Below are 72,089 nucleotides of genomic sequence, written 5' to 3'. Positions count from 1 at the left end.
TCTGAGACTCTCTGACACAAGGATCCATTGCCACATTCCTGTCACAACTGTCGTTTATCGGTCCGAGAAAATCGAAGGTGCTGATATGGCTGTCTGAGCACTCATTTCTTGAATCATACATGTTATAAATTTGCAGAGTTGCAGGGCAGAAGATTTGGAGAGAATTTAATAAAAATATACAGAACCGTTACTTGTTTTTGTAACGAATATTGAGGTTGTCACAATTTGTTTTAGTCATGAATGACAACATCACACGGGTCTATAAGTCTACTTTTGTCGCATAATTTGCTAATTTTTCTTAATATTTCTATTGTTGTTGTTGTGAATCCAATTTGTCAAGATTTTCTAGCTACGTGGGCGTGATCAAAGACAATATTATCCTTTTCCCCCTTTCCCTTAATGTTGTCTCGCTCCTTATTTCTCTTAATTTGAAAATATATGTGAAGCCCAAATAGTTGATTGTCTCTTTCAAAATTCTTCATTTTCTTTTGATGTTTTCAAGCTTTAATGCTCCCCTTAAGGCTGGATTAAATTCTCATTGTTGAACGCTTGAACTCATATCAATGACTTTATGACATTGTTAATGTCGACCGCATAAACTTTTTTCACAATTTTTAAAATCTTAATTTAAGATTATACTATTATGAGAATTCATTTGTTTTTAAACTATCATTCTGAAAAAGAGAATGTTTGTAATAAAATGTTGTTAAATTTTCTTTCTAAATTTAAAATTCATGCTAAATTATTAAGTATCCGGTGACTCTAAAATCTTAAGATATCGTAGAGGAGATTCAACATGATCTTATATTCTTCAAATTTCTTCTCAATTATATGATATTCTTTTTGTTCGAAACTGTCCACAATGTATGATACATTTTTCGTATCGACTAAGCGGACAACATACATAACCAATACCATTACAAATATTTTAATTAAATAAATGGAAGATTCAAACCCGAGAGCACTCCATAACCCGAGTTCTTATACATATCGCATATTCTTCAACATGAAAATTTAGCAAGAAATCATTTTTAAAATATAATCTTTAAAATTAGTATAAATTTATACACGTTCGGCCTTTTCAATTGTTCATATTTTTAGAGAGTGTCTAATACACATTTACACATTTTAAGATACATAAAAAGTAGAGCTGTAAACGAACCGAGATGTTCATGAGCAACCTTTAGCTCGGCTCGTTAAAAGTTCAGTTCAGCTTGGTTCGTTAAGAACTCAAGTTCGAGCTCGAAAATGTGTGCGGTAAATTTAATGAACTCGAGCCGAACTTTAGCATGTGCGGCTAGAGCTCGGGTCGAGTTTGGCTCAAATTCGTTCAACTCGTTAAAACTCGAAAAAAATGTAAATATATCATGATTTTAAATAATATTCCTAATATTTTAATTTTAAAATTATTCTCAAATTTAATATACAAATCATTTGAATTATTTCAAGTTAGATAAAATTTGAGTTTCGGGGGTCTCAAAACTAATTATAAGTTGGTCGAAGTGGCTTTTAATCATTTTTTTCAAAATTAAATGTTACAATTTTCGTTAAGGGTTCAAGTTTGGCTAGGAACATTTTTGTTTGATAAAAATTCAAGTTCGAATCGGTTCGTAAACGAGTTCGAGCTCGAATTGAACATGATTTTTGTGCGATAAGAAAATTCGGCTCGGCTCGGCTCAATTCGTTAAGAAAAAAATTTAAGCACGGCATGTTAAGGATAAAACTCGACTCGTTTCGTTTACATCCTAGGTATTTAATTTATGTTTTCCATTTTTCCTGAATAAATGTTGAATGTTTAAATTTTTATACTAAAAAAAGTTATAAAATTGTTTTGCAGAATTTTAATTTAACTATTTGATTTAACCCGAGTTTGATTATATGTGACTACATAATTTTAAATATCTATATTTATATAATAGGAAAATACTCTTAAATACGTAATTACGGGAGTTAAATGAGGATGAGAGTTATTCGAATATGTAATGTTATTTAATGACAAATTTGTAATTTTTAATCAAATTTATACAATTATTTATATAAATCTTGTATATTCACATTAAAAAAAATTTATGCTCTCTTAATTTATATTAAGCTCTTCATATAAACTATCTATCATCCTAATTTCAATTTCAGGTTAACTTCTCTCCAAATATGTGTAAAATTAAGAAATTATTTGTATTAATCTGCAATAACTTATTAAATCTAATTTTTAATATTAATATTTTACTCTTTTTTATACGAAGGGTACAATTATAACATAAAATATTGCTTTTATAGCTAAAGTAACGTTAAATAATCTAATGTTTACTCCACCATTGTTGCTATATCAAGAATAATCATAGTATCTTTTTATTACGGTTGTAGGTCTGCTCAACTGGCCAAAGCGTGTCTATCCATTACAAATAATTAGCGTAAAAACATGTGTGTGTCACGAGTTTGTATATATAATTAAATAATTTATTGTATATGATGTTAAGTGTATATTGAAATAATTTTATAATAAAATTTCAAATAATAATGATTTGCTATTTTATGTTATATTTATAGTATACTTTAAAATTACATATCATTTTGAATAAATATCCCTACTATAAAAAGTACGGAATAATTTTTTAATTGCTAAAATAAATAATTATTTACAACATGAAATAAAAAAATTCATATTAAATAATTGAGCATAAGAAAATAATTATTTTCCCACAATCATCCTTGTATATAAACTGAACATTTATTAATTGATGTAATTTTGACATAATAACAGTATATTTGTAAAATATAAAATTGACCATACATGCAAGATTAAATATTGACACATATTATAAAATCTCTTAAATTTATATATTGAATCATGTCTTACGTACAATCCTAAATTTTATACCTCTTGTAACTAAATACCTGTAGCACTTTAAAAATGTATTGCAATGGCCGACTAATACTAATAGTACATTGCCCGTTTACTGTCATAATTAGTTTTACGTACAAGTACACAATTATTACATGATTTCAATATTTTATTACTTTTCTTACCATATATAGATGACATGTTAAATATTGGGTTAAATATTGCTAATAATTAAACGTATTATTTTGTAAATCATGTTCGTTATTTTACTGAAATCTCGAAAATCTTATATATTTGGAAAGTATTCTCTGTAAAATATATTGATATTAAAAACTGTTTAGTTTACATAATGCATATTATTTTTATAGTTACATACTTTTTAGAGCAATTGTACATTTTATCGCTTTAATTCTAAATAAATGGTCTACCAAATATATCTAATTTGACTAACATATTTTAAAAATTTTAATCTAAAAATTATGTGGTGTAATTGTGTGATATAATCAAAGTTGGATTTCATGACTAATCCTTTAGTAAAATACCCGATATAAATATTACATACCTATTTATATAATGACTAAGAAATTGATATATGCTCGTTATGTCGATCGTGGAACATTGGTTTTGAATTAATATTTTAATTAGTTTCAAATTATAGTTTTTTGTCATTTAATTTATCATATTTATTTATAAGTAGTTTACACATATTTATATATTTTTCGTTAAATATTAGTAAAGGTTTTCTATTTTTATTGCTATATAATGAAAATTTCAAAAAAATATATTAATATTTATCTAAGTTGTCTAAATAAAAATGATACTATATATTAGTTTATCATATTCGACCTAAGTTAGATGGATTACAAATTATCAAGTTATGATAAAAAAAAATATGAAAATAACTCATATTCAACCTAAACTTGAATTATAATACATGAGACTGGTTTATATCCGAGTAAAACGGTGCCATAACCTGGAAATGAAAAAAAAATTGATTTCAAACGTGAACACAAAAGTGATGTTCGATTCTAACTCATTCTATATTGATGTCAATAATTGACTAATTCAAAAATATAATAAGAAAAATAATATTACATAAAAATAAAAATAAAAACATAATTAATATCTATTTAATCGCAAAAAATCTAACTGTAGTAAAAATTATCAGGATAACTGAATATATAATTATAAATTAAACTACGGAAAGTAAAAAAAACGGAGTTACGTAAATAATATAAACCAACACTTTATTTACTAAAAAGTTAAAATAATAGAAAAAATTATGATAAAAAGAGATGATACGATTTATCTAATAAGATTTTTAAAAAGGACTCGGATACGTAGAGTATAATGGTAGTGACATGTACTTAAATTAGGGGTTCGAGTATTTTCACAAGTTTTTCTTAATTTTAGCTTAAATTATACAAGGATGTCATTTGTATAATTTTTGAAAATAAAAAAAAAAACAAACTCGTAATTTTAACGCCATTAAAATAGTTCAATTTAATATTAATTGTCATTTAATTAATATATAGAATAAGAGAGGTGTGCCCAAAATTAAGGAGGGCACATTTTTATGTAGGTATATATATGTGTGTATGTATAATTGTGTGCATATATATATAAATTGTCACAACATGTATATTAGTTATTTCATTTAAGTAATCATTTAAATTTTAGTTCCTTAATTTCTTTTTTAAAATTATATTCACTTTTAATACATATATTATAAGTCAATTTAAATATAAAATGAATTAAATAATGAATTTAAAAATTTTGAACAAGTTTATATATAAACTAGTTTTTATGTGATTGTTTTTTGTTAATCTCATTTTTAATTGTTAAATAATATATATTACAATTCACATTTATAACTTAATTCTTTTAGATAAATTTCAATTTTCTATAATATAGCATGATATGTTAAAATTAACATGTATAATTTATTTATTTTCATTTAATTTTTAATATGTAAAAATATTATATTTTTTATTTCATAAATTGATATATTGTATTTATAAACATTATTTTTTTATAATTTTTAGTATTTTAATTTTTTAACAAATAAGTAGGATACTTTTTAAATTTTTACACCAGGCCTCCGTATAGAAGGAGATAATAATCACTTTTGACGGTGTTGTGCGATATACAAGTGTAACTAGCTTTTTAACCCGTGCAAGGCACGGGTAAGTTTTATAACAATAATAATTTTTTCCAAAATACTCTTCCCGTCCCTAAAAAGGTATCCTATTTGTGTTAGACACGTTTGTCAATGCATACTTTCGATTGTTAATATCTTTAATTTCGTATTAGTATTAAATATAAAAACTTCATTGTATTAAAATACTCATACATACGAATTGAACAAGATCACTAATGACTATATTTGATCTTATAAATTAGACGTAAATTAATAGTCAATATCTTATCATGAATAGTGTCATAAGTCAAAATAGGAAACGTAAAACGGGACGGAGGGAGTATAAGATATATCTAAATATTTACGATAAATGAGTTAATGTTAAATTATTTATATGATGGATATCTTGACATGATATATCATATTTTATAATATTAATGATCCCCTTTATTTAATTATTCTATTAAATATGAAATTTTAATATTTATTACATTGATATGAGTTTATTTTTGTTTATAGTGTAAATATAATTCAATAGGAAAGATGGCAGACGAATTAGATGTATATATATTATTACATGCATGCGTATTATCTATTTTATAATTTACTTTTCATGATATGTAAATTATGATTATTTTATAAAAGACTCTCCATATTGATTTGCATGTGTATTCTGAAAACGTCATTCTAAATTCATTAACAAATTCTTTTACATACTATTAATTACCAATTGATACCATAGTAAATTTGATATTACCGTTACCATTAAAAATATTTATCATTTTTCGTGTTCAAGTGCACTAACTCTAACAACGATTTTTCTTAAATATAATCGGTATAATGAATATATTCCTCAAAATGAAAAATTTTAAACATTGTTTTATTGATTTGTGTTAATATTATAATCTGATAAATATAATTAATGTAAAGTACTAAACTGTTAATAAAAATAATTAAATTGTAATGCTTATATGTAATAAAGAGAAAGAATGCCCAAAATACACCGATTTTGGCTTTCAACTGCCCAAACTACCCAGATGCGCGATAACCGCCCAAAATACCCACATAATACGCATTTAAGAAATGCACATTCAAGCTTCTAGAATTTAATAAAGAATACGCATGTTGAACATGCGTATTCACTTTTGTTTTAAAAAAGAATGAGCATGTTCACCATGCGTATTCATAAAAAAAAATGTGAATACACATGTTGAACATGTGTATTATTTGTTAAGTTTTTAAAAGCCGAATACGCATCCCCCAGATGCGTGTTTCGTGGGTATTTTGGGCGCATAGTACCGCCATTTGGTATTTTGAGCAGTTTGTCCCAAATGGTGGGTATTTTTGTTTTTCACCCTAATAAAGACTAATACGTGTATATTAAATTAAATTCAATTCCTATAAAAAAAATACAATTAATACATACGCATTAAATAAAATGCCATTAATATATAATAATATGGGGGCAATATAGTAATTTCAGTATGAATAAAATGTCTCATAAACCCCCTAGATCATTTTATAACGATTCTTCATATTGATTCACATGTGTAATCGTTCCAAATTTATTGACAAATTCTTTCACCCTACGTTTAACAATCGTTGTCGTAATCAATTCGCCATTTATGAAAACTCCAGTCCGTCTCTATTTATGTTTAGTTTTGATGGAACGATGTTCTTATAATAATCTCCATTACCTCTACGAGTAAAAGTTATTTTACTTTTTTCGTGCTTAAATCTACAAACTCTAATAGCGTTGTTTTTCTTGAATATAATCTATGTAATGAATATAACCCCTCAAAATAATAAATTCCAAATATTATGTTATCAATTGGTGTTAAAATTATAATGAGATAAATGTAAAATTAATATAAAGTACTAAATTGTTAATATAAATTATGAAATTGTAATTATTAGATGTAATAAGACTAATTAATACATGTACTTAAATTAGATACAATTAATACATGGATATTAAATACAATATCGTTAATATATAATAATATAAGGGTAAAATAGTAATTTCAACATAAATAAAATATTTCACAACCCCTATTTGCTCTATTATATATATATAATAGCAAGGAGAAAATGGCAACCAACACACGAGTTCACTGTGTGGTCTGATATCAAAATTGAGTCCAAATAAAATAATATCCCTTGCCGACTTCATAAATTGCATCGCCCGGCCCATATTTAGAAACACATCACTCTTTCGGCACGTCTAAGAACATTGTTCTAAAAATCAGCAATTAACTATTATTTGGTAGAAAATTAAATTGATTAAATGAAAATTGAGTTAAAAATTATTTTTTATAAAAATCAGTTAAAAATCGGGAAAAAAATCAGATTTATCGGTTAAAAATCGGCCTCATTGGTAAAAAAAATTAAAACATTATCTAGAAAATAAAAAAAAACTGTAAAAAAATTAAAAAAATAATAATCTCATATACATATTTACTATTTTAAATGGTTAAATAATAAATTTTCTTATTTTTTCATCTCAAATTGAACTCAATTCGTAAGTGAGATCTTAAGAATTATATGTATTTTAATAATATTTCATATTTTAAATTTATTTATATAAATATTTATAAAAATTATATATGTATAATCAAAATAGTAAAATAATTTGCAGGGTATTGCGTGAGCCCGTAGGTTTTACCTAGTGCGCACCCGAATGATAGCGGTTGCGGGTTATCTACGATAAAAAAATAGTAAAATAATTACATGTATTATTATTTATAAATTAAAAATAATATTAAATTATTTTCAATTAATGACCCTATTAATCATTCCGATTAATCCTCGATTTCCCGATTAATTCATGAAGAGTGTCTCTACCGACTAAGTCTGATTCCCGCTTTTTTAAAAAACTGTTCAAGAATGAAGCATATGTGAAATATATATTTTTATTATTTGAACTAAATTACATTTATTAAAGCGCAATAGGATAACTCAGTTGACAAGGCTTTATATAAGATATTTAATTATAAGACATATATAAGCTTAATTAGTCAAACAAAAAAATCACATTTATTAGTCAGTTTATTACAATTCCATTAACGATATTTTTCTCACTCTTTTTATTACAATAAGTATAAATCTATTTAATTGCATGTATAAAGAAAACAGAATCTGGCATGTATTCACTATTTACTTCAAATTAAATTGGTATATTCTACCTTATTATACTAATGTAACTATATAAACATGTTCTAATTTTATTAAAGAAACACTTAAACATAGAAAAGTATTCTTGTTTTACCACTCTAATTTTTGCATGGCAAACAATTTACACTATCACGACTGCATTCAATTATAAATCACTACTTTTTTGTGTGTGTACACAAATTTTGAATAGGCCCCTGGTCTATAAATAGAAATTATAAGTCTTTTTTCTCTTTTTCTTCTTATGTTTCAGTACTGTTATAGCTAACTTATTAACACATGAAATGTGTTTTTAGTTGATTAAAATGAGGAAATCGTGCACTTTTACTTTTATTTGGTTCAAGTGGACAACAAGAACTTGTTGTAATAAGACTGTTCGTTCCTCCTATTTCACAGGCGTGCCATGGCGGTGAGTTTACCTTCGAGAGATTAATCGGCAAGTCGGAGATTAATTGAATCGATTAATCGAAACACTAATCGGAAGAATATAAATATTATTTTTAATTTTTATAATTATATAATGATCAATATGTCAAATATTTGTTTGAAAAAGAAATTAGAATGATATTAAACAATATCTATACATTTGACATGCGTTATGTACTAATTATTGAGTTTACAATATTAACTATATTTTAATTCATACTTTTAAATTAATTATAATATGTTAATTTAATATTTTAAGTGAGAAAGTAAATATAATTTGATTACTTGTTATTTCTTACCAATACTTTATATTAAAAATTGACATGATATTGTGTGAAATTATGAAATTAATGTATTAAATTATAAAAAGGTAAAAAAAATTATTTTTTAATTATTTTCCGCCTAGACCGCCTAGGACTAATTTTTGACCGTCTAGCCCGTTTAATTCCGATTTTGACCTGATTTTTTGAAAAAATGCCTAAATCACCGCCTAGATCCAAGTCAGGGCGTTTTACCACCGCGTAGCGCCTAGGCGGCTGCCTACCGATTTTTCGTACATTGTCATCGAGCAGGGTGTAATCGAGCAATTTCGAATATTGTTCGGCTCGAAAACTCGACTTGATTTTACCAAATATTGACAAAAACTTGAAATATGATCGTTTTGACTCGAGTTCGATTCGATTAAATATATAAAAATATAAATTATATATTAAATGTTTATATAAAATTATATTTATATTAAAAAATTTTAAAATAATAAAAGCTCGATAAGGCTCGCGAACCTTACGAGCTCGAGCCGAGTAATATGAAGCTTGAGCTCAGCTCAGTACAGAATTTGAATAACTCGAGGTCGAGCTCCGCTCAATTATTACTGAGCCGAATTCAAATATTCTACGAGCCGAGTTCGAATAGTTCACGAACATTTTGCCTTATTTACACCCCTAATGCAGAGTAAGAAGGATTTCACAAAAAAGTAAATTACATATTTTGAGGTAATTAACTTTATGTCCTACTTGGAAACCTTGATTTCATTTGAAATTTTAGATTTAATCATATAACATGTTTGACATGTTTGAGATTTTGAATTTGCATTTTATTTGATATACAAGACATTTAAATATTAGTATAAACTTGAAAATTTGAAATAACAATTCTAATCATATTATTTAAAATTCATTATTCGCAATGAAATGAAAGTTCTCAAAAATCCTCTTAAGAAATTGTGGTTAAATAAGTGGAGACACTATACTAAGCACAATGCTAAATACACAAGCACTGTCTACAAATGATCTACATTACTCAAAATAATCTAGTTCTTGACACGTGATTATTAAAACAGAGAAGGTTCTTGATAATAAGATTCCAACTAATTACAGCCAAACTTATAATTGAGTAAATAGATTGCTTAGTAACTAATCTAATTAACCACCTTTCCTTTTTTTTAAATCTACCCAACCCCAGCTTCAACTATGGTGTAACATGTAGATTTTAATCATTCGTTCAACTGTACTCAAATTTTATTTCATTTCGGTATAGCTAAAACTTTACTACAATTTATCAAACAATTTTAACGCTTTTTAAACTTGTATACTTCAAAGATGCGCGATAACAAAATGCAATCAGATCTACATTCTTTTAACACAATTGTATATTAGACATTGTGTTTATATAGACAAAATCTTCATTGAAAAGGTGTAAATATAGATATCTAAATACTCTAGATAAATAACATATATCATTTTATTAGTCTTTTCAATTTCAAATGACTGCAATATTATTTACTAGAAATTAACATAACTTTTTAAGTTCTTTACAAAACCAAAGAAACATATGAATAAGAGACTACAAAATCGAGCCATAGGTAAATTACTTGGCTGGCTGTTAGAATCATAGTATGTCAAACTATAATTTTATGCACAAAGGTGTCAATTTTTCAAGTACTTCTACCAAAAAGATGGAAAAGAGATTCCTTTACCCCCCAGAGAATCTATTCATCCAATTCTGTCCAACGTTTGCCTATTCAGCACTCTGGCAGTATACAACACCAAAATGACTACTAGCCTTCTAGGACAAACAAATTAGTAGTACTTGAATAATTTGGTAAAAAGAGAGAATACTTTTCCCAGATCCTCTAGAAACTACTAGTAAATAACATGTCATAAACATTTTTATAAATTTTAAGTGTTAGGCACACTTTCCGCTATCTAAGTCGACAACACAATTTTACAATGTTGCTATGCTACCATGCTTAAAATTAGCTAGTAGCCTAGTACTGATGTACCTTGTTCAAATCAAGTGGCCTTTGATATGTACACATTATTACAAGTCAAATGTATTATAAAAACAACAAACACAACATGCCAACAGTGACGGTGCCCAACAATCTTCTAGTTACTCTCATCCTCAATTGATCTTTGTACCTTTTTGGGATGCATCATACATATAGACTACAGAAATATGATTTAGTGTTCATCTTGATATATCTACTAGAAACAGTAAGAAATGCGCCCTTGATAATACAAACACCAAAAAGTTGATGACAAACTAGTTAGCCTGAATGACATAGAATGTACCCAAGCTTCTCCATTACAGTAATGACAAGATTTCATTTTAAGAGTCCAGTCGGTCAAACCTGCAAGATCAAAAGTAATTGTAGTTCCAAGAGTAATTAATCTCAGATGCAGAAAGATACAAGGTGGACAATACAAGACCTTATGCATCTCTTACTGCCCATCAAATCGAACAACCATACAAGTTATATTATCAGAACTCCCTTTTGCATAAGCTTCTTCAATGAGTTTTCTAGATGCTGCTTCTGCATCAGTGATGTCCTGCACCATAGCCACAGCATCCTAAATCCAGAAAACAGAAAGAGAACATGTTCAGAACATTACAAGTGAACAAAATCCTCAAGTTCAAACCTCAACAATGCTTACTAATACACCAAGTTTGATCACACTAGACTCATACATGTTTGAAGACAACTGGTCAAATACAGAATCTTGGCTATTGAAGAGGGTATAGTTTGATCGATTACTATAGGTGACTATAATATTTGGAATTAAACTAGCAGAAGATAATATATATGCAATCAATACTATATGGAGCTCCCCACGCCTACGATTTCAGAAGGATCTTTTACCTCTACTCCTGCAGAAGCAGGCCCATCTCTCGAGAATTTTCCTGGTGGCACTTCTGTAGCAGCAAGCTCCAAGAAGCCTCTTAAAACGGGACAGGCTTCCATTATTCAAAAAATTAAAACCTATTGTTACCTGGGCTCTACTTCTTATTTCCTTTGGTTGATCTGCTCACACTAAATTTTAATGCTCTTTCTTTGAATTTTATTAGACAGCTTGATTTAATACAATCCGAAAAGCAATTAAGATCGACCAAATCATTTCATAATTCTATTTATAGATGTGACAGTGTGACTTATACATTTTTCCCTACTGTTATCTATTCATACTCATCTACGGTCTGATCAGCTCTTATAAGAGGATATTAGAGAAAAGGAAGTAGATAAGGGGAGGACGAGTCTTCCAACAAATTGCAAGAAAAAACAAGTTAAAGCAGAAGCAGAAGCAAAGAAAACCAGATCACAAGTACTCAGAGCTGTGAAGTAAATCAGCACTGTCTTATTTTTTCTTGTTATTTTATTTTGCTATAAAAAACTACCTTTTTTATCTCAAACTAGGTGGAAAAACTAAACGAATTCTTGATTTTTAGCGAATTAGTCGAATATAAATTATTAAGGAGTGATTAAGCACTTGATAGAAGACCCGGGAAACTTGCTTTCGACACAGTTATCAACAGTTATTAAATAACTTGACTGGGTTTCACGAGGAAGAAGTGAAGTGTAAATAGTCAACAAGACCGGAGAAATAAATTGCTCATCCTTGCATCATCAAATACAAAGAATACAGAAAACATGCACATGTCAACAAACAAGAAGATGCCCTCGAAATCACCCACTTCAAATTCTTAATGATATCGAATTAGAACTTGTTCTTCCTGAAGACACCTTCTCCACTGGACATATCCTTTTTCCAATTAAATGACATGAATTTTTAATCAATCCCTAAACAGGTAGATTACATAAAATGCCTTATCATTGTTTTCAAACACTACTCTATGCCTATGGTAATGAATTAGCAATGCAAATATGACATCATACATAAGAGCTTGTTTATTTCACTTTCTTATAATTCTTGAACTTGTGTCTACTCATCTTTCAAATTGCTAGATCTAATAAAAACCTTGAACATTCTATTGAAAGATGAAGATTAAGTTGTATAAAAAATTATATATCGTCTGGCAATGGATGTTTACAATCAGGAACATAAAGAGCTAAGAAAGAGTACGTAAAGAATATAATGAAAATGGGGTTCATCAAGTATCATGAAAACCAAAGGTGTCAACCTCAAACTCGTGATTTAAAGAGATACTTACCATATTTGAAAAGACATTCCAAAGTCCATCACTTGCAATGATTAAAAAATCAAAACCCTCGATTTCTTCTTCCTAAGCATCAAAAGATAGAAAAAAAAAACATTTTATAGGAGCCAAATAGTCTCAATCGATAGCAGACAACTAAAAACAGTATGTTGAAGAGAGATCTTCGATGTGGAATACACTATACACAAGCTGCAACTGAAACTTCTTCACAACTCCAGGTGAATAAGATACAGTTCTTAACTTCTATGAGAAGAATTTCTAGAAGATCAGTGATCCTAATTAATAGTTTATGTTATATCTTAATCCTGAGCTAAATGTCTCAAAGTACTCGATAATGGATAATCGTAACATGCATGTAAAAGTAATACCTTGATTCACATTCAACATAAATGTAGAAGTGTTTGGAAGCTTACCTGAATTTCTGGGTCAGCCACCACATATGGCTTTAGTAATTTATCTCCAAAAGCACGAGAAACAGCAAGAACGCCACCGACCCTCCACGTTCCTGAAGCAAAACTTAGTAGAGTTCATTACACAGGTCAATGCACAAGCAACATCCTCACTGGAACCAGAGCTTTAATATGCACACTCGAGATAATGCAGCACAAGGTGAATACAACTCAGCAATAATATAACAGAGAGACAACCATCAGTCTTAATACATTTCTTTCAGAAGTAAAAAAAATTGGGTGCTATTGTGTGTGTAAATGTCTTTATGTAGAAAATTATTTGAGAATTCCTTGGTGATTACTTGGGTTTTATCTAAAAATACTTCTGTCGATATATTAAGTGCATTTACAAGAATAATAGGCAAAGCTCTACAATTCTTAAAAATTCAGCAAAGGTAATCAGATTAGCATCTCCAGAACAATTCTTAGGATCTTAATTTTTAAGCCACAATATACATATCTTACAAATAGTTACAATAGAATATTAATTAAATTCTGTCGTAACATTTAAAGTGGCTTTAGAAAACTGCTTTACGTTACTTAAAAAGGCAAAGACGCTTACAAACCTTTGAGTTACGGAAATAACTGATGAAAGCTGAAAGCAACACATCAAAGCCTTTTAATTTCAATATATACTCATTCAAACACCTTCTCATATCAATTTGTTCGCATTCCCCTTTTCGATAACTCTTTCAGATTTTACACATGAAGATATCATTGTGCGCCCTTTTGCAGTTTGTAAATCTCTATAAAAAAATTGTAATTCTATAATACTTCATTGTACGCTCATCTGGCTACTTTCAAATAAAAAACTACACTTGCATTTTAAAATTGTACGACAAATGAGCCCTTTTTATATTTACAGAACTACATTTCTTTTGTATCTTGGTATTTAATTCTTTTTAAAATGTCCAATTATCAAATAATTTTAGAAGATTGAATATACAACCCACAACTTGACAGCTAATACGGTTAGTAAGGACCTGTCAAATAATTTACTTGATACTTGATAGTGGATACTATAGCTTCTTACAAGTAAACTATAAAGTTTGATGTTATATCTAGGTACAAAACAAATTGAAGTCTCACTCTGAAATACGTGAAATGCATGCAAGTTGCACATTTGCTCAAAAAAAAAACTAATCAACTTAATCTACAAATTGCCACCCTGCATTCACCCATGCCGCGTCTACATGCAAATACACGATGAGATGAATTTTAGTTTTCATATTATCAGAACTTCCATAGCACATTGTTTTAGTTAGGAGAAGCAAACTCTTCTGAAGTTTATTACACAAATTATACTTATGCTGTTATGCAGTACAAGGCTTTTGATGAGGAACGAGAATAAAGAACTAATATATATGTTATTAAGTACTTTATAATTATTTAGTGTAAAGATAAATATTTTATTTTATCTATATGTTTTATGTGGAGCTAGGAGTATATTAGTTAAGTATTTTATTAATAAGAAATCCCAATTGTTTATGGGCCTTGGTGGTTTATATTATTTTATTAGGGTTTCTATTCCCTATATAAGCATTGTAACCCCCCACATACTACTTAGCTTTAATTATACACTTTCTTAAGAATAATATTGATTAATTATTCATGGAATATGTATAATTCATTGCTTATCGATAAATCTTTATTTTTGCTTGATAAATCTTTGCTTCTACAATATGTCATGCATCAAATTGGCATCAGAGCCGAATTCCTGAAGTTTTACTGGTCATCGATCACTGCTCACCATTTTACTGTTCACAACACCATCTTCATCGCACGTACAACCAGCCAACCACCATCCCACAGCCACCATACAGCCACTGCTCATCTACCAATACACGGCTGCTACCCTACATATCTATTACCCTAAGAAGCAGGGGTGCGCCAACCCCCTGGAGCACTGCGCCCTAAAAGCTTCGGGGGTGCGGGTGCGTTCGGGGGTGCGCGTGGGTGCGCACGGGGTGCGCCATGCGGCGTATCCCCGTATTTGGCAGCTGGGATTCGCTGGGGTGCGGGAAGGGTATATTTCGTAATTTTTTTATTTTTTTTACTTTCAATTACATAAAAATCACTTACGAATTTCATCTCGTGAGAGCAGCAACCCTTATTAGACTTGTGAGGCAAGAGAGGAGAGGCAACTGGGCGACTTCATCTTCATCGTCATGTTCTCCGTCACGAACTCCGGCAGAGTTTTCTACTTTTATGGCTTCCTAGTGTATGTATAGGTTGTATGTATATATAATACACTGTGTTTTGTTTCTGTGTGTCTACGTGAGGTGTTTGTGTGTGTCCACGTAAGCTGCTCTACTCCCAAGGAATAAGACCACTATTACTTTTTTAAATATATTTGTTAAATCAATTTTTGTTTATTTGTTTATTAATTAATATTATATACTGTTTTGTTTGTATATACTGTTTTGTTTGTACAATTGTGTAAACATGATTGACTGTGTATTGTTTGGCAACTTGTTTGTTTATCTTTTTAGTTATTTGTCTTTTAATTATTAAGGATGTTGATGTTAAACTTGTTTATTTGACTATTTTGTTTAATTAAAATGCAATTTTTGGATCATAGATATCTCTATAATATTATATATAATATATATTATTTTATTTCTTTTTCCGTCCCCATTTTTTATTTTTGCCGAATTCCCGTATCCCCGCACTGCGCACCCGCACCCCCCCACCCGCACCCTTGCTTCCTAGCTATTACCCAAATCCCCAAAATCTAAAATCTAATTGCAAACCCGATCCGTATACAAGAACTCTAATCCCCATATTCTGGACCCTAATTACATACTCGAACCTGACTCGATTACAAAACCGAATCCCCAAATCGACTCCAAAGGGACCCTAAAACCTGACCCAAAATACAACACTTCAATTAATTCGCTGCAACATCAACCAGCGGACAAAAGAAGAGGCACACCTGGACTCAAAGCTTATTGTTGCTGCTGTCATCTCGTCGGATTAGTTTGCTGCCACCACCACCATCTCAGTCCCACGAGTTCATTAATCTGAGCAGAAAAGGGAAAAAGGCTGCTAGTTTTTTTTTTAGAGGCTGCTCTGTTTTAAAAAGAAAAAAATTCTGGTAACCCCAATCTCTACACACACACACACACATATATATTTATATATATTGTGTGTATATACATTTTGTGCCAAAAAATTCCCAGAATATTTAGATTTTTACAAGTCTGCCGCCGCAGTTCTGTCCCTGATTTCTAGACACTTGCAATCTGACTTCTCAGCCTCACAAAACAGCCCTTAAAGCTTTTATAAATTACAATTCCGCTTCCAGAAAGTTCCAACAAGCCCCTGCAATTTCAAAATCTGCTCCTAAAATGTTCTTCCATATTTTTAAGTCACGTCTGCTTACATCAAGCGTCAAATTGATGTTGTGGAAGATAATATTTATTTCCTTAAGCGTGAATGCGATGAGTTCTACTATGAAGTCTATGTTTGTCATCGTGAATGTTGGTTAACTCAGTATAAACTTACGTTGAGGGAGTTAGATAATCAGTATGGTGAACTTAAACGATTGGAAAATAGGTACAATACTGAGTTGAGTAAAGAAAGGCCCAACGTACTGATGAGGAAGTAAACCAAACAGTAAAAGATGCAAAGAGTATACTTGAGACTCTTAAATCCCAAGTAAAACGTCTTATGCATTTGGAGAATGAAAAAAATGGTCAGAGGGGAAATGAAAGTGATATGGAAGTTGAGCATATTGAAGAAGCTGTTATGCAAGATCCAATTGAGGAGGTTAAACAAGTTACGGAAGATTTAACTACAGAGGTTAAACAAGTTAAGCATACTAAGGTTGCTAGTGAGCAAGTGGAAGAAACCAAGCCTAACTGCTTTCAAACTGTTGAGGGTCATAATGTAGTTGATATTATTGAGGTTGAGCACATCGACTTTATCATTCCGGAATACATGTCTAAGCCTCCTTCGCTGACTTGTCAATTTTCAGAGTTTTTTGCACCTCAACCGTTCTTCCTGAAGAGCATGAAGTTCATCTTGGTTCCATCTCATCCTTGCGTGATTCTTCATTTTTACAAAACTCGTGGTCGAGTTTTCTCTAACAAGGGGAGAATGATGAGGAACGAGAATAAAGAACTATATATATATAATTAAGTAGTTTATATTTATTTAGTGTAAAGATAAATATTGTATTTTATCTATATGTTTTATATGTGGGGATAGGAGTATATTAGTTAAGTATTTTATTTATACTAAAGCCCAAATGTTTAGGGTTTCTGTTCCCCATATTACTTAGCTTTGATTATACACTTTCTTGAGAATAATATTGATTAATTATTCTTGGAATACGTATAATTCATTGCTTATCTATAAATCTTCATTTTTGCTTAATAAATCTTTGCTTCTACAATCTGTCCTGCATCAGCTTTGTATTGCCAAAAAGTATTGTCAGGCCATAACATTACCATCAGATTCACCAGTAATAAGATCAAGATAGATAATACCTGCCCAAATGATGAAACCCCCAGCCTGTTCAATCCTCTCACGTTCATCAGATCTATCAGGCTTGTGATCGATGGAAAGAGGTATTGCTGCAAAAGATCAAAAGTACTGTACCAATTAACAAGACAGTAAAAACAAAGGCATGTCATATTAGCCATTATAATGGATTGTTTAGGAATACTGAGACAAAGTAATTGCACATAATATGAAGTATTACAGAAGACAAAGACAATAAGGAGAAAGTATTTTCCCGGTCCAAAGAGAAAAAAGAGAATTTAGTCTCAAAGGGATAATGTGGTGATATATATATCAACATGAGTAACCTGTGCCAGCTCTAGAAGCTACAACTCTAGAATCTCCCACATTAGCTACAAGCAACCGATCCCCCACCAAAACAGCAGCTGCTGCGGTTGAACCTGCATCTTTCTGTTGGGTTTTTTCTTCATTCAGGTAATCCACATCTGTCTGGCGAAATGATTCAACTGCAGTCCAGATCATCAAACCTATTATATACAAGAGTATATGGGAAGCAGTAGGCACAAAGAAACATAACTTTCTAATATGTTTATACCAATAGCTGACTTGGTGTCTTTAATAAAATCTGGATGGCTACTTAGATTTTTGAAAAGATTATTCTTAAGGTATTCTGCAGTTCTGGAGCCACCGTGACCTGAATTGTTCATAGTCAGCAAAATTAGTAAGAATACAAAAATAAGCAAGATAGAATTCACCTAAACAGCAACAAGTGTACATCTAGATGATGGTAAGTAGTATTCAAGAGATTACCATCAAACACGCCAAAGCAGGCAACCATCTGACCATCAACTTCTGATATACTTGCTTCATAGAAATCCTCCATTGAAGATCTTTTACCCTTGAAACTAGAATAACCATAGCTGAACTTTGCGTTCCGGTTTCCAGTGAGAAAACTGCGAGGAAATCAACTACTTTCTAAGTTCTAGCAGTTCTTGACAATGAACACATAGGAAAAGCAACTGTTAAAGAACTACTGCACAAAATACAGCTGCAGAAGAAAGTACTCCAGGAGCAATTCAGGAAGGCTCGGCATTAAAAAGATAATAATGATTAACGACATGAGAGCAGATTCTAAAGGCGGCGTAGTTCAAAATCCAGGCCTGTGAAATATTATCAGTGGTTTGCTCACGCAAAAAAAACACCTCTTTTAAGATGGTGTAAGATAACATGTACAGGTGAATAAGATATAGAACCTGTGCAAGCATGGAATTACCTGAAACTCACAATAACACTTCAATTTAAAAAAATAATCTAACTTTGTAACATATATAAAAACTGCCATGCTTTTTACACATAAGATATGACTCAGAAACTATGCACACTCACATTTATAGAATAAAAAAATGCTTTCCCAGTCACAGCTTATTGGCTAATATAAGTCTCATACAATAATCAGAAAAGAAAAACGAATATTTACATTTACCCACTGATTATCATAAGCAAACATGTTTTAATCCAGATTCATCTGTGTAAAATGTAAATGGCGCCTTTTGCATAGCATTGCTTAGAATTAGAAAACACCTAATTAAAATCTGCTACCAGCTATGGAAATTACTTCCACTCTATAATTGTTTTGAAATTCAAATAAAATCCCAGTAATATCGTCATCTACAAGCCGCTTTACATCAGCATCGATATGGAATAAGTAATGTGTCAAAAGTAGTGCCTAATAAGCTGATAGACAAATAAAATAATATATGCCTCTGGCAATACAAATACGCCATGATATCCTTAAGTTATATCCATGCTGCCATCAGCTTATCCTAACATCCCGCTGCTGTGCCTTCCCTCGCATTTCCCATTCAAATCATCCTCCCTAATTTTTCTAAGCCTATTGATAAGAATAACTAACTCAACGCTAATCATGATCACAATTACAACAAAATGAAATGATACGCGCAATAATCTAACAAATTATATTATATTTAACAAAAGAAATTAATAACGGTAACAATAATTACCACCAGTCGATCACAATTATAATCAACAAATGCAACTACCTCTAATTTCTCGAAACAAAACAATTAAAAAAACAATCATATCAACACAATCATCAAATCAATTACAATTATCGAATTATCACAATTAGCATAAACAGAAATAAAAAACATATCAAACGACAAATTCTCCGAAAAATACAAAATGATCATACCTTATACCTCCACCGCTCACTACGGAACCAGGATCAGCAGTCGGAAACATAATGTTCCGTAAATGAGACGGAAGCGCCGGCGCTTCTTCTCCCGTCGCCGCAGTCTCCTCCGACGATGTCTCCAACCTCGGCAACGGCGATTTTATCGGAACGTCGTCCTTTGCGGCCAGCGAAGGCGGTAGTTTAATTGCGTCACCTTCCGGCGGTTTGTTCACCTGATTAGAGGCCAGAGCGGCGACTTTATCCTCATCCGGCAATTTTTTCGCCGGTGCGGTAGTGTTATCCGGCGATTTGTTCGCCGGAGTGGAAGATAACCCGGCGATTTTGTCTTTTTCCGGCGACTCGTTGGCCGGATTAGAGGCGGGGTTAGGTTCGACGTTCATTTGGATTAACCGCTTTTGGCGCAACTGTATTTTGTGTGTTGTGATGATTGATACACGGATATATGTATGTATCAATCGTGTCTATGCACATGCAATGATTGATCCGGGGATAAATTAGATAAATTCTGTATTTTTCTTTTATTTTTTTTAAACATGAGAAACTAGTCAAATTTATGATAACATATTTTGAAAATTGGAATTATTCGATTAAGGATATTGATTTATAATTTATCATGTGATGTTTAAATATTTAAATAATTTATCGATAATTTATCAAAAACCAGTCAAATGATTAAATTTTTTAATCGATTTTTGAGTAATTTATCAAATAACTTTTAAAAAGTCGACTTATTTATATAACCATGGTCAAATTATATATTAATAATTTAATAAATATAAATATAAAGTACAATTATTTTGGGAAAAAATCCATAGAAACATAAGTTTTTTATTTAATCTATTATGGTTGATTTTCTTCGATGAAACCAACATATTATGGTAGAATATTAAATAATTTGAATCATCTTTTAAGAAATCAAGATGTAATAAAACTGATCTTGCTTTTTTAGTTTTACTGATGATACTAATCATTTCATTGACTAGTCTCTGCAAATTATTTACAAAGAAGCTGAAATTTGGTAGATGTGTACCACTAGAATCACGAATTACTCAATCTTAAAGCCATTCTCAAGCAACAGATAAAATTATAGTCATTTGATTGACTACATAATGAACGTAAATACACAAGTGACCATGTCATAGACTTAAAGTTGATCATTCTCCTCAGTATCTTCCTTCGGCTTCTCTTCTTCAACACTCTCCGATTCTGTTTCCAGCTTCTGAGCACTAGAACTCGATTTTTCAACACTGTCACTTGAGCTACTTTCTCTTTTGCATTTTTGTCTTGTGTAGTCGTTCAGGTCTGGAGTATTTTCCCATTCCATCCAACCAACAGAAACACGTGCCATTGGCGTGCTTGCCTTCAATAGTGTGAAATATTCCATCCGGGAACAGGATTCCATGGCAAAATCATTTAATTTAGGCATACTGAAAGTATAGCTTGAGGTGCTGCTGAAACACTTGAGGCTTGGCAGAGATCGAAGATGAAGCTCTGTCAGTCCGGAGAATGTGATAACTGTGTCATCTGCGGAAGAAGTTTCATCATTCCCTACATCGTCAACAATGCTTTTCAACCATCTGCAATTCGATACATCTAATTTTGTGAGTTGTTGGAGCTTTCTAGAGATAGAGCACGTAAAAAGAGTAGAGACTCCACAATTATCAATTTCAACCTTCGTTAAAGCTGGCGTTTGGCACTCATAAGTTGCATTGCTGATCAAACTTTCAAGATTCGGTAAATCTAATAGAATTAGTGATCTCAGCTGAAAGAGTGTGATAGTCTTCTTGTCCATGCCAGAGGATTCATCGCCCCTTGCACCTTCCACAATTTCCCCTAGTTTGGAACAGTTTGATATTTCTAATTCTTGGAGTTGTGGCAGACTTCTTAAAGCTGAGAATGTGAAAAGGGCAGAGATCCCACAGTTGGCAACTTTCACCTTTGTTAGAGCCGGCATATGACACTCATAATTTGAGTTGAGGATACAACTTTTTAGATTTGGCAAATCTTCAAGTGTAAAATATTTCAGCCGAGGGAGTGTAATAGTGTTCTTATCCATATCAGAAGCTTCACCACCCCTGACATCCTCTACAATTTCTTCCAAGAAGGGGGAGGCACATATTTCTAACTCTTGGAGTTGTTGTAGACTTCTGAAGACTGATAATGCTAAAGCAATAGAGTATCCACAATTCGAAATTCTAAGCCTCTCTAATTGTTGGCAGGTGAAATCATCTTTTGCTCCCAGCTTAATTTCTTTACACACAAGGTACAAATTCACCAAATTTGGAAATTGAACCTGCAATAAAAGAAAGACTAGTGGTTAAGTTGATTATGTTAACTTCAATCTCAGAAGGTTTCTGTTGTAGAACATGAATATATCCACCAAGCTAAAAACACTGCTATACCAGGATGTAATTGTGTAGGTTGACTTTCAGTGAACACAATCTATGAATCATTATAATCTGTTCAATAATCACTTAAAGACAATAAATATAGAAAAAATCATAAAACTCCTCCTTTTAGAAATAATCAAAGAGACATACTTTGTAGTTATTATCTTCCCCAGTCTGGTAACACCGAAAGCTGGTAAAATTTGGCAATATATCTAGGCATAGATAACTCAACTCAGGGAACACAATTCCATCAGTGATTTCTTGTTCATCCACGCCAATAATTTCTGTCAACAGCTCGCATTTATCCACTTCCATTGACTTGAGGTGGATTAGATCTCTGGCAATACAAGGTGGGAACACGTTTCTCAAGCTCTTGCAATTCCATATGCGTATAGTTTCCAGATCACGCATCCTATTTAACATGGCAGGTGGGATCACTGTTTCCATTTCATCACACAACCAAACCCTGAGTTTCTTTAGTTTGCAAAAGGACGATACACCGTCACAGTAATACTTTCCCCATAGCTCACTTACTGCAACTTCCCATGTAGACAAATCTTCCAAGGAAGGAAAAGCAACCTGCAGCATTTTATTGGTCAGTTACATACTCTTTCTAATTTTATATATATTTTTATTAATGAATAGACTTCGTAAAAAACTTTTATACATCATAAAGAATTTTACAGAAAATATTATTTGGATTCTAATTTTCATTTCAAAAAGTATTTTTTCATGAATAAAGATAGAATTTAACCAAAAAATAGCATAAGTGTAAAATTATTACATATAACTTCATCGTTACAAAAATTTATGTAAGATTATAAACTGGATTCTACCCAAGATTCTATTTACTTGTGGTTTTAAAATTAAATTTTGATAAGATTCTACGTTATCTTCGATTTCTTAAGTTCAACTGTTGTTAAATATTATGATTCTAATATTCACAAACCTATTTTAATGAAAAATAAATTGAACTAAAATATAGAGGAAGATTATAATAAATTATTATATATCTGTAGGCTAAGATCATTTCTAATGCCTATAAAGTGTTGGTGCAGTGGTGGAGTACTCCTATATTCCTGGCCGGCGCGTGTGTAATCAATTAACAAAAAAAAAATCATCTCTAATAGTATATTCTTAGACAAAACAAAATATCTTGGTGGCATGGAAAATTTGTTGCAATTCTCTCTAGTAAAAAAATTAGATAATTATGTATCTTTGCCAGGTATAATTTTACCTAACAAATAATATTAATAGTTTATTCCTAACACATTTTAATAATGTGTTATTTCATAAGCTAACATCTTTAGAGCAATTCCAATAAAAATCATTTTTCTTAGAAATAATATTAAATTAATAAATCCTAGTATTTCAGGACATTTTATTGCATGTCAACTCCAACACCAAATTAGTGAGAAATGAATATTATAATATTAAAATCAAGATATGAATCACTCTTAATTACCTGGCATAAGACTATGATCTTAACTTTTTAAGTAATCACTAAATTGTTGTTGGTGTTCTAATTTATATAACATTCCTTAAAATTTAGTTTAGGATCATACATAGCTAACTTGTTGAAATTACTCTTATATATAGCCAATCAATTTAGTCCCTCTAATATAGTCAACAGTCACCATTCAAGATATTTTAAGTAACTTTGTAAATTAATATTCTGCATTTGTATTGTATTTTGTATATTACAAAAATAAAGCACGTACCATTTCATGGAAAAAAGGTCGTTGAGACTGAACCCGGCTGTCCATTGTGCTGGCATGCCTATCTTCATTTTCCCTGTAAAAGCTTTTCAGTCTCGGCAAATGACTCAAACACAATACTTTTAATTTGGAGAAGATCATGATATCTCCATTATTTTTGTCTTCATTCGTTACGATAGATTCTAACGAAGGACAACTATATATACTGAGCACTTGCAGTTGCACCAGACCTCCTGCGACAGATTTGCTAAAAATGTATTTTAGTGAGGAGCAACTTGTAATTTCTAAATTGGTTAATTTAGAAAAAGATGTCAGTAGTTGACAACTACTGCGAATTTCATCTTGTGATATCCTTGCTATATACTCCATGGTTTTACATTCACTAATGTACAGGTCTCTCAGATCTGAGAATGCTTTGTTGTTGCTATTCCAGATACTACCCACATCAATATAGGTTTTATATAGTGTAACTTTTTCAGCCCTTTCTATCAGACTTTCCAAGCCTTCTAACTGAATGTCGTACAACTCAACGGATCTCTTTATAGAAACACCTGAATTTTGAAGATGCCTAGAACAAATATTGTTTGACACATATATATCATATTCAAGTAAATTATCAAATATATTTGTATTTTGAAAAGGCTCAGAATTCCTGAATATCATCCGTAAACTTTTCAGACCGATCAATCTACTGATCTCGGCCAATATGGGTCCCGCAACAGCATCTGAACTTCTGTCAAATCCAGAAGATATTCCACTGGGTATATGAAGTTCCTCCAGATTGGGCAGACTGGATATGGTATTTGGCAGCATTTTCACTCTATTCCCCTCGATTTCTAGCTTTCGAAGATATCCCAGATTTGGTAAATCTAGCGGTACTGGGAGTTGACAATTCCAAAAGCAGAGAGTTTCTAGGTTTTCAGGGAAAAAACCAACATTTGTTTGTTTAACATGTGTCAAGCCACATTTATCTAAAATGAGAGTCCTCAGGTTATACAAGGAATGAAGAGACAACTGCAACTCCAAAGAAGAAGACTTACCTTCGATCAATAAAAATCTGAGATTCACAAACATACTGAAGAAGCCGCCTGAGAGTTGTAGATGATTGTTGCACTGTAGCCACAACTTGTGCAGGTTCGGGAACACCAAACCATCAGAAAAACGAAAATCATTCTTCTCCAGATGTAAATGTAGTAATCTACGAGTACAATAATCAGGATTATCAGGCAACTGTGAGCCACATCTCACAAGTGAAAATGCATATTTTGGATCGCTGACAGCCATGGATCTAGCTACATCTCTGATAAGGTCATGCAATTTAATCGAAGCATCTTCTACACTACCGAGCAACAAAGATGAAGATCTGAGAAAATCGACCATAGTGCATACTCTAGATTCCTCATCAAGTACAAGCTGCGAACCTGTTGCAATCTGGATCAGCTTCCTGATAAAGATTACAGCATCTTCAGGATATAAGGAACACAAGAAAAGACAAGACTTCGCATCATCTGGTAGTCTGTCAATACTCAATTTAACACAAGCATATACTTTTGGATCTATTCCGGCAATGTTTTCAACTGTGCCCTTCTCTAGTTGGCTAAGTGCATCCTTCCATGAATTATTAGTCGCGAACTGCAGTGCTTTACCAACACTGCATATGAGGAGTGGTAAACCCGCACATTTTTCACACACTTTATGTGCCATGGATATGTCATGCATAGAGTCAACGCCAACAGTGTTCCTAAACAAAGTCCACGCTTCATCTTCTGTCAGAGTTGTAATCTTAATAGGATGCTTGCAATTGTTGCGCAAGCATACATCTTTCTTGCGAGAGGTTAAGAGGATCTTTAAACCCTTACAACTACCGTCAACAACTGATGGAATCCCAATAACATCAAATGGGATTTCCCTCCATACATCATCTAATATGATGAGAACTTTTCCACCATTCATTAAACAACTTTTCAGCTGAGAAGCTCTACTGAGCAAATTATCTTGCGATTCCAAATGGCAGCCTAGATGGTCCGCAATCTGTCTTTGTAGTTTTATGACATTCAACTCATCACTGCCAACATCTGCTCGTGCTACTTTGGTAAAGATCCCTTTCTCCTTGGCTTCTTTCCAAGCTTGCTCCATCATTCTAGTTTTTCCAACTCCTGGCATTCCGTAGATGCCAAGAATCGAAGAACTACCTTCCGTTACTAGCGCTTCCCAGAGCTTCATGTAAGCTCCTTTTCTGGATTCAAAATCCTGGAATACCGTATCCGTTGGAGGTACATTTTCCCGGGGTAAAAGATAGGCAATTTCATTAGCCAGGATATCTTTTCCGGAATCAGAAAGTTCAGTTACCCTCTTAACCTTGTGTGCTGCCTCCCTGCCCAGTCTAAAACGGGAGACGGGTTTAGGAATGGGCAGAAAGTGAATGCACCTCCATGAAGCTCTGTTTTTGTATTTATCCAAAAACTCTACGGCACTCCTCTGGAATTCTTCAACATCTGTCTGCCATTTGGGCACATTAGCATAAAGTTTCTTACCATTATTTTTTTCTGCATTAGCTTTTGTAGAAACTCTTTCCTCCTGATTATTAAGCTTCTCCATTTCGGAATTGAGATTGTTAACATAATCCTTATAACTGAACACATAACTGAATGCGCGAAACAAAGGATCAATTGTGGCATCAGATATTCTGTCCACAATTTTTCCTACGCATGGAACGTCAGATAGGCCAACCATGACTATTCCTTACTTTTCAAAGGATGATCAAATTGTACAAAGATGCAACAAAAATAAACAAGAAATTGCAAGGAAATAACAGATCAGGAGGAACAATAATAAAAGAGTGGGTGAAAGATGTAAGCATAGTAGCTAATAAAGTCCGAATAATAAGTTGCAGCTGGTATAACATGTATCATGTACTAGTTGTAGTGTTTACAATTTCACTCTCATACTAGTAATAATCTAAAAAACTAATAACAGCTAGAAATTTTTACAAGAGACATTTGTTAGATGCTTAACTTTAGTATAGTAGTAATAATCTACTACTAGGTTACCTAATTGAAAGCAAATTGGCACATGATTGTCATCTTTATTATCATGCTAATAGTTGACATTATTTACCTAATCCTGTTTATTTCAATTAGCATGGGACAAGATCCATTATTTGTGATACAACTGAGCTGAAAGTAATACAACTATCTTTACTATAATATGATCAAAGTTTTCATAACTCATATGCCTAGTAGTAAATTCTCGCATTCACATAAAAACTCAAATCATGATCAACATCATAGTCAAATGGGTATTAACAAAGATAATAATGCTAAACACTCTGCTCAATAATAAACCGATATATGTTACTGAATACGGGTAACAAGTAATCAACACCTATCGTAATGGCTCCCGGATGTCGAGGGAAGTCCGAGTTTTCGGAAAGGGAACGTGTGAGTGTGATTAACTAGCAAAATAATAAAAATACTGACAACAGGTACATGTTATGGTAGAAGACTAGAAGTTGATTACCTCATTAATACGTACGGGACATTTTCACTTTCATGGATAGTCCAGCGCTCCATTTGAGACTACGACTGTGCGTAAAACCTTCCTGGATCGGGTCATTTCAATTACATTGTTTGAAACCGGTAGTTTGGCTCCTCGTATGATTTAAATGGACTGAAATGCAAATCACAAATAGATAAAAATTGTTCAAATTTTTGATTCTATATTTTTAAATGGGGGCAGGTCTCTAGCAAGCAGTAGAGACGTTTAGACAACAAACAGCTTCTGAACCGTTGGATGGTTGATCCAACGGCTGATATTAAAAAAAATATACCACGGACCGCGGAAATTTTCAGTGATAAGCAGAAATTACGAAAATACCCTAGCCCTCGGACCGCGGAAATTTTCCGCGGTTGGTGTCGTTTGTTTGCAACAATACCTAGCAAACACAAACTGTAAACACACACACAAACTCTATACATACACGAAAACAGCAGCCGCAACAGAAGAAAACACAGCAGACCCAGCACAAGCAAAAAACACAGCAACGAAACCTTGAATCATACTCCTTTTTCGTTATTAAGGTATATAATCGATTCTGTTATGTTATTTACAGTTTTATTGATATAAATTTATGTTTTTCTCTTGCTGTAGATCTTATTTTGTGTATGTAATTCAAATTTTTAGGGTTAATTAATGTATGAATCCTTGTAATAATTTAACATATGAATTGTAGTATGATTAAATTCGATTTTTTAGAATTTCTAGGGTTCATAATTTGGAATTGATTTAACTCGAAAAATATTAGTGTTGTAGTATGAAAATTTAATTCATTTTTTAGGATTAATTTAATTAGATTTTTAGGATAAATTAGTGTTATTTTCGAAATTTTAGGATATAATTCGAATTTTTAGGATATAATTCGAAATTTTTTGTTGTTAAATTCGAATTTAATGATAATATTACTGTTAAATTCGAATTAAATTATTGTTATTGTTAATTTCGAATTAATTTAGTGTATAATCGAATTTAATGATAATTTTAGTGTTAAAGCCGAATTAAGTTAGTGTTACTTTCGAATTAATTTAGTGTAAAATCGAATTTAATGATAATTGTAGTGTTAAAGCCGAATTAAATTAGTATTACTTTCGAATTAATTTAGTGTATAAATCGAATTTAATGAAAAATTGGTGTGAAATTCGAATAAAAAAAATTAGGAATTTATAATTATGAATTTAGGGTTAATTTAGGGGTTAAATTTCAGTGCTTAATTTTTAGGATGTAATTAACATATGGTAATTGATTTTATTGTGTACGTGGTGGTATATTTATTGTGGTGATTGATGAATTATGTTGACAATATTTTCAGGTATGGATAATTTTGGTGATTTCGGGAATATGTTGCCGGGTCCTAATGCGCATAACATTATTTGGGACAATCGGTATCACGTCAGTGAGGATGTTTGGGATGGTGCAGGGAGAGATGAGTTGCAGAGTTATTCGGGGAACAAGTCATTGCACTTGTGGAAGTTAAGGAGACCACAGCGGGAATTGCTACACATGCTTGGGTTTGAGATTTTTGCAGACCCTGCTGTTGTCTTGGTTACTGACACTCGGTTGATATCTGCTTTGGTGGAGCGTTGGAGACTTGAGACCAACACTTTTTTCACGAGGCAGAGGGAGATGATTGTTACATTGGAGGATGTGGGGTTTATTTTAGGGGTGCCAGTTCAGGGGGATGCGCTGACTTGTGGGGTGATAGAGAACAAGGCGGCGTATTTTGCTAATAATTGGTTTGAGCCTTTGACCGAGGAGGAGGTGAAGGAGGCTTTGTATCGGAATAATATCAAACTGGGGTGGTTGTTTGAGAGATATGGTGCACAGAAGCCTGAGAAGAACAATATGAGGGTCACGGTTGTACATACCAAGGCGTATCTGCTATTCATTATGGGTTGTATCCTCTTCCCCAGCATCAACCGCTCTTTTGTTCATGTTCGGTATATGCACCCATTGATTAATATGCGGGAGATTCCTTATTATGCTTGGGGTGCAGCTGTGCTAGCTCATATATACCGGGGTTTGGAGATTGCTGCAAGGAAGGGCAGCAAGAGCATTGCTTGTTGTGTCTGGGTGTTACAGGTTTGGTCTTACGAGAGATTTCCTCGTATTGGCGTGCCTTTACGATCTCCCGGTCAGGAGGATTATCCGGTTGCTGAGGGATGGGCCTATGCTAGTGATACTCATGTCAGAGTTTCGAAGAAGCGCAGGATGTCAGGACCTCACCACAGCTTACCGTTCTATAGGGGTGAGTTTGATGGTGTTGCTGGTGATGAGGTGATCTGGAGGCCGTATGCTAGGTTCGAGGATGTTATGGACAGCGAGATGATACAGGCACAGTTAGCTGGGTGCGGTCGAGTTACCCTTGTATGTTACGACGTGGTCGAGTGGCAGCCTCCGGACAGGGTGTCGAGACAGTTTGGTTCTAGTCCCCAGATTCCACGGGCACCGGTGAACATGGTTGGTTATAGGGGGACTAAGGATGCCACGTTTGCAGGGGAGGATTGGCTGGTGCGGTGGTTTATTGATATTGGCAAATGGGCCAGGTTCTGTTCAGATTTGGATGACCTTGTTGATGACTCGGTAGACATAGCTTCGGAGGCTGATTACATGGCGTGGTATGCTGATATATCTCGTATGCGCATAGGGAAGCCCGATCCACAGCCTCAGCAGCAGTACAAGACGAGGGAGTTGTATAATAGCCTCGAGGGCTATGAAGTTGTAAGTGTTTTACAAATATGCATATTTCACATTACACCCCCACACACTATAAAATTTGCATTCACACGTATTTCAACTTGATGATATGATATCCTTGTGGAATTAATGAAAAAATGTTTGCTTGTTTTTGTCTGTAGATGGTTGCCGGGCTTAATATGTTGAAGCAGCTGGATGCTAGAGTTCCTCCTGAGTTTGTGGAGGAGTTTGGGAGGATTTCTGCTACCTTCCTCACACCATTCTCTCGGTTGATGAAGAAGATCAAAGGACCCGCCTACAGACCTCCCACATTTCAGAACATAAAATCAGATTTCATTGCACCTTTGGCTGATGACTTTGACATTCCAGCCATTCCTGCCCAGGATGTCGTTGACATGACACAGCCATCCCAGCATGTGTCTCAGCCACCCCAGGCTATTGCTTCATCTAGTAGGCCCGTGAAGCTTGCATCTAGTAGTATCCACAAAGCATGCAATATGGTAGATAACAAGTACACAACCATCACGGATATGGCCTTCCCTTTCTCCTTGGCTTCTTTCCAAGCTTGCTCCATCATTCTAGTTTTTCCGACTCATGGCATTCCGTAGATGCCAAGAATCGAAGAACTACCTTCCGTTACTAGCGCTTCCCAGAGCTTCATGTAAGATCCTTTTCTGGATTCAAAATCCTGGAATACCGTATCCGTAGGAGGTACATTTTCCACAGGTAAAAGATAGGCAATTTTATTAGCCAAGATATCTTTTCCGGAATCAGAAAGTTCAGTTACCCTCTTAACCTTCTGAGCTGCCTCCCTGCCCAGTCTAAACCGGGAGATGGGTTTAGGAATGGGCAGAAAGTGGATGCACTTCCATGAAGCTCTGTTGTTGTATTTATCCGAAAACTCTGCGGCACTCCTCTGGAATTCTTCAACATCTGTCTGCCACTTGGGTACATTAGCATATAGTATCTTGCCATTATCTTTTTCTGCATTAGCTTTTCTGGAAACCCTTTCCTCCTGGTTACTAAGTTTCTCAAATTCGGAATTGAGATTGTTAACATAATCCTTGTAAAAAAACATATAATTGAAACCACGAAACAAGGGATCAACTACAGCATCAGATATTCTATCCACAAATTTTCCTACGCACGGGATGTTAGATAAACCAACCATGATTGGTAGTACTTTTGAACGTAAGATCAAATTGTACAAAGATGAAGAAGATCTAATTGCTAAAAGCTGCAATAACAAATAAATAAGAAGTTGCAAGGGAAAAAGAGTGGATGAAAGCTAGAAGCAGAGTAGCTGACTAAAGCCAGTAGGATTGTAGTTTAGAAAATGTAGTCTGAACAATAATCTAATAATCTATAGATAATAAAAGCTAGAAAATTATACAAGAGACATTTATTAGATGCTTAGCTTTAGTAAAGTAGTAATAATCTAATACTCGGTTACATAATTCTAAGCAATTTGGCACATGATTGTCATCGTTAATATCATGTTAACAGTTGACATTATTTATCTAATCCTGTTTATCACCATTTGCATGGGACAAGATCCACCATTTGTGATGCTACATGGATAAAATAACAGAGCTTTCAAGGAATACAATTATCTTTACTGATTTCGTTCAACTAATTTTCTGGACGTTGTAGATATGTGAGTTTGTTGTATTAATGTACAAAAATGGGCAGTTGATAGTAATACAATTATCTATTATTAGATGCTTAATTTTTGTATAGTAGTAACAATCTAGTACTTGCTCACATAATTCAGAAGCAATTTCACACATGATTGTCCTCGTGTATTATCATGTTAACAGTTGACTCCTTTATCTAATCTTTTTAATCGCCATTTGCTTGGGACAAAATCATTCTGTATTAGTATCATGTTAACAGTTGATCATTTATCTAATCCTGTTTATCGTTATTTGATTGGGACAAGATCATCGTAATCATGTTAACAGTTGATATTATTTTTACAGATCTCGTGCATCTAATTTTCGTGACAGTATACCAAATTTGACGTTGTAGATGTGTGAGTATTAGATATCGTCTAAAAGACTAAAAAATGGGGCAGTTGCTTTCAGAACACTGGTACATAATGATATGGTCAGAGTTCTCAGAACTCATATGCCTAGGAGTGAACAAGCATAACCAACTTAAATTCTCATATTCAAAACTTCAATTTTCATACATATTCACGAGGAACCTTAATTCATGATTAAATGCTAAACAATCTGCTCAATAACACATGTTACTAATGCAGAGGACAAGTATATTTCAGTATATATGTTTTGTTGTAAGTTCATGATTACCTCTTTAATATAGGGCAATTTTCCATTTTCACCTTCATGGGATGATAGTCCAGGTCACGATTTCTGACTGCGACTGTGCGAATAACTACCTAGGTCGGGTCGTTTCCATTAAATTGTTTGAAATATTTTAAACCCTAAACATGTACGTTTAGCATTAATATGATACTAATAGGCCCATTAATTGTGTTATACCTCTCTTCACTATAACTCTATTCAGTAAACACTTTGAAGACCACAGACCGACAATAAAAGTGATCCGTTTTGTTGAAATATAGGTTTATGATGATATTATTAAACAGCAACGGAATAACTTATCCAAGACAATGCAGATTGATCAGATATTCATTGGAAGCTTAGTATTGTTCAGATCAATAGAGTTTGTTGGATTTCTAGTTTGACCGGTATATTCTTTCTTTCTTTCTTTTTTTGAAATAATCGTACTTGCAAATTCAGGTGCAGTATGATACCACTCCTGATGATCAGACAAAGAATAAGCCACTCGTGCTAACAAGTGAGCTTCATTATTCGCATACCGATAAGCAAAGATTACTAGCACTTCATCATAGTGCTGAAGTAAATCAACACAATCATCAACTATCACTTCAAAATAAGAATTAGCTCGTCTCCCATTTATAGCATCCACCAATTATTTTGAATCAGATTCGAATATAAATCGTGCTATCCTCCAATTTTTAACCCACGATAGAGCTTCTCTCAAGTTTAAAGCTTCTGCCATTCTCGGCTGCATACATGGTTGCAGCACCTGACTTCTAGCACGCACAAAGTTACCACCATCATCACGTACAAGCACCCCAGGCCCATCTTATTCAAACTAAATTCACAAACTGCATCGATGTTTATTTTAATCCAGTCTACAGGTGGTTTTGTCCATACTCGAGTTGCCAACTCCTGCTGCACATCATTGTTATGTCCGACCTCTCTAGCTTGCTTCCAATCAGTCAACAAATTCATTGCTGATGCTGTAGTCCCAAACACTGAAGTATTCACATGACTCCATAACCATTTGTTTCTTCGATTCCATAAGCTCCAGCTGATAATACCCACTAATACACACTGATCTCTACTAATTTTTGTAAATAAGTTCTTTAAACAATCAAGCACAGTAGTACCATTCTCTGCTGCAATTACCTCCAATAAACTAGCTGCTCTCCATACATCTTTAGCAAAATTACACTGGAACAAAATATGCATAGCATCCTCTGTTTACACTCAACACCACGGACACAACATACTTATATTTACCCTCTTCTTAACCAAATTTGTTGTTTTAGGTAAACACTCCTTACAAGTTCGCCACAAGAAATTTAAAATCTTACCAGGTAAATCAAGAGACCATAATTTTTTCCAAAACACAGTCTCTGTACTTTCAACTTCTCCTTGCAGACTTTGATAACAACTTTTAACCGTAAACATTCCCTTTTCCTCCAGCAACCATAACCAAGAATCATCACAACTTCGTGTAGGAATAGGTATTTGCTTAATTAAATTCTTATCCCTATCATTACATAAATCACGAAGAATCTCATCAGCCCAATTAGAACCATTCTCAGTCATTAACCCCTGCACCAGTGCTTGGTGAAGATTCTCAAGCATTGGAGTTTCAAGACAGCCATTTATTTTACATGGTAACCATGGCACCTTCCAGATTTTCGTACTCCTCCCATCCCCAATTCTCTTCCTACATCCTCTCTTAAGCACAACCTGAGCTTCCATTAAACTCCTCCACACGTAACTCGGATTAGCTCCTAACGTAGCATCCAGAAATTCAGAATTTGGAAAATATTTAGCTCGCATAATTTTTGTCACCAATGAATTACCATTTGTAACCAGTCTCCACCCCTGCTTGGCAAGCATCGCCACATTGAAAAGCCTCAAACTTCTAAAACCCAATCCCCCACCAACTTTGCTGTCACACAACTTATCCCACGATAACCATCGAATCCCTTTTCCTGTGACCTTATTACACCACCAAAACGCATTCATTCTCTTTTCAATATTATCACATATCTTCATAGGAATAAAAAAGAGGCTCATCCATAAATTAGGAATTGCCTGCAGAGCTGTTTTAATTACTGTCATTTTACCCCCTTGATAACTCTTTATCAGCATAACCTTGTAACCTTTGCTGCACTCTATCCTGCAAGAAACCAAACGCACTAACTTTATTTGAACCAATGCGCATAGGCATTCCCAAATAATTTCCAGGTTCCTGCTTCTCACACACACCCAACATCTGAGAGACTAACTCCCTGTTCTCCCTGGGTGTATTCGACGAAAAAGTAACAACAGACTTGCTGTAATTAATAGCCTGGCCAGAGATACATTCATATCTCTTAAGAATATTTCTCATGACAGCTGCTTCCGATTCCGTAGCTCTGAAAAAAAGATAACAATCATAAGCAAAAAAAGAGATGAGAAATAGTAGGAGCCCCTCGAGCTACAGCACATCCATGTAATAATCCAGCATCCTCATTTCTACGAATGATTGCACCCAATCCTTCAGCACATAAGATAAAAATATACGGAGAAATTGGATCCCCCTGATGAACACCACGTTGAGGCTTAACATCTCCAAAACATAATTCATCGTGTAGAAATGAGTATGATACTGATCGAATATATTTCATCATTCTATCAGTCCACACCTCACTAAAACCAAATCTCTTCAAAATATTTTCAATAAAATGCCATTCAAGTCTGTCGTAAGATTTTGAGATATCTATTTTTAGACCAGCAACTCCATTTTTCCCCTGCAATTTCCTCTTCATATAATGGTTTATCTCAAAAGTTATTAGAGCAGTGTCAGTAAGCAATCTTCCCTCAATAAAAGCACTTTAATTTTCTGAAATTACTGTCTTCAAACATGGTTTAAGCCTATTAGTTAGGACTTTAGAGAGAATACGCAACATCACATTACAAAGAGAAATAGGCCGCAATTCTGACATTGTTTGAGGCTCTTTAACCTTTGGAATTAAACATACCAAAGCTCGATTCATATCCTCCGGTAGTTCACCTGTACGCATAAACCTCTGACAAACTTTAACCACATCATCACCCACCACACCCCAAAAAGTTTGGTAAAATGCTGGATTCAACCCATCCAAACCCGGTGCTTTATCGGGGTGTGATAGCCCATAATAAGTCAGGCTCAATTGAAGAGGCCCAGGGCCCAAACATAAGATCCCAGGACACGTGGCGGCATCACCACCATCCAGGTTCCCGGGATCCAGAACGTTCCTACGCTCTGGATCTGATAGTACTCTGACGGATTCAGCGTTGACCTTGTGGAGCCCAGGACACGTGGCAACATCACCACCTTCCAGGCACCCGGAATCCAGGACGTTCTTACGGTCCAGATCTGATAGTACTCTGACGCATCTCAGGCGTCCAGATGCTCTACAGTCCAAAAGGCCAACCTACGGTCCAGATGAAAAGGGACAAACCCCTAAACCCTAGTAGGAGGCCTATAAAAGGTAGAACAGAAGGAAGGTTACAGGTTACAAGCTGATATACTCTCTCTCTCACACATATACTTACATGCACACACGTACTCTTCACAAACATATCTGCATAATCCCAACTTTGCCCTTCTTCTCCTCAAAACCCTTTCTCATCCTCACGCCGGAGGTGCCGCGGGGACGCCACCCCCCTCTGGTTCTGTTTTGCAGGTTCCCACCCTACAACTACACCGCACACGACCGTCGTCACATCCTAAAAGGAGTTTGAGCTCGGGCCCTACAAGGAGAAGGTCCCGGAGTGATCTGCGATTATCATTGGCGCTAGAAGGAGGGGAACCCACCTCCCAGAAACGTGAAACACCATCTCCCAGTAACCATGACTACGAGAAAAAGCAAAGCAGCAGTTTCCGCCTCTTTCCTACCGCCTCCTCCCCAACCCAGGGATGGAGACATGGAAGACCTGGACGAAGGGTTCCCCATAACCCGGACTCCCTCTCAAAATCTCCAACCAGGAGATCAGAGAATAGTCATTGAAAAAGCTGCCCACAAACACACAGGGATCACCACAAACCCATGGGGAAGCATGACCCCGGAACAGATACAGGCGGCTATGGACCTGTGGAAGGAAAAGTAGAACGCCGAGCCGGACACCTGCCCAGGGGATCAGCGAGAGCGGTCTAAAGAACAGTCCGGAGAATCTCGGGGATCCGTCTTCGACCGGATTGCGAAGAATTTAAAAAAGCCACCAGAGGACGCCAGAGATGAAATAAGAAAAGCTGCCCTCCGGGAGAGAATCCGGAAAGAAGAAGAGGCTAAAGCCCAAGAATCTATAGAAAGGAGGATCCGGGAGGAGGAGGCCAAGCTAAAGAGAAAGGCCCATCAGATTCATGTTTCCTCAGACTCAGAGCCGGAGAAGGAGTCCAAGCAAGAACAAATGGCCCGGGCCCTTCGAGACCTTAAAAGGAAAGTGGAGGGCGACATGGAAGTAGGGGCAGCAGCGACCCCGTTCACAAAGAGTCTGGAAGCCACCCCTAGAGAGTCAGGGCTGAAGCACTTCAATTTTGACTCTTTTGACGGGCTGGCTGACCCTGAAGAGCATCTGAACTATTTTGAGCAAATATCCAATATTTATGATTACAGCGACCTGACTAGATGCCGATTCTTCACATCAACACTGAAGGGGGGCGCTCAGAAATGGTTCAGCCGCATACCATCCCGGAGTGTGGACTCCTGGAAAGACTTCCGCGAGATATTTTTGAAAAGATTCAGGGCCAACTGGATGAACGAGCTGCAGATGTGTCATCTAGAAACGATCCAACAAAGAAGCAAGGAACCCCTTCCGGAATTCATCAAAAGATTCCAGGAAGCAATCAACCAACTCTCCAACTTAGAAGAAAAGGAGGCAGTAAACATCTTTCGAAGAAACTTGCACCCGATATCTTGTGAAGGCTATGTCAAAGACCTGATTCACAGGGAGCCCCAAAGCCTGGCGTCAGCATATGCGTTGGCATCAAAGTTCATAAAGGAAAATGATTTCCTCAAATCAATGAAGATGAACAGAAGAATACAAGACGATGACGAGTCTCCGGAGCGACGCTCGTCGTCCCGGAGAGACAAGAGATACAAGTTTGACAGGCAAGCCAACTACACCCAGCAGTCCCGGGGAACCCCACCCCGGGAAACGTACCCCGAATCAAGAAAAAACGAAAGGAAACAAAAGGCCAAGAAGGAACCCAAGCCGGAACCAGAGTAAACACCCCTCAACAGGCCCCGAGCCGACGTTTTGCGTGAAGTCAAGGACAAACCATTTTATTATCCGCCAAAACCCTAGCTAGCGCCGCCCGAAAACAGGGCCCGGGACAAGCATTGTGGCTATCACGAAGATCATGACCATACTACTGAAAACTGTTTCTCCCTCAAGATGTTCATAGAAGACCAAATCAAGAAAGGAAACATGAACCAGTATCTTCAAAGGGGCTCGAATGACAAAGACAGAGCCCCGGGAAGAGGCAAAAATGTGGTGAGTGTTGTTTTCGGTGGCACAGCCTCTCCATCGCGGAGCCCGGATCGGGAGAATGATGTGATGATGATCCAGACTCGGGAGGACGAACCGATTTGCTTATCTTATTCTGATTATGAGGGCCTCGATCCAGATCACAACTTGGCATTAGTGGTGACCCTCGACGTCGCAAACAACGAGGTAAAAAGAATTCTAGTTGATAATGGTTCATCTGCTAATATCGTATTCGAGCACACGCTTAACAGGATGGAGCTCGGACACCTCAGAATGGATCCCTGTCTTGAAGACCCTTTGTACGGATTCGGGAACACCATGATTCCAATCCGGGGTATCATCTATCTTCCCATCATATTTGAAACCGCACCCCGAGAGGTCTCCCATATGATGAAATTCTATGTGATAAGCGCAACCTCCGCATACAATATGATCCTTGGTAGGCCCACTATCACCAAGCTCAGGGCGATCCCCTCAACTATTCACTTAAAACTCAAGTTCCCCACCCCAGGAGGCACTGGAGAACTGAAAGGAGATAGGGAAATGGCTGGTAAATGCTATGGTCAAGCACTCGTCATGGCAGAAATGGAATCGGAAAACCGGAAGAGAATAATGTCCCTGCCCAAGGGACAAAGCAGAAAGAAGCATCGAGAACACCTTAGTAAAAGGGCCCGTTTGGATGTGAACATGATCGAAGACTCCGGATACAGCGTAACCAACGCTGATGCCTGGATTCAAAAGTTTGTAGAGAGCAAGGAGAAGACGAAGGTAGAACCGGCCCAACAGACAATCGAGGTAGATTTGGAACCCGGGAACCCCACCCGAAAAATCAAAATCGGAAAATGCTTGGAAACCACATTCCAAAAGGAGCTTATCAACCTACTAAAAGAGCACGCTGACGTATTCGCCTGGTCCCCGGAAGACATGCCAGGGATCGATGAATCCGTGGCCATGCACAGTCTGGATGTAGATCCAAAGCAAAAACCAATCAAACAAAAGCGAAGGAACTTCGCCCCGGAAAGGCAACAGGCAATCGACCAAGAAGTCGAGAAGTTGTTAAAGGCAGACATAATCTGTGAAATTAAGTATCCGGACTGGCTAGCAAACGTTGTGCTGGTCAAAAAACCCAATGGCAAGTGGCGAATGTGCGTGGATTATACAAACCTCAATTCAGCATGTCCTAAAGACTCTTACCCCCTGCCCAATATCGACCAGCTGATAGACGCGACCTCGGGCCATGTCATGTCAAGTTTTATGGATTCCTTCTCGGGTTACAACCAGGTCAAGATGAATCCGGCAGACAATGCAAAAACGGCATTCATCACACACTGGGCCGTCTACGCTTTTGTTATGATACCGTTTGGGTTAATCAACGCCGGAGTAACATACCAAAAAATGATGAATACCATCTTTAAAGAGCAACTGGGCAGGAACATGGAGTCTTACGTTGATGACATGATCGCCAAGTCGGTCACAATCTCAGAACACATCCAGGACCTTCGGGAGTGTTTCGAAAACTTGAGAAAGTACAACATGAAGCTGAACCCGGAGAAATGCACGTTCGGGGTCCCTTCTGGGAAGTTTTTGGGTATTCTGGTCAGCGAAAGAGGAATAGAGGCCAACCCGGAGAAGATCAAAGCTATAATGGAAATGACAGTTCCCCGAACTCAAAAAGACATCCAAAAGCTCTCAGGATGCCTAGCGGCACTTCGAAGATTTATCCCAAAGTTGGCAGAAAAATGCCTACCATTCTTCGAACTGTTAAAAGGGGCCCAAAACAAAAAGCTAATCGAGTGGACCCCGGACTGTCAAACAACGTTCGAAGAAGTAAAGCGATATTTGATGAACCCGCCTATTTTATCAAAAGCAAAGCCCGGGGAGCCCCTTTACCTCTACATCGCAGCCGGGGAAAGAGCAGTATCCTCCGCACTCATCCGGGAGGAAAATGGGACACAGACCCCGGTATATTATGCGAGCCAAGTCCTGAAAGATGCCGAAACCCGGTACCCAAACTTGGAAAAGTTCGCACTGGCCCTCGTACACTCGAGCAGAAAGCTAAGACAATACTTCCAAGGCAGGGAAATCAGAGTAATCACTAATCAACCACTTCACAAAATCATCCACAAACCGGACGCCTCCGGGAGATTAGTCAATTGGGCAATCGAATTGAGCCAATTCAATATCAAATTCATCCCGAGGACAACCATAAAAGCCCAGGCGTTGGCCGAGTTTGTCATGGAATGTACTTTTCCAGAAACCCCCGAAATGCCTGAAACCAGTTCCAAAGGAGAAAAAGAGTCTAACAACCGGGATCTTTAGACGCTACATGTTGATGGCTCGGCCACAGCCGAAAGGTGCGGAGCCGGTCTGATCCTCTCCAGCCCGGATGGATTCGTAATTCAGTAGGCCATCACCTTCGCCTTCAAAGCAACAAACAACCAGGCTGAATATTAAGCCCTACTCTCCGGGCTTAGGCTAGCCAAGTCCCTTGGAGTAAGGAGTTTAACAATCTACAGCGATTCTCAGATCGTGGTAAGACAAACCAATGGTGAACATGTCGCAAAAGATCCTAAATTGGCCCGATATCAGGAAATGGTTAGAGCAATCCTGGAAACCATCCCGGACTCGACCATCTTACAGATAAACAGAGAAGAAAATACGAAAGCAGATGAGCTGTCCAAGCTCATCCAGAATACTTCAGATTTAAGCAGCTCGGTTTACTTCGAGGAACTCGGAGCCCCCAGCACCGATCGACAAGAAGTATTATGTGTTAGCAACCTGGAGAATTGGATGACGCCCTACATAGCCTACCTCAAGGACGGTACCCTGCCGGAAGATCAGAACAAAGCCCGGTACCTCAAGTATAAGGCTGCACGCTTCTTTCTAGAAAACAATCAGTTATACCGGAGAACCTTCTCTGCACCAACTCTAAAGTGCGTTGATCCGGAGGAAGCGGATTACTGCCTCCGGGAGGTTCATGAAGGGATCTGCGGGGATCACCTAGCGGCTAAAGCTCTAGCCTACAAAGTCATCAGACAAGGCTATTACTGGCCAACAATCCACGCTGATTCAGTCGCCTATGTCAAAAAATGCAGTAAGTGCCAGAAGTTCAGCAACGTACCAAAACAGGGTTCAAGCCTCCCGGGATCCGTTCTCTCACCGATCCCATTTGCTGTCTGGGGAATTGACATCATGGGTCCTTTCCCTCGAGCAAAAGGGGATCTCCGTTATGTCCTGGTAGCAATAGATTATATGACTAAGTGGGCGGAGGCCAAGGCTATGAGAACCATTAACCAGCAAGACTGCATCAAGTTTGTGGACACGATTGTAATGAGGTCCGGGATCCCGATGGTCTTAATCTCGGACAATGGTCCGCAGTTCGTGGGTTCAGATTTTGAAACCTATCTGAAAGAACTCGGGATTAGACACAAAAAAGCATCTGTTGCCCATCCACAAGGGAATGGACAAGTTGAGGTCACAAACAGAACTATACTCTGAGGCCTGGAAAAGAGACTGGAAGACTCTAAAAAGAACTGGTCGGATGAACTCCCGAAGGTTTTATGGTCATACAGAACTACCCCCCGGACGGGAACCGGGGAGACTCCATTCAAGCTCGCCTACGGTACTGAAGCCCGGTTACCGATAGAGACCGGATCCCCTTCTCATAGAGTGACCAACTTTGACGAGGTCTCCAACATAGAAGGTCTCAGGACCAACCTCGAATTCCTGGACGAGGTAAGAGATCGGGCCGTAGAAAAAATGGAAAGCTACAAGGAAAAAACGAAGCTTTACTTTGCGAAGAAAGCCAGAATACGGGAATATGTGGCAGGAGATCTAGTACTCCGGGACACTGAAGCCTCGGACCCAACTAACCAGGGAAAACTGCAGCCAAACTGGAAGGCCCTTATATAGTCAAAGAAGTGATCCGTCCGGGAACTTACAAGCTAAGCTACCTCAGCGGAACCGAGGTCCCCAATACCTGGCATGGAACCCGCCTAAGGAAATTCTACCAATAAGTAAAAGGTGCACACCCTGGAAACACATCTACATCTATATTATGATATTTTGATGTAAGCATTGTCCTCATTCACCCCAGAATGTAATTTTTGCTCTCAATATGAATGAAAAACTCTACTTTAAGCGTTCCATAGTTTGAATCAATTTCATTATGTCGCTTATTTATTTACCATCAGATTTAAAAACAAAGCCCATGTGTACTTTAAAAATTTCTATCAAATGGAGATTTACCCCTGCCCGGGGTCCTATAAAAACTCAACCCATGAGTACTTATAAAATTTGTCAAAGTTAAATGTTTTTACCCCAACCCGGGGTCTGCAAAAACACAGCCCATGTGTACTTTAAAAATTTCTATCAAATGGAGATTTACCCCTGCCCGGGGTCCTATAAAAACTCAACCCAGAAGTACTTACAAAATTTCTCAAAGTTAAATGTTTTTACCCCAACCCGGGGTCCGCAGAAACACAGCCCATGTGTACTCCAAAAAAAAAATTCCTAACATATACAAATCAATAAGGAAAGAAAGAAAAGCACACTCATATTAAACTACCCCGGGGAACCACACCCCGGGGGGCAAATCGAAATCATTCAGATTACAGACAAGTTAAAAAAGCCAAAAGGCTCAGTTCGAAATTGCTCAAACTAAAAAAGGAAATGGAAATTACATGCCAAAACATGGCAGGGTCTTCAAGCTTCAAAAGGCAGAGTCGGCGGGAGGAGAAGGAGGCTGCTCTGGATTACCCTCTGGTATGGGAGGCTGTTCAGCAAGTGGCGACCCGGAGAAGGAGGGAACATTACTGGACGTCCCAACACCGGACTCCATTGCCCGGATAGTTTCCTTTTCCTGCTCCAACCGGGTCTCCTCTTCTATATACTTCTCCAAAAAGACGTCTATTGTACCATGAGGCTCTTCGCCGAGATACTTCGAAGCAACATTCCAGCAGATCTGGATCTTCTCCAGCGCTTTGTCATTCAGCTCTTCGAAGTACGCGGGAGTGCCCCGGAACCCTGCCAGAACCTCCTCGGGAGTGGGCCGGGCGGCAAGATCGTCCTTCAACTTCTGATTTTCAGCCCTCATCTCCCGGACAGAAGCCTCAGCCCGGTCCTGCCTCTCGCGGATCTCGTCCAAAATCTTCTTATGAGCAGCAGCCTCCCTTGCACTCGCCTCCTTCAACTCCTGAATCTCCCGGGACAGCCGCTCGGATTCAGTCTTATAGACCTCGGCAGCATCAGCCTTCGCCTGAAGGCTCCGGGTTATGCAAACCAGCCCAGCAACCCGGGAGTTAGCCTGAAAATATTATAAGTCAGGATTAGGTAACACAAATACAAGAGTACAAGAAAAAAACAAGAAAAAGGCTTACATCAGTGATGTCCTCCTGAAGCCCGACCAGAAAGTCATCAAGGGGCTCTTTCCGGTATTTCTTCCTCTTCGCCGTGCTGGCATAATTCTCAAACAGCTCCCTCCGGCGAGTATCTGGGGTAAAACTTGCAAGCAGGGCCTTCAGAGTTTCCGGAGTGTCCGGGGCCAGATCAATAGCAGCCTTCTTTGAAACCGGACCCTCAGAAACATCATCACTCTTGTCCCCGGAACCCGCGGGGGCACCCTTCCTTTTTCGAGGTGCGGGAACTTTTATCACATTCCCCTGCTGCACGTCCTCGGCCCGAGGCTCGTTGATCACAATTGTTGTCCTCCCCTGGCGAGACGGCGCCGCCTTCCGGGCCGCATCATCACCCTCTCCAACCTTCTTCTTCCCAACATCCACGCTCGTCAGTCCCCCAATCTTTCGCAATTTGGCCGAAAGATCCTTAAGCTGGGCAGACATATTAGGAGGATAGGGAACCAACTTCGGGATACCTGAAAAGGAGAATAACAAAATATCAGTCCCGGATACAAACAGTCAATAAAAGTTACAGTATCAAAATAAAGCTAAGGCAATAGACTTACATCCGGCAGCATGCATGTTCTCATTACTAGTAAAATAGTCCCGGATCCACTGCGTCTCAAGTGCCCCACAGAAGGCATAAACCATCGCGAGAGCTGCTTGCCCGAGCCGCTGGACCGGAAACCTATCTGTTTTAATTTCAAGTTTATGGAGTGGCATAAACTCCAGATCCCCACCCCGGACAAAAATGAACTCCCGGTGCCATCCCTTAAGCGACGTCAGCATACTAACCAGGAGCATCATCTTATCAGAGGGGTACCCACAATCCTCTATCCTAAACATGAACTCGTAAATTGGCCGAGCGGTGGATCTCTTAATTTTAAAAATATGATGAAAAAGTTTGAAGGTGGGGAGGTAATTTTTGGCATGACAGCAAGCTAAAAACCAGCTGATCCATTTCACCGAGTTCGGGGCTAGCTGAGTAAAAGGGATACCATAAACATCCCGGCATAGGGATTTGGTGAACTGATGTAATCCGAGGCGCATGCCCCGGAGATGCTCAAATGGAATTCCAACCCATCCCCCCTCCGGTCTGTGATATACCCTTTCATGCTCCTCAGGCCATCTCCACTGGTATGTATCATCAAGGTTAAAGGCAAGCCTAAGGGCACCATCCACCTCGGCGTCTGTGTACTTCTCCTGGACCTCTCTATGAACTGCCCCACACTCATACCTAGTCCCCGGGGCAGTGAAGAACTTCCTATCCATCTCATCCTCATTATAAGGCTCCCGGCCTCCCAAACCATCCGGGCCCCCATATGCCTCGGATAAATCTCTGTAATAAAAGCTCATGGGCTTGGGGTTCACTCGGCACTGGACGAAATATTCATCTACATCCTCCCACGACCCATCCGGATTCGATAAGGTACCCCCGGACCTAATACTAGGGTCTGAGCTAAAACTTGTTGAGGCGGGTCAACCCGGGGAGGCATTTCTACTGAACTACAGCTAGAAGAGGAAGAGGGGTAGAAGGAGTTAAGTTCACCTAACCCGACAGGACGCTCGGGATACCGATTCCTAAGAGTAGCAATACGTTTAAAGCGACTACCTGGCATATACTACACGTGTCTATGTAAACGCACCCCGGAGTCAATGCCAAACCCGAACCCAACAACAAAACAAGACAAAAAACAGAACAAGTTTAGAAACAAATCATGTACGTATCTTACCCCAAAAACAAGATTTGCAGCATATACATACATATACAACAAAAAGCAGATATCAAGAACACACCCCGGGCTCTACAACTATTTACACTACAAAAACCCACTTATTCGCATACAAAACTACAAAAATCCATGTTATTTACACAAATGAGACACAAAGCCATTGGAAAAGTTACGCAAAAACTACACTAACAAAGATTCAAGGCCAAAACATCAAGGCGGTCATGAAATACGAGCAAGAAATGCAAAGTGGCGAAGCAAAAACTCGCGCAAAATAACTACATGCATCGCAAAAACATAAGGAAAAAGTGAAAAAGGAAGCAAAATAATCGAGATACTTACAAATGGGCAGAAGAAAGTAATGTGGCTTCAACAAGAAATGCTCCGAAAAATCTCTGAAAAATCTCTCTTGGCTCTCTCTGTGGAAGTGTTTGCGTAAAATAAAAATGGAGAGAAAAGGCAAGTATTTATAGAGGGTAGAGAGAAGAGATGAACGACTTTGTGATTAAGGGAACCGTCGGGGCCACGTGGCACCCCCTGATTGGCGTCAATTTAATAACCGCAGCAGTTATTACCACTACTGCAATCATGTCACGGCGCGTCTTTTTAGGCAAAAAAGGGGGGGAAACAAAAAACGGTACACTCAAAAGATACGCATAACAGGTGTATATCTCTGACCCCGGCTGGAATCCCAACAGCCGCCCGACATCCCGGGTTTGCAGCGACAGCTTTTCAGAGTCCAGTTAAATCAAATGTCAGGAGTGTACTTGCCCACCAAACCGTGCCCAAAATTCGAACTTAAAATCAAATGACTAACCAAGTCAACCACAGAGTCTCATCCCCATGTGACCCCGGGCTTAGGGGGCAATAAATCAAACAACCCCCAAAATTTTCCAAAGTATTTCAAGGACTCTCACCTTGAACTTAAGTCAAATGACTAACCAAGTCAACCCCGGAGTCTCATCCCCATGTGACCCCGGCCTTAGGGGGTAATAAATCAAACCCCCAAAATTTTCCAAAGTATTTCAAGGACTCTCACCTTGAACTCAAGTCAAATGACTAATCAAGTCAACCCCGGAGTCTCATCCCCATATGACCCCGGGCTTAGGGGGCAATAAATCAAACCCCCAAAATTTTCCAAAGTATTTCAAGGACTCTCACCTTGAACTCAAGTCAAATGACTAACCAAGTCAACCCCGGAGTCTCATCCCCATGTGACCCCGGGCTTAGGGGGCAATAAATCAAACCCCCAAAATGTTCCAAAGTATTTCAAGGAATCCCACCTTAAAGCTCAAGTCCAATGACTAACCAAGTCAACCCCGGAGTCTCAGCCCAATTTGACCCCGAGGTTTGGGGGCAGCAAATCAAACAACCCCCAAAATTTTACAAAGGCGCCGCGGCACAAGGGCAATTACTCTACTCCCCCATCCGGGTAAACCCACATAAGGGAGTGGGGGCAAATGATAGCCCATAATAAGTCAGGCCCAATTGAAGAGGCCCAGGGCCCAAACATAAGATCCCAGGACACGTGGCGGCATCACCACCGTCCAGGTTCCCGGGATCCAGAACGTTCCTACGCTCTGAATCTGATAGTACTCTGACGGATTCAGCGTTGACCTTGGGGAGCCCAGGACACGTGGCAACATCACCACCTTCCAGGCACCCGGAATCCAGGACGTTCTTACGGTCCAGATCTGATAGTACTCTGACGCATCCCAGGCGTCCAGATGCCCTACAGTCCAAAAGGCCAACCTACGGTCCAGATGAAAAGGGACAAACCCCTAAACCCTAGTAGGAGGCTTATAAAAGGTAGAACAGAAGGAAGGTTACAGGTTACAAGCTGATATACTCTCTCTCTCTCACATATACTTACATGCACACACGTACTCTTCACAAACATATCTGCATAATCCCAACTTTGCCCCTTCTTCTCCTCAAAACCCTTTCTCATCCTCACGCCGGAGGTGCCGCGGGGACGCCACCCCCCTCCGGTTCTGTTTTGCAGGTTCCCACCCTACAGCTACACCGCACACGGTCGTCGTCACAGCCTAAAAGGAGTTTGAGCTCGGGCCCTACAAGGAGAAGGTCCCGGGGTGATCTGGGATTATCAGGGTGCATAGCAAAAGTGGATGCCTTAACCTCTTCCGCAGAAATATCAACCATTAATCTCTCATTATCCTCAACAGATACTTGTCTTATATTTTCATGCTTAGATAGTCCTCATTCCATATTTGAAGCCTCAAATAATCGTGAGAAGTACTCCATGATCACTTCCTAGATTCCTCCTGACGTTTATTTCCACTCTCCATTAACATCTTTAATCTTGACAACTTATTATTCCTTCGCCTTCTATATGCATACTTATGAAAGAACCGGGTATTCTGATCCCCCTCTTTCAACCAATATTGTTTAGCACGCTGCTTCCAATAACATTCATGTCTCTCCAATAAATTGAGATACTCCCAACGTACCTCATTGTAATCACAAATACTATGACTATCTCGTCGAGATCAAAGTTGTTTTAACCTATATCTGCACTTTTTAATTCTCTCCCTATACTCCTGCACTTTCCCTCAACCCCATTCCTCGAGCTTAAGGAAACACACCTGAATCTTTTCCATTATATTTTGGCCAGCAGTACTCGCCCAAGCATTTTAACAAGATTTATAAATTCAGACTCCTTCAACCAAATATTTTCAAACTTAAAATGATTTACTCTTGGCACAAACACCTGTTTATTAAGCTGTAAAAACAATGGCAGATGATCCGAAGTAGAAACCTCCAAAACTTTGACTACAGCAAACGGGAACAACTCGCACCATGATCGATTAGCAAGCCCCCTATCCAGTCGTTCTTGCACCCAGTTGTATTTACCATGACATCTCTCCCATGTAAATTTTTCTCCTTCAAAACCAAGATCCAATAAACCACAATCATCCACCGTTTGTACAAACCCTTCTATTAACGATCTCGAATGTTGATTTCCTCCACTCTTTTCATCAATAGATATTAAGTCATTAAAATCACCTAAATTACACCATGGTAGCATTGATGTATTTGATAGTCCCCTCAAAACTTCCCACGACTCCCTTCTTCTATGCCTCTCTGGACAACCATAGAAACCCGTATAATGCCATCTTCCTATTTGATTATTTTCCACTTCAAAGTCAATATAATGATGATCACTCCCCATAGTTTGCACACTACCTTCATTCTTCCAGAATAAAGCTAATCCCCCACTATCGCCATTCACATCGACAGACCGGTAGCCAACATAATCTATTTTTTTACAAACTTCTTCTACTTTATTTTTGTGCACCAAAGTTTCACTCAGAAAAATCAACCCAGGCCTTAGTTGTCGAACGATTTCCTTAAGAAATCTAACTGTATGTGGTTTGGCCAGCCCACGACAGTTCCAAGATAACAGACTCATTGGGCTAGGCGGGCCTCCACCACAGGTCCCACCTTTAATCCGTTTTTTGGCCCATTTGATAAAATAAGCCCATTGTTTAAATTTACCTGTTCATTTATATTTTCCTCAAATTGCTCCTCTTCTATACGTTTCCTTTTAGAGTCCACTATATTGATTTCCTTTCCTTGCAAAATATTATCCAAACATTTACTCTTCTGATTCAAACTTTTATTATCCATAACCACCCTTCCCTAATCACGCTCCAAAATTCGAATCTCTCCATCCCCTCCTATAATTTCTCTAACCTTACCATCAACTTCCATGAAATTCGTACTTACCTTATCCTTGCTATTCTCAACCACCGTTGAACTCGATCCACCGCCAGCAGACTTCCAAGGACCACCATCTTCACCACCATTACGCAACCACCTCGCACCAATATTTTTATTCCCTGCATTTCGAGTAGGTGCTCTAAGCCACACACCGTAAGCACGTTCAAACTCCTTCTCCGATTGTGCATAAATAATCGCATATTCTCTATCTGAATGACCCCACATCCCACAAACAAAACAGAATGTGCTCAATCTCTCATATTTGAAATTAACCCAGTTCCAAACTCCTCCATCTCGTTTAATTTTCATTCTTCGTTTTAACGGTTTATTGATATCCATGGTTACTCTGATACAAACAAATGGTTTCCACACTCCATCAATATTAGTAGGAACCAACTTAATAAATTTCCCCACATAATCTCCAATACTCTTCAACACTCCAGATATACACCCTTTAGGCAAATCATATACCTGCATCCAGATATCCATTTCATTCAGCTGTGACAAGTGAGGATCCTTATTCTCCCTTAGTGGTCGATACACCAATAAGCTTTGTTCGAACGTCCATGACCTCCCTCCAATACTTTTTTCATATCCAATACATGATAGAAAACAAAAGAGTATCTATGACCTCCTAGATCATGGGCCTCTATCCCCTCCCTTGGCCTCCATAATGATGCAAGAACATTCCTCATTGCATTAAAATTAATATTTTTCTCTGTAAGAAACTTTCCCACCAACGTGTGAGTTGGTTTCACTGGCTGTTGATCCTCTTCCCCCAACGTGATGCCCCCATCTTCCTCATCCTCCAAAGCTAGCCTGGCATACAATTCTTCCAAACTGCTTGCTGGCAAACTCATCTCAAATGATTTGATTCTTAATAATGAATAAATAGGAAAGAACTTATCACTCAGATAAGACACTAACAAAATAACTTATCACATAGATAAGACGAAAGCATTTTGGGTTTATTCTTTCTTATTTATGTCAAACAAACTCTTTCTAGATAAATTTGTTTTGAACAAATCTACTTATCCTTATCAAGGTTTATCTATCTACAACAAACTAACGAATTATTCTAAAAGAATCATTCAAAGATTTTTCAAACATTCTACTTTAACAAAACATAAATCTTATCCCGAATTTAAAAAACAAAATCGTTAGTTCCCGATTCTATATATACAACTCCATGTTTTCAGATTTCAGACTAATGCTTACACATTCTATCTTTATTCATTCTGAAAAATCATTCTTGTTTTATACATTAAATATCCAGTCGAACAAGAACATAATTTGATTTGTAATTTCATATTCATTTGTCATACATGTATTTATATCAACTTGTGCCGGGTTGTGGCAAAGATTTGATTTCAAATGATTAGCCAAGATAGTCAGTGGACTCGGTGATAGCAGTTGTGCTAGGTAGTAAGTGTGCTAAGAAAATGGGTTCTTTCGTGGCTATCCGTTTGTAATCAAAGAAAAGATTGTAAGAGCATCTCCTACAAGCTCTTCAAATTGGCTCCTAACTTGAAATATAACGAGTAATGCTAAAATTTAAACTCCAAGAAACTCTTTGAGGCTCTTTAAACGTTTAATGGTGTACTCTCTCTCCTCAATTGTAAGAGCCAATACATACCTCTTAACTAATATTTTATATTAAATCTATGACACATCATTTCTCTCTTTTTACACTTTCTTTTTTATTTCATGAGCTCAAGTTATTTTTAATAATATTAAAATAAATAAATAGTGAATGTAAAGAGTATTGTTGGAGATAAATGCACATTATGTTACTAAGAGCCAATAATTTATATTATATTAAGGAGTGATTTAAGAGACTGTTGGAGATGCTCTAAGTTCTTTTATTGAAGTTGGTGTAATAAATTATCTATGCTAGTTGGCATAGGGACTTGGACGTGGGTCATAGACTAGGAATAGGGGCCGAACCAAGTGAAAATTCTTGGTGTTCTGCATTATTTTATTTATGTTTATTTCAGCATTTTATTTTCTGCAGAACTAATTGAGACTGTACCATAGCTGTCTCATTCGTGAAAGGGTCCGTCCCATTTACAAAAAAGACTGTCACATTCATCTTAATAGTTATATTATCGAATATATAAATTGTGACTTCTTATTTCATTTGGTATCAGAGCGGGTGCATTTAATTCTCTGTTTAGTGTTTTTTGCTAGAGAACCATGGCTCAATTAGATAGGTATTCAAACAATATATCTTCAACTGCTTCTCGGTGCTGAAAACTATAACGACTGGAAATTCCGCATGAAAATCTTCCTCCAGCGTGATTCTTTTAAATGGGATGCTGTTGAAAATGGCTTTACAGTCCCAATGAAAGATGGCAAGCCAAAATCTCTCAAGAAACTTTTTCCTGAAGAAGTCAATTCTATGAATCATAATGCTAGAGCTATGAATTCACTTCTTAATGGAATGGTAGCTACTGAGTTACGCAAAGTATCAACTTGTACCACGGCTAAACAAATCTGGATATTATCAAAGTCAGCCATTAAAATGATGAAGATGCTCAACTGTGTTTTATTGGACTCGAAGACAGCTCCAGTGACTATGATGAGGTACATAATGTTCAATATAGTAAACATTCCACTATATCTCAAACTGTACCACCTTTGCAGGCTCATAATAGAAAGTTAAATGAAACGAATGTTTATTTGAAACAAGCATTGAGTAAGGTTCTCAGTGAATTAGATGATTTTATGAAAGATGAAATATTAGCTGCTGAAAATAAGTCATTAGCCGAGAAGGTCTCTAAGCTTACAAAAGAGAACGGGTATCTCAAGAATGAGATTGAACTGAAAGATGTATGTCTTGAAGCTTTGAAGAAAAAGTCATTCCCAGTTGATCCAGAAACTGTCAAAAGAGACGGTGCTCCTGACCATTTGGTTCCTGAACTAAAGCAGAAAGTTGCAGAGCTAGAGAATGATCTAGCCCGATATTTTCATGGTGAAGGAACTCTGAATGGTCTACTTGCAGGACAAAAATCTTCTCTCGATAAAGAAGGTAGTGGATGTGAACCAGTCAAGAAACGTGCTTTCCAAAGTGGTTACAAAAGGACTCCAATGAAGTACAAGATGCCTTATGAAAAATGTCGAGATTGTGGCAAACCTGGTCACACTAACTCTGAATCATGATTATGTGTGGTATAATGGGTCACTTCTTTAACTCATCTACTAGACATAAATCATGCATCTGTTAATATTATTCAAATTTCGATTAATAAATCCGATAGACATTTATATAAGATTTATGATACTAACAAAGAATGACCCAGTACCAAAGATATAAAAAATCTTTTGCAGGTGTGCTTGAAAGTCCATGTTCTTCACAATAAATGGATTATTGATAGCGAATAATGTCTTCAAGGGTAATATTGAACTTATTTATATTTCTACTGAGAAACAGAGTGCTGATATTTTTACTAAACCATTTGCTGAAGATAGATTTTGTTTGATGCGTTAAAAATTTGGTATGTGCTCTTTGTCTGATTAATTCTTTTGTTCCTTTTATGATGTTGAGGGGGAGAAAGAGTTTTTTTTTTAATTTTAATTATGTACTGATTTTATTTGGTTTTATACTCAATGTTATATCTGTTGCATAAAGATATAATTTGTATACGCTATTTTATTGTTACTAACATCTTGAACAAATTTTAAAGTATTTTTGTTGGTGAGACTACGTAGCTGTATGAACAATTACCTGATAACTCAACATGAGAACAACACTAGAACATGACATGTTAATAATACTACGACTACACAAGAAATCAGAAGAAATGAAGACAAGGAAAATACAAAGAATCAAAAGATTAGAAGAAAGCTTGAAGTCTGTCTGCAGGTCACTGAAGGAAGCTCATTAATATGTTCATGCCTCAGTGTATAATAAAGGTAAAATATTTTCAGGGTTTCGGAAATGATGAAGATTCAGTGTATAGTGCTACCAGAAAATTTCAGTGTATTGGCATTGATTGAAGATAGACAATGTTCGAAGCAAAGGAATCTGAAAAATTGAAGACAGGGTATAGACGGAGGTTAAAGAAGACAGCTGCAGTCTTGAAGTTATACTCACTAACAGGAGTTCATTTATATGTTCAGTTGTGTATATGTTGTGTACTTGATTATTTCATTAACAAAACACCTTGGTAGACTTTACTTAGTGAAAAATGTAGCACTCGACGGATAAGGATTGTAGTCCCGACGGATGACTCAATATAGTCCCGACGGATGATGTTTTATTATCCATCGAGTGAGTAGCTTATGTAACAATAAGTTTGTAGCACATTTATGCATACACATTGTTTAGATTTTGTAAGTAGCACTCAAGTCATGTTGACTTTAAATAGATATGCAGAATAGGTTGATTAATTATACATATATGATATCTTGTAATCATGCATAAATGAAATGAAGTCAAGTGTCAGCTTGCTACCCGACGGATAAACAACAATGCCATTCAACGGATGATCAACTAGACAACCCGACGGATGATCATGAACTCGACGGATGATCATGAATTCGACGGATAAAGAATTCAAACATCTGTTGACAGTGACAACACAGTCACATGCGTCGAGTGTATGCAAATGGAATGTAAAAGCCTATTCAACTGGGTTTTAGAGAACAAAGAAATATTGCCATTTACATGCTATTATGAAGATATTCAAAGATGCTGGAATAGAGTAATGAAGTAGCATAGTATTAGACTTGATAGTTTTTGTTTTATTATCTTGTCTTATTGCTTTGTAATCTTGGTGATATATAAACCAAGAAGCAGCAAATAGAACAACTAACTAAGCAATCAAGAGAAAAACATTTGTAAGCTATATTCTCAGAATTTCTCAGTATTCTTAGTTGTTCATTTGTAAGCAGATGTGAGCTAATTGCTACACAGAGTTCTCTTGATATATTATATATCTCTGGTGGATATATTCAAATCCACCAGAAAGTTTTTAAAGACTTGTATTTTTAATTACTTGTGTTTTGATTCATTTCAAGTTATTATTCCGCACTCTGTAAATCAATTCACACTGATATATATATATTTAAGTTAGAACAATTTTATTTGTGAAAAAGTTTCAAGAATTCCATTCAACCCCCCTTCTGTAATTCTTGTTGCATTGTTGAGGGACTAACAATTGGTATCAGAGCAAGCTCTTGATAAACAAAGAGTTTAAAGATCAACAAAATAGCAAGATGAACAAGAAGGATGTTGGAGTCAAGATTCCTTTTCTAGATAAAGATAATTACCATCACTGGAAGGTAAAGATGCATCTTCATTTACTTTCTCAAGATGAGGCCTATGTAGTTTGTATCGAAAGAGGCCCTCATGTACCAATGAGAGCTGCAACGGGAAATGAGCCATCAGTCCCCAAGCCAAGGCATGAATGGTCTGATCCTGATATTGAACAAGTCAGGAAAGATAAGAAGGCCATGAATATCCTGTTCAATGGAGTTGATGGTGATATGTTTGACAACATCATCAATTACAAAACTGCCAAGGATGTTTGGGATACAATACAGGTTATCTGTGATGGCACTAAGCAAGTTAGAGAAAACAAGATGCAGCTACTGATTCAGCAATATGAGCATTTTCATAGTGAAGAAAGTGAGTCTCTCACTGACATCTTTAGTAGGTTTCAAAAACTACTAAATACTCTGAAGCTGCATGGAAGGGTCTATCAGACAAAAGACTCCAATTTGAAATTCCTTAGATCTCTTCCAAAGGAATGGAAACCAATGACAGTCTCATTAAGAAACTTTCAAGATTATAAGGAGTTTACTTTGGAGAGACTGTATGGTATCCTGAAGACTTATGAGCTTGAAATAGAGCAAGATGAGATGATGGAGAGAGGAAAGAAGAAAGGAAGATCCATTGCACTAGTTGTTGAGTTAGAAAAAGAGAAGGAGATGAAGATGGAAGTTGTTGAATCAACTTCAAAGGTCTGTGAAAACAAGGGCAAGGGGCTGGTAGCAGAAAATGAAGATTCTTTGAGTCAAGATGACATGGAAGATATTGATGAACATCTAGCATTTCTTTCCAGAAGATTTGCCAAGCTCAAGTTCAAGAAGAACTTCGGAGTAGCCAAGCCAAATAGAAACATGGTGGATAAATCAAAATTCAAGTGTTTCAAAAGTGGCTTGGCAGGGCACTTTTCCAGTGAGTGTAGAAAGTCAGATTCCAATAAAAAGAAGTTTGATCCTGTGGATTATAAACAGAAATACTTTGAGTTGCTCAAACAAAAGGAAAGGGCTTTCATTACACAGGAAAATGACTGGGCAGCAGATGGTCTGGATGAAGATGAAGATGTCAGCTATGTCAATCTAGCCCTAATGGCCAAGTCTGATGAAACAGAGACAAGTTCTTCAAGTAATCAGGTAATCACCACTAACCTTGCACATTTATCTAAAGCTGAGTGTAATGATGCTATAAATGACATGTCTACAGAATTATACCATTTGCGTGTTACACTTAAGTCTCTCACTAAAGAAAATGCTAAAATCAAAGAAAACAATTTATTTTTAAGTGAGAGGAATAATGTGCTAGAGTCTCAGTTCATTGAATTTGAAAAATTAAGAATTGAGTGCAAAATCGCTAAGGATGAATTAACTGAGTCCTTGAAGAAAGAAGAGATGCTGAAGAAGCAGCTTGAACGTGAACATGAGGTGATTAAGGCATGGAAAACATCTAGGGATGTTCATGCTCAAATCACCAAAGTTCAAGGGATTGAGTCCTTTTGTGATGCAGCCTGGAAAAAGAACAAGGAGAAGCTGGAATCCAATATGGTGGAAGGATTGCTAACAGATATAGACTCGACGGATGAGGAGGGTCATCCGTCGGATATCAAAAAGGGTTATTCGTCGAGTGAGATAAATCCTCATTCGTCGACTGTGAGCAAGCCTGTGAGTAAAGCCAAGCTTGTCAAGTTAAATGAGAGATATGGATCAATTTCCAAGAATTTTGTTTCAGGGGAATCTAGTCAAGTGAAGAAGGAGAAGAAGGCTAATGTTGGTCATATGACTGTCAAGCAATTGAGTGACAGACTTGAAAAGATTGAGGTTATAACAGAGGCTAAAAAGAAAAATAATAGAAATGGTAAAGTAGGGATAACAAACACAATAACTACACACCTGACAAATATGCTCCTAGAAAAATCTGTGTCAAGTGTGGTAGTGTAAATCATTTGTCTATTAATTGAAATATGCCATGCCTACTTCCATATCTGTGCCACCTCACTTTCCCAACATGAATGTCATGCCTCCTATGTCTATGAATGCTATGTCTACACAGAATATGAATGCACAGTTTGCTAACATGCCATTTGCACCTAATCCCTATTATGCTGCATTTAGTATGCCATAAATGCCATTTAGCATGCCTTACTGAAATAACATGTTCACTAATAACATGCCATTCCCTGTTAATCATAATATGCATGATAATTCTGCTGTAATGAATGGTTTCAAAGGTTCAACTCAAATGACTAAGGATGAATCTGATATCCCCAAGTTATCAAACCTAAGAAACAGAAAAAGAAAGCTAACAAGGCAGGACCCAAGGAAACTTGGGTACCAAAATCAACTTGATTTGATTTTGATGTGTGCAGGGAAATATAAAGAATCTATGGTACTTGGATAGTGGTTGTTCAAGACATATGACTGGTGATTCTACCCTGCTCACAGAGTTCAAGGAGAGAGCTGGCCCTAGTATTACTTTTGGAGATGACAGCAAGGGTTATACTGTGGGATATGGCTTGATTTTAAAAGACAATGTCATCATTGAGGAAGTTGCCTTGGTGGATGGTCTCAAGCATAATTTACTGAGTATCAGCCAGCTTTGTGATAAAGGCAATTCAGTAACCTTCAACTCAGAAGCCTGTGTTGTGACTAACAAGAGGAGTAACAAAGTGGTTCTCACTTGAGTGAGAAAAGGAAATGTGTACCTAGCTGACTTTAACTCATCAAATGCAGAATATGTTATTTGTCTTCTCAGCAAAGCAAGTCAGGATGAAAGTTAGTTATGGCACAAGAAGCTATCCCATTTAAACTTCAAGACCATGAATGAACTAGTAAAGAAAGAACTGGTTAGAGGCATTCCTCAAGTGGAATTTTCTAAGGATGGATTGTGTGATGCTTGTCAAAAAGGAAAGCAAATTAAAGCATCATTCAGGAAGAAGCTTGACTCAACATTTGAAGAACCTTTGCAACTGCTTCACATGGATTTGTTTGGACCAGTCAATGTGTTGTCCATTTCAAGGAAAGGGCGCTCACTCCTCCTAACTCCTTCCACTTCTCCCAGGGACAGGGACTACGGCTTGACCTTCGAGGAAGAAGCCCGCGGGACCCCTCCTTCTAGGGCCATATTACCTAGTAATTGTAGATGATTTCTCAAAGTTCTCTTGGACATATTTCCTAAAGTCTAAAGATGAGGCTAGTGAAATCATCATCAATCACATAAGGCAAGTCAATAATCATCCTGATTTCAAAGTGAGAAGAATCAGGAGTGACAATGGAACTGAGTTCAAGAATTTTGTCATGAAAGCATTTTGTGAAGAAAATGGAATTTTGCATGAATTTTCAGCAGCAAGAACTCCACAACAAAATGGAGTAGTGGAAAGGAAGAACAGATCACTTATTGAAGCTTCCAGGATAATGCTTGAAGAATCTAAATTGCCAACATATTTTTGGGCTGAAGCTGTAAATACTGCATGCTACACTCAGAATATTTCTCTGATCAATCAAGCAAAATGCATGACTCCCTATCAATTGTTCAAGAACAAGAAGCCAACTCTAAATTTTCTTCATGTCTTTGGCTGCAAATGTTATATCTTGAGAAATCAAACTGTTCAGAATGGGAAGTTTGATGCTCAAGCAGATGAAGAAATTTTTGTTGGATATGCTGTTGATAAAGCATATAGAGTCTACAATCTAAGGACCAACATTGTTGTGGAATCAATACATGTTGTGTTTGATGATAAAAATATTGAAGGACTGCAAGATGTAGACTACCATGAGAGCCTCAAATTTGATAATGTGGAGATGGTTAGTGATGATAGTGATGATGAAAGTGATCAAGAAACAATATCAAAGGATAATGCAGAAAAATCTACTACTAATGAAGCACAAAATTCAACATCTGTCGAGTTGCAAAATGCTTCATCCGTCGGGAGACAATCAACCTTATCCGTCGGAAGGCAACCTGCTTCATCCGTCGGTACTCAAAATTTACCATCCGTCGGTACTCAAAATTCACCATCCGTCGGGTTATCAAAAGAAGCAGGGAGTCAGGATAGATCACTTACAGAAAGCTCCACTAAATCAGGAGAAGTTTCTAACAATCAAAACTCAATCACATATCAAGACAACAATGAGGCCTCTTCATCAAGGGCTAATCTACCTCAACAAAGAAAATGGACAAAAGATCACCCATTTGAGCTCATAATTGGTGATGTATCTTCTAGAGTTCAAACAAGGAGAACAACTCAAGAAGAATGTATGGACAACAACTTTCTTTCTAAGGAAGAACCAAAGAAGGTAGAAGAAGCTTTGTTGGATCCTGATTGGATTTTAGCTATGCAGGAGGAGCTAAACCAATTTGAGAGGAATAAGGTATGGAAGCTGGTGCCCAAGCCTAGAGGAAAGAATCCAATTGACACCAAATGGGTATTCAGAAACAAGATGGATGAAAATGGCATAGTAGTCAGGAATAAAGCTAGATTGGTTACTAAGGGCTATTGTCAACAAGAAGGAATAGATTTTGATGAAACATTTGCTCATGTTGTAAGACTTGAAGCCATCATAATCTTCTTAGCCTATGCAGCCCATGCCAATTTCAAGGTCTATCAAATGGATGTCAAAAATGCCTTTCTGAATGGAGACTTGGAGGAGGAAGTCTACGTTAGTCAGCCTCCTGGTTTTGAAGATCCAAATTTTCCAGAACATGTCTACTATCTTTTGAAAGCACTTTATGGACTGAAGCAAGCACCTAGAGTCTGGTATGACACTTTATCAAAGTTCCTTTTGGAAAATTACTTCACAAGAGGTACTATAGATAATAAATTTATTCTTTAGAAAGGTTAATGGCTCTAGTATACTTGTTCAAATTTATGTAGATGACATTATTTTTGGCTCTACAGATGAAAAAGTTTACAAAAAGTTTGCAAAATTGATGCAGAGTAAGTATGAAATGAGTATGATGGGAGAACTAACTTACTTTCTTGGTTTGCAAGTTAAGCAAGTTAGTGATGGAATATTTATTAGTCAAACTAAATACATTTATGATCTCTTAAAGAAGTTTGATCTAATGGATTGCACATCTGCAAAAACTCCCATGGCCTCTGCAAATAAGCTTGAATTAAACACTACTGAAAAGTCTGTGGATATTTCAAGTTATAGGGGCATGGTTGGCTCACTTCTGTACTTAACAACTAGTAGGCCAGATATAATGTTTGCTACATGGTTATGTGCTAGATTTCAGGCTGATCCTAGAGAATCTCACTTAGTAGCTATTAAGAGAATTTTCAGATATCTAAAGGTTACACCAAAACTTAGCATTTGGTACCCTAGAGATTCTGGTTTTGATCTAACTGGTTATTCAGATGCAGATTATGCAGGTTGTAGAATTGATAGAAAAAGTACAACAGGAACCTGTCAATTTCTAGGAAATACGCTCGTGTCATGGTTCAGTAAAAAGTAAAATTCAGTTTCCACCTCTACAGCTGAAGCTGAATATATTGCTGCTGGCAGTTGCTGTGCACAGATTTTGTGGATGAAAAATCAATTGCTAGATTATGGTCTGTAAGTTGAGAGGATTCCTATTTTCTGTGATAACACAAATGCAATTGCCATCACTAAAAATCCAGTACAACATTCAAGGACAAAGCACATAGACATCAAGTACCACTTCATAAGGGAACATGTAATGAATGGTACTGTGGAACTATATTTTGTTCCAAGTGAAAAGCAGCTTGCAGATATTTTTACCAAGCCACTGGATGAATCCACCTTCTCAAGGTTGGTAAGTGAGTTAGGTATGCTTAATTATTCTTAAATCCTTATGAGATAATTTGCAAGTTGTAATGCAGCCAGAAATTTAAATTTATTTTTTCAGTCATGGATGAAATTTTGGTTAAGTCAAAACTTACATCTCGACGGATGATCCTTATCCATCGAGTTTGATCATCCGTCGGAATACTATTTGCTAATAAAAATCAATTATTTTTCTGGAATATTTTATAACTCGACGGATAACAGTTTATCCTCATCCGTCGAATTGTCTTAATCTTAGCCGCTAATTTCCTGAACTTTATCCATCGAGTATACTTACAGTTTGTAAGCATAACACGACGGATAATTGATGGAATTTTTACAGTTTATGTTTAAAAGGCTATTTTAGGCAATTTTTATTGGCTACTTTATTTTACTTTATTATTTTTGGCAGTTATTTTGAGATAGTATAAAAGCTTATTTCATTTCCATTGCTTTTCTTTTATCATTCTCAAATTATCTGCTCCAATTTATTTCTCTTTCAAAGCACTTACTCTCTCTCTGCAAGCTCTTATTCTCTAACAATGGCGCATGTTGTCAAGGTTATGTCTCAAACGGGGTTCATTTATGAGAAGAATAACTTCACATCCTTAGTGAACAAGGGGATTCAGCATTCTGGTGACTACCACAAAATGATGGATTTTGTGAAGAACTGCAAGCTTAGCTATGCCATGTTGGAATCACCCACCATCTTTTGTGAAGTTGTTGAAGAGATGTGGACCAATGATACATACAACTCAACTGATAAGACCATCACACTCACTGTCAAAGGTAATGAATTATGTATTAATAGTGATGTTATTAAAGCATGTTTCAAGATTTCTGATAATACTGTGACCTCACCACACACAGACACTGATATAGTTAATATGCTAAATTCCATGAACTATGCTCTTTCTACTTCTAAGTTGAGTGACATTAGGATATTGAGTCTTAGGAAGGAATGGAGTTTCATGTGTGATATAGTGACCAAGGTCTTTTCTGGTAAAATCAGTAATTTTGATTTTATCAATATTTTCATGCTTAACATGCTCTACATGTTAGTTACAGATAAGTACTTTAATTTTAGTGACCTTGTTTTATTTGAGTTGGGTTTTAAATTAGGAGAGTTAAATAAGAGGGGTAAAATGTTTATTATGCTAGATTTTTCATGATGTTAGCTAAGCACCTCTCTGAGGAAATTGTGCTTGAGAACCCAAACAACAAATTAGATTGCTGGGTTCAAGAGAGAAGGATTATTGCAGATTTGAACAGGGCAAATCATCACAAGGAGGTTCCTCTCTTCTATTTCCCTGTAATTGAAGCACCTCAGGTAAGTGAGGTAAGTTCATCTATCCCTACTATTCCAACCTCACAAATTTCTTTGAATACTAGTGTAGCAATGGCAACTGTGACAATGACCCAATAGTTGCCTACCCGAGCTACCAAACCAACAAAAATTTCAAAATCTAAATCAAAGAAAGCCCCCTCTGGTATCTCTCAAAAGATGCCAGTTGCAAAATCCACCAAAACCAAAGAGGTGAGTGTGAAGGTGGGAAAGGTAGGTGAGGGATAGGGTGAACATAAAAGAAACCATAAGGATAAGGATGGAGAGTTGAGTGGTTCCCAGCCTAGCCACACTGCAGTTTCCCAACAAACTGTAGTGCTTAAAAAGGATAAAAGCTCATTTCTAGTTACATCCTCCCAAAAGGATGTAACTATTGAACAAAGCTCTCAACCAAGAGCACGGGCCAAAAGGGTAAGGGACATTAGCTCACCCCAAACTTATGCCAGAAAGAAGAAATCCAAAACTCTTGGGGATGCACAGGGTACACACACTATGCAAACTGGTGCTAAAGACACAGTCACTGCACCTTCACAAATTCAGCTTGATGTGGCTCCAATAAATGTGGAGTCACAACTAAAATCTCTAGTGATAGAAGCACCTCAAACACCAAATTCTCCTATAAATTTTCTGGATGTGGATAAGATCAACACATCAATTCCTGATTCCCCTTCTTTAACTTTGTTGGGGAAGCCAAAATATAATGCAAGTGAGCATCGTCTTTTAGATGATTTGTTGGCTCACTTGCCAATTCTTTCAGGAACTATCGAATCATCTGTGCACAAAATATCATCAATCAGCACAGAGTCCACAATAGTTTCTATTCCAAGTTCATTCATTTCTACTCTCTCGATGGATATTGCTCATCCGTCGAGTAGTGACTGTATCCCGACGGATAAGCTTAACAGCAGTTATCCGTCGAATAGCACAATTACTAACCCGATGGCTACTCATTCGTCGAGTGTCTCTGCACAGTTTTAAACTTTATTTGTTTCAAGTACAGAAGACTTAGTGGTTGTACAGTCACTCTTAGGATTGAGGGAATAGAGTGTTATGAGTGAGAGTCTGGGTTGCTCCCAGGAAAAAGGAGAGGAAAATAGTGAAACTATGTGATCCATTTCTTCAGGATTGGCAAAAGAGAGTGAGATGAGTCCCACCTTAGATGGTGAAGGTGAGGGTGTGAGGGTGGGGAGCCAGGGTGAGACCCTGATGCAACAAAAGAGAGAACAAGAGAGAAATGCAGGTACATGAGCTATAAGGATGAATGTCATTGCTAGTGAGTTAATGAATGTACATGATGCAGACAGGGAGGGACTATCTCAGCAACCTCAAGCTGTTATAGATTCCACCTCCCTTGATGCTGAGGCATTTACTCACCCTGTTCCAACTTATCAACTTCTAGCTAAACAGGGCAATGATAATGCAGAAGGGATGCTCAATTTGGTGCACACCACACAGTCTATGCTAAGAGCTAAGGATGTTATCACAGCTTTGCCTTCTACAGCTGGTGAGGTTGATTATGAGACTGATGGTTCAGCCGATTTCTTTGGAGATGAAGGTGGAGATAGTGAAGAAGAGGCATTGGACATAGGGGAGACGTAGGTTCCAGTTCAAGATCAGGAATGCCATTGTGGGCATTTTCAAAGCACTGTGATGAGCACTACTTCAAGACAACCCTGATTCAACTATTCAATCAGACAAATACTGCTCTTCAAACCACTACAAATACCAACACCAAGAAGCTCCTTCAAGTACATCTTGCTTCTCTACAACTATAACAGATTCAAGTCTTCCAACATGCTAGAGATGTTAACACCACCAAGGGTGACATTGATGAGATGAAGAAGGCCCTTTCAGACAAAATAGATTCTAAGCTTCCAGAAGCTACAATGCTTGACATCAAGAGGCAGCTCAGGAAAAATTCTGATCTTGCCATAAAGATAGATGCCTTGGACACAAGGATGACAGCTATGGAAGCATCTCTAACAGCCATTCATCTGCATCAAGCTTAACAGACAGATTTACTTCAGAAACTGGTGGCTGCTCAAACCTCCTCATCTACTCAATTTGATGATAACAAAAAGGGGGAGAAAGGACCAAGTGAGGGGGAGAAGCTTCAAATTCAAATCAGTAAAGTAATTGTGCCCACAATTGCTTTCACCGAGCCACCAGTAACAAACAGTATAGATCTGATCAATGAAGCAGCAGCCATTTTAAGAGAAGCTGAAAAGGAGCAGTTGAAGATAATCAACTGGGAGAAAATTGATGAGAACATACAAAGGAAGTTTGGGCTAGTAAAGGATCCAGTAAAGTCATCCATTCATCACTCTGAAGTCAAACGGATCTCTGTGAATGAAATGAGCATGAACTATCTGGAAAGAGGACAACCATCCTGCATCAAATCTCCAAAGGCTAAAATTATTCTGAAGCCAAGGGTGAACTATCCAAAATCATCATTAAAGAACCTTTTGGATACAGTGTATGAGACACCTAAACCTGATGAGAAGAAGCTTCTGTCAAGGTCAATTGCCTTCTACAAGGATCCAGCTGATTCAGCTTTAAAGAGAAGAATTGCTAAAGTTTTCAGGAATGGGAAAGAAATTTGTGTGGTGGCTGGACATCCTCAATTTGCTCAAGCAAAGAGAGAAGAAAAGGAAAGATTGAAGCAGGAAAAGAAGTAAGTTATTCTAAATGCCAAAAAGGCTAAGCAATAGAAAGAGCAAGCTGCTATCTTGGCCAAGCTACAGGCTGTGAAACCAACACAACAGATTCCTTCTCAGCCATCTGGAATCACTGAATCTCAAGATCCAAAAAAGCAAGTTGAATCAGAACATAAGAAATCTCAGAGATACAAGGAATTGGCCAAAAGAACCAAAAGGAAATTGAACTTTGTTGGTAAGGAATTGGAGGATCAGTTTCCCAATGAATCCACTCCAACTACAACTCAAGCGTCAAAACCCTCTGTGGCATTTGAAGACATCAAGGTGGTGGATCCTTACAGGAATTTCATGGTGAACCTATTGTGCCTAAGGATGAACCAATAGACTGGGAGAGCCTACCAATTTCTGACTTTAATTTGCCAATCCTTAACAAGGCAAATAGAACAAAGTCAAGGGCAGTCAAGAAAGTGAAGTTGTCACCTCTCAAATCCAAATCTCTAGTCCAAGCTCAATCTAAAGTCAACAAGGGAGATTATATGTACTTGTGTGATATCAAGGAATTCTCTGATCTAAATCTCTATCTGGATGAACTAGAAGAAGGGAGAGGAATTGATGCATACAGAAATCTACCTGAAAGGTTAGTTTTCAAGTACAAGGGAGGAAATGAGATTCAATGGCCACTTCACAGGATCCTTCAAGAAAGCCAAGCTGTACTGATAAAGGTTTATTCATCTTTCAAGAAGAACTTTGGGTTCAATATAACTGCAAGAAGATTGGTTCTAAAGAAGATTGAAGAACTGAGGAGTATTAGAGCTAAAGATGCACTCCCAAAGACTCTAATTATTCCTTACACAGGGAAAAAAGTGCATCTAAGGCCCTACTGGATGATGGATTTCATGGATGACAAAGGGGTTAGAAGATTTTTCAGATTAGAAGACCAATTGAGCATCTCTAGCAATGAGACTCTCTTGGAAATGCAAGAAAAGCTAAATCTCTCAGAATCTGATGAACTGGAATTCCACAGACAGCTTCAAAATCAGATAGATGAAAACAACAGAAAGCTTGGAAAGAGATCCAGACCTTCAAGGAACTAGATAAATCTGCTCAGGCTAGAGGAGCACCTTGAAAATGACTGTGAGCTAAACTTTGTACATTTTGTTAATTGAAGCACTTTACAGTTTTATCTATCTACTTTCAAAGTTGTATTTTTAGGGTGGTTTGTTCTCATCAAGTTTTTCTTAATTTATGGCTACAATTCCAATAGACATAAATTGGGGGAGATTGTTGTGTATATGTTGTGTACTTGATGATTTCATTAACAAAACACCTTGGTAGACTTTACTTAGTGAAAAATGTAGCACTCGACGGATAAGGATTGTAGTCCTGACGGATGACTCAATATAGTCCCGACGGATGATGTTTTATTATCCATTGAGTGAGTAGCATATGTAACAATAAGTCTGTAGCACATTTCTGCATACACATTGTTTAGATTCTGTAGGTAGCACTTAAGTCATGTTGACTTTAACTAGATATGCAGAATAGGTTGATTAATTGTACATGGATGATATCTTGTAATCTTGCATAAATGAAATGAAGTCAAGTGCCAGATTGCTACCCGACGGATAAACAACAATGCCATTCGACGGATGATCAACTAGACAACCCGACGGATGATCATGAACTCAAAGGATGATCATGAACCCGACAGATAAAGAATTCAAACATCTGTTGACAGTGACAACACAGTCACATGCGTCGAGTGTATGCAAATGGAATGTGGAAGCCTATTCAACTGGGTTTTAGAGAACAAAGAAGCATTGCCATTTTCATGCTATTATGAAGATATTCAAAGATGCTGGAATAGAGTAATGAAGTAGCATAGTATTAGACTTGATAGTTTTTATTTTATTATCTTGTCTTATTGCTTTGTAATCTTGGTGATATATAAACCAAGAAGCAGCAAATAGAACAACTAACTAAGCAATCAAGAGAGAAACATTTGTAAGCTGTATTCTCAGAATTTCTCAGTATTCTTAGTTGTTCATTTGTAAGCAGCTGTGAGCTAATTGCTACATAGAGTTCTCTTGATATATTATATATCTCTGGTGGATATATTCAAATCCACCAGAAAGTTTTTAAAGACTTGTATTTTAAATTACTTGTGTTTTGATTCATTTCAAGTTATTATTCCGCACTTTGCAAATCAATTTACACTGATATATATATATAAGTTAGAACAATTTTATTTGTAAAAAAGTTTCAAAAATTTCATTCAACCCCCTTCTGTAATTCTTGTTGTATTGTTGAGGGACTAACATGTTCAAGCGTCGGTAAGAACAGTGAATGAAGTATTCAAGATTGTAGTAGCAATGAAGATGTTGTCTAAAGTACTATAAAGGATTCCACTGAAAGTAAAGTTGTTTATTGACAGTCAGTATCCGAAGCGATAACGTTGTTGCAAGCTTAACAATGTAGTCAAAGCTATAATACAAAGACCTGAATCGGAGTTAGTCGTCTGTGAACCAGACCAATTGCACTAGGCGTCAACAGCTCGTGAAAGGAATCTGAGTATTATTTATAGAAGAATTGTTAAGTTGAGGAACGTACTTGTATTGAACGTTTATCTGTTAAAGTACGAGAAGAGGTGCGCAGGGTATACAGCTAAAAAGGCTCGAGGGATTGGCCTAGTTCAAAGTTTAATTGTTAAATAAAATACATTTATTTAATGGACTTTAATATAATTTATTTAATAAACTTAAATTGATTTATTTTATAAACTTTGAATAATTTTATTTTATAAATCTAAATTAGTTTATTTATATATGTTATATTTAAGTTTATTTTATAAATTAATTTAGTTACAATTTAAACTTAATTAAAAATAAAAAGAAAAGAAAAGAAAAAGAAAAGAAAAAGAAAAGGAAAAAGAAAACAAAAAGAAAAAGAAAAAGAAAAAGAAAAGAAAAAGGAAACAAAAAAGGAAAAAATGAAAAACAAAAGGAAAGAAGCAACTAAATGATCGCAGGTTGTAATAGGGAGGTCGCCAGTTACATATAACTTGCAAAACGACTAAGTGCTTATACTACTAATACAAAGGTCACAGGTTACTTGGAGGCAAAAATGACTAAGGCAAACACCCTCCCTCTTGTGGTCGCGGGTTGAGTTTTGTAAGAATAATTCTAAGTACAAAAGCCATTCCCCCTCTGGTCGCAGGTTAGCAATTCCAAGCTCCTCAGCCATAACTTTATCGGTTCATTCAATTAATTTATGTGGACAGCCATCCTGCATCAAATCTCCAAAGGCTGAGCTAATTTTAAAGTCAAAGGTGGACTATCCAAAATCTTCACTAAAGAACCCCTTGGACACAGTGTATGAGACACCAAAGCCTGATGAGAAGAAGTTGTTGGCTAGGTCTATAGCATTCTACAAGGATCCTGCAGATTCAGTTCTAAAAAGGAGAATAGACAAGATTTTCAGAAATGGTAAGGAAATTTGTGTGGTGGTTGGACACCCTCATTTTGCTGAAGCAAAAAGGGGAGAAAAGGCAAGACTGAAGTAAGAAAAGAAGCAAGCTGCTCTAGATGCTAAAAAGCTCAAACAAAATAAGGAGCAAGCTGCTACCTTGGCCAAGTTACAAGCTGTGAAATCCATACAACAAATTTCTGCATAACCATCTAAAATTGTTGAATCTCAAGATCAAGTAATGCAAAATGAACCTCCACAGACAAAGAAGCCAAGGTACAAGCAAAGAATCAAGAGAAAATTGGATTTCAGTGATGAGGAGATGGAAGGATACTTTCCCAAAGAGTCTATTTCTACAACAACTCAAACATCCATGCCCTCTGTGGCACATGAATAATTCAAGATAGACCCATCCAAGAATTTCCATGGTGAACCTATCATTCCAAAGGATGAGCCAATAGACTGGGATAGTCTACCAATTCTTGAACTAAATCTACCTCACTTCATGAAGCCAAAGAAGACAAAAACCAGAACAGTCAAGAAAGTGAAGCCCTCAACTCTCAGATCCAAGTCCCTAACAAAAGCTCAAACCAAAGTCAACAAGGGAGACATCATGTACATCTGTGACATCAAGGAATTCTCATATCTAAACTTCTATCTAGATGAACAGGAAGAAGTCAGAGGGATTGATGCTTACAAGAATCTACCTGAAAGGTTAGTATTCAAGTACAAGGGAGTAAAAGAGATACAATGGCCACTTCACAGGATCCTTCAAGAAAGCCAATCTGTGCTGATAAAGGTTTATTCATCCTTCAAGAAGAACTTTGGATTCAATGTGACAGCTAGAAGACTAGTTCTAAAGAAGATTAAAGAACTGAGGAGTATTAGATCCAAGGATGCACTCCCAAAGACTCTAACTATTCCTTACACTGGAAGTAGAGTGCATCTAAGGCCTTGCTGGCTGAGGGAATTCATGGATGATAAGGGAGTTAGAAGATTCTTCAGATTAGAAGACCAGTTGAGCATCTCTAGCAATAAGACTCTTTTGGAAATGCAAGGAATGCAAAATCTCTCAGAATCTGATGAACTGGAATTCCACAGACAGCTCTAAAATCAGATAGAAGGAAACAATAGAAAGTTTGGAAAGAGATCCAGATCATCAAGGAAATAGATCAATCTGCTCAGGCTAGAGGAGCACCTTGAAAAAGACTGTGAGCAAATCTTTGTACACTTTGTCTTGTAAATTTTTCAAGTAATTATAGCAGCACTGTTTAGTTTTATCTACTGCTTTTTAAATCTGTATTTGTAGAGTGTTTTTTTATCATCAAGTTTCTCTTATTTATGGCTATAATTCTAGTAGACATAAATTAGGGGAGATTGTTGGGAATATGTTGTGAAATTGATGATTTCATTAACGAAACACCTTAGTAGATTAAACTTAGTGAACTATGTAGCACTCGACGGATAAGGAATATAGTCCCGACGGATGACTCAATATAGTCCCGACGGATGATGATTTGATATCCATCGAGTGAGTAGCTTATGTAATAATAAGTCATGTAGCACAATTATGCAAACACCTTTGTATAGATTCTGTAGTAGCATATAAGTCATGTTGACTGTAACTAGATATGAAGAATAGGTTGATTAATTGTAAATAGATGATGTCTTGTAATTCTGCATAAATGAAATAAAGTCAAGTGCCAAATAGCTACCCGACGGATGATCAACAAAGCTACCCGACGGATGATCAACAAGACAACCCGACGGATGATCATGTACCCGACGGATAATCAATTCAAACATCTGTTGACAGTGACAACACAGTCACATGCGTCGAGTGTTTGCAAAAGGAATGTGGCAGCCCATTCAACTGGGTTTTTGAGAATAAAGAAGCATTGCTATTTCCATGCTATTATGAAGATATTCAAAGATGCTGGAATAGAGTAATGAAGTAGCATAGTATTAGACTTGATAGGTTTTGTTTTATTATCTTGTTTTATTACTGTGTAATCTTGGTGATATATAAACCAAGAGTAGCAAGTAGAACAACAATAAGACTAAGCAAATATTTTCTTAGAGAAATAATTGTAAGTTGAATCCTTAGCATTTCTTTGTAAGTTTAGTTGTTCTTATTTGTAAGCAGCTGTGAGCTATTCAAGCTTCACAGAGTTCTCTTGATATATATATATATATGGTGGATACATTCAAATCCACCAGAAAATTTTAAAGACTTGTATTTTTATTACTTTGTGTTTTGATTCATATTTAACTTGTCATTCCGCACTTTGCAAATCAAAACACTGACATATATATTTTAAGTTAGAACATTTTATAATTCAGAAAAAGTTTCAAGAATTCCATTCAACCCCCCTTCTGTAATTCTTGTTGCATTGTTAGGGACTAACACAACTGATTTGAATAAGAAGAAGACGAGGAGAAACGATAATCGTAACACATGTAACCTAATATATGGAACTCAACCCGATATAACTCATCATCAACCTATCACGGATCGAATCATAACTCTTGATATCATGAAAAAGTAAATGAGAAGAGAAAGAAAAGTAAGGTTTTATTGTAATATGACTTGTTCCTAATTACAATATAAGAGGGGGTTATATAACCAAAAACCAAAGAGTAATAAAAGAAAATATTCTAATAAGTACACTATTATAATAATAAAACTATTCAATATTAATAATATTATATATGTAAACACAATTAAGTTCTATGCAGACCACATTTTTAACGGAGACTACATATGTTCTGCAATCAAAACGCTATGAAATATATTATTTTGTGAAGTATGTTTTACGAATATCACTAATTTATTAAAATTATTAAAGTTCATTTGAGTTTAATAAATATAATGTGTATGTTCTGCAATTTGAACAAATGTTCTACAAACTAAACATATTTCGTAGAATATAATATTTTGTAATATTCTACATGCAGTACATGTATGATATTTAAGATTTTGAATAAAATAATGATCTTTGTATAACATGATTCACAAAATAATATATTTTGCAATATTTTTATGTAAGATTTGAGTTGTAAAATATAAGTGGTCTCAATTGTTTTCAACAAAAATGTGGTTTTCATAAAACTTAATCTAACATGTTATGTTAAAATTCATTCATTCACGAACTGAATCTTAAAATGGTATTTATTCTTGGCTCGTTTATTAATTCAACCAAACTCGAGCGTTCGTTTATTCCAACCCAACATGAATTGTTCATAAATTCATTGACACATAAACTGCCCTTAATAACTAAACGAAAGATCAAACCCTCGTTTTCTTTCTACAGTAAAACCTCTGTAAATTAATACTCGATTAATTAATAATCTCTCTAAATTAATAATTTTGTCCGGTCCCGACTTGGGCCAGTTCAAAAAATGATCAATTTCGATAAGATAATAAGATAATAATTTTTTTGAAAACCCTGTATAAAAATATGGTCCCAATAAAACTATAAATTAATAATTCCCTTATATTCATAAAAATATAGCTATTACATCTTTGTAAAATATGATTCAATTGTAGTTTGCTTTTTCATATAATTTAAATCAACATGAAGCTCATCCCTAATCTTTCTTATTGCATCCAAAAGCTCGGGTGTGGTGCTTTCATGTTGCATCAAAAAGTTATTAAGCATTTTTGATGCCTTGAGTGCTTCTTTACGTGTAACCGACTCCAACGGTGTTGTATCGTCTTCAAGATCATCTTCAACACTATTTTCAAGGATGGTGTTTGCAATCTCTTCTATACTCACATAATGTTTTTCTTGCTTCATCCGTCATTGTTGATTTTGTGACACCTTTTAGATGAGAAGCCATTGTTTTGTTTGTATAATTTTTCCCCCAATCTAGTATATACAGTATATATAATATATTTTATGACTACACATACATTGAATACTTTCTATGTAAAATACAATGAATTAAATTAATTCATGTACTTTGAATTTTCCTAATATACATTGAATATTTTCTATGTAAAATACAATGAATTTAACTTATACACTACATGGACTTTGAATCTAATATATTGTACATTACATTGACTTTCTAAATTCATATACATTGAATTAATTGAATTAAGTATAAAATATAAATTGTACAATTCATTTTATTTAAATTTATGTGAATAAAAATTTAATCAAAAATTAATTTTGTTTGCTACCGAAAATTCTCTATAAATTAATAATTATTAATTTATCGATTAATTAATACCTCTCTAAATTAATAGAATTCTCTGGTCCCAACTATATTAATTTATAGAGGTTTTACTGTAATTTTTATAACTTTATATATTTTCAAATTTTTCTTTCAGACTTTTTAGTTTTTTAATAGTTTTATTCTTT

At 36.4% G+C, this 72,089-nt stretch overlaps 4 protein-coding genes across 5 annotated transcripts in view; all 4 read right to left on the bottom strand.

Annotated features, from left to right (window-relative positions):
- Positions 1–272, bottom strand: part of LOC141670487 (uncharacterized) — a 2,236-nt gene extending 1,964 nt beyond the window's left edge. The window contains exon 1 of the mRNA XM_074476363.1: positions 1–272. This exon is cut by the window's left edge and continues 853 nt beyond it. Within this exon, the coding sequence (XP_074332464.1) occupies positions 1–121 (121 nt within the window). The 5' untranslated portion in view covers positions 122–272.
- Positions 273–10,706: 10,434 nt separating this feature from the next.
- On the bottom strand, positions 10,707–20,631 carry LOC141671331 (putative protein phosphatase 2C 45). The gene is made up of 9 exons (XM_074477530.1): positions 20,163–20,631; positions 18,761–18,903; positions 18,546–18,644; positions 18,298–18,456; positions 17,977–18,063; positions 13,448–13,539; positions 13,029–13,100; positions 11,291–11,431; positions 10,707–11,211 (listed from the first exon to the last, which is right to left on the bottom strand). Exons 1-8 carry the CDS (start codon positions 20,543–20,545, stop codon positions 11,303–11,305), a joined length of 1,164 nt encoding a protein of 387 aa, XP_074333631.1. The 5' UTR covers positions 20,546–20,631; the 3' UTR covers positions 10,707–11,211; positions 11,291–11,302.
- A 485-nt stretch (positions 20,632–21,116) lies between these two features.
- Positions 21,117–27,908, bottom strand: LOC141670606 (disease resistance protein At4g27190-like). 2 transcript variants are annotated; one of them, XM_074476540.1, is made up of 4 exons: positions 24,277–27,908; positions 22,706–23,134; positions 21,838–22,458; positions 21,591–21,742 (listed from the first exon to the last, which is right to left on the bottom strand). In XM_074476540.1, the coding sequence occupies exons 1-4, from the start codon at positions 27,004–27,006 to the stop codon at positions 21,722–21,724; spliced, it is 3,801 nt and encodes a 1,266-aa protein (XP_074332641.1). In that variant the 5' UTR covers positions 27,007–27,908; the 3' UTR covers positions 21,591–21,721. The 2 variants fall into 2 exon arrangements, with proteins under 2 accessions (XP_074332640.1, XP_074332641.1); XM_074476539.1 differs by having other exon boundaries at positions 21,117–22,458.
- A 20,168-nt stretch (positions 27,909–48,076) lies between these two features.
- On the bottom strand, positions 48,077–48,889 carry LOC141674688 (uncharacterized). Its single transcript, XM_074481393.1, has one exon. It carries the CDS (start codon positions 48,887–48,889, stop codon positions 48,077–48,079), a length of 813 nt encoding a protein of 270 aa, XP_074337494.1.
- Between the last annotated feature and the right edge of the window lie 23,200 nt (positions 48,890–72,089).

Source organism: Apium graveolens, chromosome 7 (assembly GCF_009905375.1).
Source record: "Apium graveolens cultivar Ventura chromosome 7, ASM990537v1, whole genome shotgun sequence".
NCBI lineage: Eukaryota > Viridiplantae > Streptophyta > Magnoliopsida > Apiales > Apiaceae > Apium > Apium graveolens.
The sequence above is the reverse complement of the archived record's forward strand: the minus strand, read 5'-3'. Positions and strand labels throughout refer to the sequence as shown.

Bases quoted from the DNA above. Each gene is read 5' to 3' on its own strand.
- LOC141671331 (XM_074477530.1), bottom strand. From the start codon at position 20,545: ATGAACGTCGAACCTAACCCCGCCTCTAATCCGGCCAACGAGTCGCCG. The intron at 18,064-18,297 runs GTTACTCATGTT...GATCTTTTGCAG, and splicing joins AGCTTCTAGAGCTGGCACAG to CAATACCTCTTTCCATCGAT. The intron at 11,432-13,028 runs GTAAGTATCTCT...TTCTGGATTTAG, and splicing joins GGAATGTCTTTTCAAATATG to GATGCTGTGGCTATGGTGCA.
- LOC141674688 (XM_074481393.1), bottom strand. From the start codon at position 48,889: ATGAGTCTGTTATCTTGGAACTGTCGTGGGCTGGCCAAACCACATACA.
- LOC141670606 (XM_074476539.1), bottom strand. From the start codon at position 27,006: ATGGTTGGCCTATCTGACGTTCCATGCGTAGGAAAAATTGTGGACAGA. The intron at 23,135-24,276 runs GTACGTGCTTTA...AAAATGCTGCAG, and splicing joins GACCTTTTTTCCATGAAATG to GTTGCTTTTCCTTCCTTGGA. The intron at 22,459-22,705 runs GTATGTCTCTTT...CTTTTATTGCAG, and splicing joins GGGAAGATAATAACTACAAA to GTTCAATTTCCAAATTTGGT.